This window comes from Siniperca chuatsi, linkage group LG18, assembly GCF_020085105.1.
Source record: "Siniperca chuatsi isolate FFG_IHB_CAS linkage group LG18, ASM2008510v1, whole genome shotgun sequence".
NCBI lineage: Eukaryota > Metazoa > Chordata > Actinopteri > Centrarchiformes > Sinipercidae > Siniperca > Siniperca chuatsi.
Window position 1 is genome coordinate 2,650,566 of NC_058059.1, and position 70,344 is coordinate 2,720,909.

The following is a 70,344-nucleotide window of genomic DNA, read 5'->3' on the forward strand; positions in this document are numbered from 1 at the left end:
AGCCCTTTCACTGCTAGGTTTAAGCTATACAAAAGTTCCAGCCGTTTCATACACAATAATGGTCATACTTCGGTTTTATATTTGTTAACCACCTTATTTTTAAACTTTTTTTTTTAAATTTGCAAAGTGAACTACATCCTTAATTCCTTGTCACAACTATTCCACAAGTTATACATCTATTTTTCTATATTTGTCCTTACCCTTGTTTTTTTTAAACATACCTATTCCCCTAAGTTCACACTGGCTCTCTTCTTCTTACTGCAGTTAGGGAGCTAATTATTTTGTGCTTTGTACATTATCTGTGCAGTTTTAAGATCAACTATCACAAAACTTAAAGCATGTAAGTTAGTTAATAGTGCATTGGTTGGTTCATAATAATCCAGTCGATTTACAATTCCTACAGCTCTCTTCTGTAACATGAAAACTGGATTAGTATTGGTTTTGTATGTGTTTCCCCATACCTGCACACAGTGGGTAATGCATGGAACTATGAGAGAACAATACAGTACATATAACGAGTTCTGGTTCAAGATAGCTTTAGTTTTATATAATATTGCAAAGGTGTTAGACATTTATGTTTTTACATTATTTATGTGTGGTTTCCAACATAATTTATGATCAGTTATCACGCCCAGAAATTTATTCATGCTGGTTTGACGCTCGCTCCTGTCACATGGTCATCAGCCAATCATAACTTGAGATTTTGGGGCGGCACTGAAACAGAGCCTGAGGTGATCGCTCAAATGCGTTAGTGAGTTTGCTGCGCTTTGACCTTTCCACTATATTCATAGTTCAAAATGCTCCAGTCTTGTGGTCCAATTGATTTTACAGTTATTCTGCTGGTAACTCGATATGATATTTCAGCTCAACCACCTCTGTTTCACTGAAAGTGATGCACACTGCTCTCACGCTTCTCTCAGAATAAATGAATATTTATCAGTCTACTCATCTTTAAGTGCAATTTTTCACTGTTCCTTTTCATGGCTTTTTCAAACTGGGCTCCAACCTCCAACCACAAGCTAGCTAAATGTGGCTACTAGCCTGAAAGACGACAGGTGAGGTCAGGTCTCATTTGCAAGCAGTCCAAGTCAGGTTGCACTGAAATTATGTTAAAGGTCCGGATTAAACTGTATTTATGTTCTGTCAGAGAGCAGTTAAAAATCTAAATTTTCCAGAGCCCGAGGTGACGTCTTCTTATTGCTCATTTTGTCCAAAGATATTCTTTTCACAGTGATACAAAACAGCAAATCCTCACATTTTAGGAGCAGTAAATGTTTGGTTGAACTATTATTTATTATCATATCACTTTTGTTCTGTACTTCCCAGCAGTAAATAACTTAATAATTACGTTTATGCGACCTGGACCCAGATAAGAGACAGAACATGGATGGATGAATCAACCAATTAATAACAATAATAATAATAAAACTTTATTTATAGAGCACTTATCAAAACAAAGTACAAAGTGCTTCACAACAAGAGAAATAAAATACCACAGTGAATGACGAAATATAAAGAAATAAAATACATAAAATACACAAAAGCATTAAAATAAACAGTAAAATAAACAGCCAGTTCAGATAAAATCAGGATATGCTTTCAGATAAAAATGTGTTTTGAGACTAATTAAAAATTATTAATTTATTTAAATTCATTTTCAAGTTTTTGCTCAAATCAGCTCTTGCTCATTCTGAGTGGATGAGCGTCCGAGCTGCTGTAGCTGCTGTAGCTGCTGTAGCTGCTGTAGTGACAGTGTTTGCTGCAGGTCTGATGAGTCTGACTGAACTGCAGCACAACAATCACACTTTTAGTTTAGAGGCGTATAACGGCCTGCAACCACACACAGAAACAGTTTAGAACTAACATTACTGCCTATAGCAGGTAAGAGAAAATATTTAAGCCTTCTGCAAATGAAATTTAATGCTTTTTGAGACTTTTCAAGACATTCAGATACCCCACCTGGGTGGGGGCCTTGTATTCTAAAATATTTACCTCATGCACTACTTGAGAAAGCTGCTCAGGTTTACAAATGACATCCTCATCAAACAGATGATGGGTTCTTCTTATACAGAGAGGTGGCCAGCCTGCTGTCTTGGCATGACAACAGCATCCTTCAGCTCAACACATCATGGAGATAAGAGCTGAATTGTACAAGAGCCCGCACATCCATCTCCCCTGGGTAATCAGCAGTGCTACTGTAAACACATCAGGCAGTGAAACCATCTGCAACTGCCTCAAACGGGATAAAAACATCTCCAGTGTAATTGAGAGGCTCCAAATGATGATTTTCAAAGTAGCTCACCATGTCGCACACAATCCTGGTCCTTTTCTGCACATCAGAAATGAAAGCTTTCACACGTCCTGCTTGCTGTGCTTTTGTTTCATCTCCTCTAAGACAAAACTATAGCGACAACATCTGAGAGGGTGTGTTTGTTAGCCAGCTTCCCTCTATCAAAAACCTGCGCAGAGCCAGGGGAAAGAAAGAAACAGGTCTGAAGGAGCTCGCTGCCAGTCCTGAAAGTCCACGCAGCTACCTGTTTGACACTCTGCCCTCTGGAAAATGGCCTGAAAGCATCAGCGAGGCACCATCTGTCTCTGCAAAGGTTCTGTCCCGACGCCACCCTCCCTCCATAACCCTCCACCTGCCCCACATCCCCAGGCACACACACACATAGTCGTGTTTCCATCACTTCAGAGGACATTACATTGACTTACATTAATTTCCTGGAGACTTACCCTAACCACTACTTGGCTAACCCTAACACTGAACCTAACCCCACCCCAATCCCTTGCCTGCCTCCAACCCTTTTTTCCCATCCCATGGGACCAGTAGCTCACAAGCTATTGAACAAAACTTGCATAAAAGCTAAGCAGGGTTAGCTTAGCAGAGGGGACACCACATGATTATACTGAGGCTCTATTCCCCCAAACCTAAGGCCTTACTGGCACCTTTTAAAAATGTAATTTTTTTATTTTCTTTTAACGAAATGTTTTATCATTAGAGTTTTATACTGATCTTTACTTGTGCCCGTGCACCACAGACTTGTTATGTAGTCCATCTCTCTGCTAACCTAACCCTAAACCAAGTCTTCACCCTAAAATGCAATGATTGAAGTTATGAGATCTTGACGTTTTGTCCCCAAAAGGAAGGCGAGTCCCCACAATGTGACTGTGTAAACAGATTTATGTCCCCACAACATGAGTAATACATGTCCACACACACAAACACACCACCGTAAACCCTCATAGCCATCGAACAGACTCTGACAGTGACTTTTTCAGCTAAAAGTTAACCCGATGTTCATTTAACCTTCATTTTATATCCCACTTTCATCAACCTAGAACTTATAGGAATAGTTCAACATTTTAGGAAATATGGTTAGCCTAGCTTAGCATGAAGAAAATGTACACGTTCAATCTGGTTTGTTTAATTCGCATACAAACAGAAATGTAAAAAAAAAAACAACACAGTTTGTGGTTTCAGTAGGAGTCACGCGCAGAAACAGTTTCTTGTTGAACAACAGTCGGTTTTGTGACTGTGTGCAGCTTCCTGAAGTCTTGTCGTCACCGTGAGTTTGTCAGGTTTGGTACCATCATATCTGCACAGAGACCAAACATCACACCTGTGCTCACCGACCACATCTGGTAACCCACGTTACAGCCAGAGATGCTGCACAGATGTGCTGGGTGGGTGGATATGCTATTGTTTGTCAAGAAATAGTTTCAGCATGCAACTCCAGTCATAAAAGTGATTTTGATGTTGTACTTGAGTAGTGAGCACTGGGGTATTGGGAGGATGGTCATCCTGGAAAGCCGAGAAATGTGTTTTCTCATGTGTTCTTCCATGTTGTCAGCCCAGTTGTTCACTGCCAGAATTACTCTCCAAGGCAATAAAAGTTTCAACACAGAAGAGCGAGCCTCGGTTTCATAATACCGGTAGCCATCCACAGCTGGTCTGCTGGGTCATCTGAGACAAGACAGAGCCTGGCAGCCAGAATGTGGATTGATCGGGGGGGCGTGGCGAGAGCCTTTGGGTGTCGGTATGAACCAGAGAACATGATCATTGAGCTGAGAACAGCATGGAGCTACAGAGATGTTTTTAAATTCTCAGTGGGTTAGCACTAGCATCAATAGTATGATATTAATATAAAAGTGCTAGTTAACTTACACATTTTGGGAAATGTGCTTATTCACTTTCTGGCCAAGAGTTAGATGAAAAGATCTCATATCTATCTGAAGCTGGAGCCAGCAGGTGGTTAGCTTAGCTTTGCATAAAGACTGGAAGCAGGGGGAAACGGCTAGCCAGGCTGCCCCTCCTAGCCGGCCAAAAAATACTTTAGCACATAACCTCTGGGTAAAACCACAACAAGAGATTTGTCTTGTCGTTTTTACACAAGAAACAAGATATAATGTATGAACTTTAGAGGTGCTGGTAGGTGGATTTTGTTACCTTTGGACAGAGCCAGGCAAGCTGTTGCCCCCTGTTTCCAGTCTTTATGCTAAGCTAAGCTAACTAGATGCTGGCTGTAGCTTATAATTTACCATGAGAGTTTCTAACTCTCAGCAAGAAAGCAAATAAGCTATTTCCCAAAATGTAATTTATTCCTTTACAGCAAGCTAATATGAGTCCAGTGGATCAGTGGATTAATGCCTGATACTTGACCCAAAGGGAGCTCCAGCTCCAGCGTTTGTGTTTATCTCCGCACCTCCACAGGCTGACAGTGTGTTAGTTTCTGCTCTGTGACATTCTGTTTCAACAAAATAAGAAAACAACGGATCCACAGGCAAAAAGCCGCCAGGCAGCGTAAAAACCAGAGTAAATTCTGCATTAATGCCTATTTATTAGTTGGTTTTGAAGTATTTACAGTGAAGAAATATGCTATGTCATTTTCTACACCTTTAATTTGCTATGGACAGTTATGTTCAGCAGCTCCTCTAAACACTTTGCTGAGGTGAAAGCACACACGCTAAGGTAGAAAACCAGATATATTTTTATCCTTCAAACTCACCATATTTTTCATACTTTAACCACAACAGAATATTGCATCCATTTTAATGAAAACTGAAGTTATTTCTATCAGAGAATATTTAATGCAGATACAGTGGGTAGAGCGAAGACACTCATGCCAACAACATTGTCTGGCTACAAATATTTCTGCCAACAAACTCCACCAATCAGATAGTTCTGTTTAGGCTTAGGTTAAAGATGGGTCAATCAGCTCGGCCAGCCCCAGCAGGAATTGTGTGCCGGAGGGTTTGGACACACCAAATGTGGCAAAGCTGCCAGGCAACACTGACACCTCCCAGATCATTTAGTCTGTCAGTCCAAATGCGTTTTAGTGCTTCCTTCCAGAGTTTTCGCTGTTTAGGTTCACAAACGACAGTCAGCACAGGAGTCAGATCAAGTCTGTTTGTATAGCCCGATATCAAAGTCTCAATTTGATCTTTTTTTTTTTACCTTATATATCTTATTATGCACTTTGTGCTCCTTGATTGAACAGTTCAATAAAAATAAAACTATGAGGGGCGTTTTGCTGTGGCAATAGGGGATGTGCAGCAGTAGGAGGCGGCTGTGTGCATTGAGTCGTCCTTTGTGGTGGTAATTCTTCAGTGTAATAGTTTTTAATTCAGGTTGGATGCTGTGTAGTGATGGTTATTCTCTGGCCTTGAGTGAAGCTCATCTGTTTATCTGCACTTTTACTGTGTAGCGAATTATTTCCTGTAGTGGATTATTAACCCGCTCAGAGACAAATTTAAGCCCACAATATTTCATTATTTGTTTGGTTTATTCCCTTTGGCCTCTACTCTAGCATTGCTGTTGGGCCTTTCTTGTCATTAATAGTCGGGAGGACAACGTCTTTCCTATTCAACTCACTGTAAATGTAGCTGCTTAGGGCTGCAAGACTAAAATGTACAAGACATGTTGAAGACTCGTGTCCGAATAAATGTCTGTTAAAAATCAAGAACGACCTGAGCCTTTGCTTCAACTCGAGGGGAGTAATAGTAAATATAATTTCTTGATTGCAATTGTGGCAGCATCGTAGCCAGAACTGGTGTTCAGAGTTCTGCATCGGAGCAAAAATGGCCTGCGATCACACCAAACCCAGCTGGTTTCTCCTCATGTCATGTACACGGATGCTACAGAGGTCTCTAAAGTTTGAGTAGATGTTCCACCATATTTTACATTGATAGCATGCTGAGAAAGGAGGCTGAGGGAAAACTAAGATGAGATAATCTGTAGTCAGCATGTTGTGATAATAAGTAGCGGCACCATGGGATTTCTAAATGAATTCATTTTAACAGCATTTTGAGTGGAAGCTTTACAGTAGGGGGCAGTGGTGGAAGGGAACAGAATGGCCACATGTGTCCATACGCATACAACACAGCAGCAGTGTAACAAGAGACATATTACAAAATGGGTACAGGACGTTCTGATCAGTACACCCTATGAATCAATGCAGTCTTATTAGTCTAATATAACTAATTACAGTCCATTTCGTGGCACTTGCATAATCGAAATTCATAAAAAGTGTGATTTCCACTCTGAAAGCTTTGACACTGTATCTACTGAGTCAGATCAGTCTCAGTATTAATGAATGCAAACAGAAGGATTCACAAATGTATTTCGGGATTTATATATAAATGACCCTCCACAAAAATATTTTTCAATGCACACAAAAGTAGTTATCATTGTATATAAATGTAAAACAAATCCACAAATAAAATAAGGTTCACAAATGTATTTCTGATGCTCACACAAACATTTCTTGTTTTAAATAAATGTACTAGAAATCCACTAATATATACTCTCCTGTTATGCATGATTAAATATGTTAGAGTTATGAACGCTTGCTAAGTTAGTTAGCTAGCTAATGGATGATCCTAGGTTGTCTATCAGCATAATATAGCTAGCTTGTTAGATAATGCTAGTGATAAATGCCGCATCATTAACTTAGCCAAGTATTTATAACTCAAACATATTAAATTATGCACTACAGGACAGCTTATCACTCACTTGTGGAGAGCAGCTACCAGACTCCATGTTGATGTTGACCTGTGGGTGGATGCAACGCCACCTGATCACATTAAATGATACCCTTGAATCTAGCTTACATGATTGACTGAAACGGAAGGAGCCAATCTGATTGGCTACAGATAATTCCCTGTTGAAAAAAAATTGTGAATGTAGACTGACTCCATATGTATCAGGCGTGGACAGTTAAATCAGTTTTATCTTCCTCCCAATTGATTTTAATCTTTGCTTTGAAGCTGTAAATTACAGAAACTTTGCCCAGGAGCAGTGGATCAAGTCAAGTCTAATCAATTATATTTATATAGCCCAATATCGCAAATCACAAATTTGACATCAGAGAAACTGCACGTCAACATTGTTCAATCCAAATCAGGTAACATGTTGTCCAGTTACTTTACATTATATTACGTTATACTGTGTCATATTATGTTGTGTTATGTATTAGGTTATGTTGCGTTATGTTATGTTGCATTACGACAAATGGTGACAGATGAGTGCCCCTCTTGCGGCCATTGGATTTGCTGTCCATCGGATCACAGATATGTAGGATGCAGTAGGAGTAGGAAGTGGCCGACAGGAGCCGTGTCATAAATCAAATACTTTGGCGTCATTTAGACAAAAGAAAACATAAGGTAACGTAAAGATTTATGTGGCAAATTGTTAAGTTGTGTTGTGTGAAATAGCTACGTCAAACACACTAACTAATTTGTGATGGCATAATCGAAGACAATTAGCAGAGTAGTAGCAGGCTACATGGGAGCAACACTTTTTATTTATTTTAATTTTTTTTTACAGTTGGCCAAAGGCAAATGTTTGAGTGCCAAGAGGTACTCTACCTTTACAGTTGACATATTTCAAAATAAATGGAATGAAATTTTATATTTTGTTTTCTGCGCTGTAAAACAGCTGTGACCCCCAAACTGTGGTGCGTTCAGAACCGTGGATTTTTCATGCCTTTCCACCTCTAGTCAGTAGTATGTCATACTCACTTAACTTACTCTTATTAAATGACACACCATTTTAAACAGTCCCTATGGGCTCAGTGCGTGGCAGATATACCACCACTTAAAATGAGCGACATCTACATTAAAGCCATTTATCTTGACAACAACGTATTACAGAAATCCTAAAAAAAAGTGTTGCCCTTTCAGATTAGGGTTTTGAGTGACACTGCCACAAATGAATGTCTGTAATGGCTCACTCTGCGTTGAGGGACCTTAAGTCCGTGCCAGAGGGAAGCAGCTCTTCCTATTCCAGGTGGAGAGGGGGATTATTTTTTGAACCAATGTGCAAACTGACTGTTTAAAGATGGCCTGAAGGGATGGATGCTCTTTAACTCCCATGATCTTAAATGCTGTTTCCGCAAGGCAACTATGTTTGTACGAAAATTGTCAGATCAGCAAACCAAGCGGTTATACCATGTTTTATAATGCTCTCTAAAATCATAATAAGAAGCAAGAGGCAGTGTTTCGACGTTTTGTGTAAATCTGAAACTTGTAAAGTCAGAGGTACACGTGAAACGTTTTCAAGCAGTATGAATGCATGTAAAGAGGCCAGCCGGTGTTGTGGCAAAAAACAAACAAACAGAACAAATTAGTGCACTTATGCTCTTGAACTCACAATATGTGCACATGTGTTCTCTCAAATGAATTATTTCTGTGCACAAAGTACCAATTCATGCTACCGAATTAATAATTAGTGCACACAAAGTACTAATTTGTGGACTCAAATTATAATTTGAATTAATAATCAGTGCACACTTATTGCTGTCAAATTACTCTCAAATGACAGCAAGAACTGAAGTTTCAGTTTACCGCTGTTGCTCGTAGACGGCTTGTGGAATTCCAGCCACAGGTTGGTGATACAGAAAAACCCGCAAGGAGGTCAGGGATTATCAACACATAACTGGTATGTTGTGAAGAATCAGAGCCAAATGATTCTGTTATATGTGGCAAAAACTCTTTCTTTGAATTTAAATCAATATGTTTATTGTTAAGCTGTCATTGACCTTGGCTTTAAAATCATTATCCTTGAATGAAAGCTCTCAGAAATGACTTTTTTTAAGATTAATATCCTTTAATAAATTTCCTCCACTGCCCCTGTGTGACCCCGAGGACTGAGAGATGAGTAATCACTTGTACTATGTTCTCTTGAGAACATCACTGTAGCAACAAAGGTTAATTGCATCTTGTATTTTCTTTACAGATTGCCGTGGTGTTATCATTAAATGTCAGCTGGTTATAAATTAAAGTATCCAGATATTTGCAGCACTGAGCCTGTTCAATGACCTGTCCTTTAACAGTCCGAATGTGAGTGTAAATCAACACACACATCTTTAGTTTTGGTTACATTCAGTTTTAAAATGCAATTGTGACACCACTGAACAAAATCATCAACCGCTGGACCGTGAGCAGAATCACCCTCCTGTGACAGTAAGTGGACCTTGACTTTAAAGGATGTTGTCACACATTAGAAGTCATCTTTTAGAAACCATAAATACACACAATAAATGTAATGGAATTCATTTTGAGATACCTAATTGTGTGGCTTGATTAAGGGGCTAGATGTAAGATCAGCAGGTCAGCAGAAACGTTAGAATTCATCCTCCATGATTATCCACTTAGCTTATCTGTAGCTGTTGAGTTTATTTTCTCTGGATCAAAGTGTTGGACTGATGGACAGATGGGTGGACAGACATCTCCATTTGACTCTCGTGGTCCATTTTACAGCAAACTTGCTACAGATGGCACAAATATTACATGAGGCAAAAGCTACAGTGTGTTTTACAACTTTGAAGCCAAATTATTATTGCTCTCCAATGCACCATCAGTGGAAGGATACGGTTAATATCAGAGAGTGGCGACATGGTAGTGACTTCCTGCTGGTCTCATCATTACATGCTACGTGCACACAATTTCCGTGTGGGTCTTCATTAAAAATGGCAGCTGTTTGGCAGCGCAGGCTTGGTGCTAAAATACTCCAACTGACAAAATTTGCATGACATCCTACTCCAACTGGTGCCAATTATCCTGCAACAAAACCTGCTGTGGAGATTCAGTTCCATCTGTTCACTAGTTGGTGTTTTCATTTATGTTTTCAAGGTCCTCAGAAGCTTTTCTCTGTTTTAACTCTGAGTTTAGTCACGTTTCGCTTTCTTTGTTTGAATTAATCCTGATGTTTTCACACTGAATGAAACGCAAACTAGATGCATGTGGAGTTTGTTACAAAGAAATCTTGTAGACTTTGAGCTGTTACTTTTCAGATTAAGATTTTACATTAAAAAAACAGTTCCATCTCTTCACTAGTTCGTAGTTCGAACCGGCCGACTGGGGCCTTTCTGTGTGGGTTTTCCCCAGGTGTGCCGTCTTCCTCCCGCAGTCCAAAGATATATTTAGTTTAGGTTAATTGGCAACTCTAAAATTGCCCGTAGGTGTGACTGGTTGTCTGTCTCTCTATGTCAGCCCTGTGATTGACAGGTGATCTGTCCAGGGTGTACCCCGCCTCTCGCCCAATGTCACCTGGGATTGTCTGCAGTGACCTCCCTGCGACCCTCCAAAAGGATAAACAGGTGTAGCTAATGGATGGATGGATTAAAAAACACAAATTGATAAAGATTGTAAAAGATTAACAGACAAGACTTTTTGGCTTGTGACTCCTTAGAATAAAGTTGTGTGTAGTTTGGGCCCTTTGTCGTGTTTCAGCAGGCGCGTAATCTCTGTGAGGGATGGAGGATCTCCTCTCCTCCAATATATGAAATATGGAAATTTGTCACCCCCAATATTTGTAAGCTGTTAACAGTCAAGGTGCACAAAAACCCACAAGGAGGTAGGGGATTATGGGATTAACACACAGCTGGTGTGTTTTGAAGAATCACAGCTAAATGTCATGATTCTGTTATATGTGGCAAAACCTCTTCCTTTACATTCAAGTTAATATGTTTCAATAATTTACTCCAAGCTGTCATTGACCTTGTGCTTTAAAATCATTATCTTTTTATAAACGCTCACAAAAATTACTATTTTTTATGTGGTTTTAGAGATTAGTGCACAAATTTCCTCCACCGCCCCTGTGTGACCCTGAGGACTGAGAGATGAGTTATTCTCAAGATATTATAATGCATCACAATGGCACCAAAGGTTAATAACATCTGTAGATAAACATAAGCCTCCTCAGAGCATTCATCAAGGGTACTCTGCTGTTTCTCATTCAGTGGACAGACCTGTAATTTCGTCAAAAAGTTGTTGTTGTTCCAGATGATATTCATATACATAATACATGCCTTCATTTAATAAACATATCTTTATTTATTTAACAGTTCTTTACCAAAACCAACAATGTGTTAGTCTGTCTGTAAATACTTTCTGACTTCCCTCTCAGCTCCAAGCACATCATGCAGAAGCACAGAGGTGGGAAAAGTTATTGTTTACTGCAAGTCAAAAATAAGTTTAAAGTCTTGGCTATGAAGTCCCGAGTCAAGTCGCAAGACAAAACCAACAAGTCCAAAGTCAAGTCCCAAGTCTAGATGAACAAGTCCCAAATCAAGACAAACAAGTACCAAGTTAAGTTCCAAAACAAGACAATCAAGTCCCAACATAAGTCTTAAGTCAAGTCCCAAATCAAGACAGACAACTCCCAAGTCAAGACCAACAAGTCTCAACTGAAGATTAACAAGTCCCAAATCTCAGGCTTTGGACACACAGATTATACATGTTAGTAGGATCAATTCATTGATGGTTTGGCTCTGCACAAGGGATTTGTAGACAATAAGAAAAGAATAGAATATCACCAGACATACTCTTAAAATACAATACTGTGCTCATATTTTCTCCAAAATGTGCTCCTATAATAACAGGTCAGCCTGCACTTCCACCTTGGTGAACAGATCCTGCTGCTGTCTCTTCCCTGTCTCCTTGGTTACCATGACAGCAGCATATCAATAGATACAGAGGGTGCTAAAAGAAGAGACCAATTACCCAGACAGATGCTGATACAGTAGATGTTTGTCATCCACTTCCTGAAGAGCTTATCGTTCTGATGCTGTGTCCTGATAACTAATGTGACGCTTCACCGAGTGTGACCCCAGACAGCCGGGCACAGTAAACCTGCCCCCGAGGCAGCACCGAGCCTTTTTGCCTCAACAACCAGGTTGTTAAGAGAGTCACCCGTAACTTAGCAATACACATCTACACGGTGTAAAAAAAAAACTTCTTTTCATTCATTATTCATCACACTGACCTTATGACTTTGCTTTCCATTCAGATAATTCTGCTTCCTCTCGTCCTCCAGCCTGTGGCCCCAAAATCAATTCAATCCATTAAATGTCAAGTCCCAAGTCAGGACCAACAAGTACCCTAGTTAGGAAAATTATGAGAATAAGACTCAGGTTAAAAAATACCAGAATTTCCCTGATATGGTGAACTTGTTAGAAAACAGTTGCTTATTTACACATCCAGCCGTTACGGAGCAACATTATCATTCATTTGGAGTCGTGTTTGTGTCGCCTGATGAATGTAAGTCCAATATTCTCTCTCTGTTAGCTCTGTTTTTGGTCTCCACCAGCTGTTCTGTAAACTAAGGAGAGCCATTGAACTCAGTCTCCCACAATCCTCCAGGACTTCACACTTAGGCGCTAGGTCACCCAGGCTCCAGCTACCATTGGTCAGTCTGACGTGTGACCCATGATGTCACCAGGTCAACAAAACCCCAGCTCAGCCATTGTTCTCTCTCTTTTCCTCCTGGCTTCATCTACAGCAGCTGCCCTCTCAGTGTGGCTTGCTTGGAGCAGACACACAGCAGAACTGAACTCTCTCTCTTACAGCAGCAACGCAAGGGCCTGCGTAAGATTTCTGCAACAAGGTTAGTGCCAACAGCTACTACACAACTTTGAGGAGAACAACAGATGGAGCGACCGGTTCCTCCATTTGCACAAACGGACTGCACAGGAAGGACTTTCCTCCAATCAGAACCAAAATTCCTCCCCGCCTGGCTCATGTACATGGCCAGCTAACAAGGAGGACTGCAAAGCAATTTCTTCCTTTACAGACTGGTAACGTAACCACTGGACATATAAATGGGCATAACATAGCATAGCAGAGTACACGGCTGATGTTAGTGATGTTCACATAGACACAGGGTCATGCATGCAACTAACTATCCTCTTTTCTAACCTTGCACTGTTTATCCTACACAGTACACATGTTCACTCTTTAACATACATGGTCTTGCCGCCATTTTGAATTTCTCTTCTTTGTCTAACCATGCTGCCACTGCTCAGCCACCATTTAAAATTAGATTTCTTTTGTTTAACGCCATTTTGGACCCAAGCAGCCATTTTGGATCACCCCCACACACATATACACACACCCTTTGTTCTGTAGTTTAGTGCATTTAGAGTTAGACTAACTCCAAATCCTTCAACCTACTAACTATTAATGGTAATTGTGGTTATAGTTATTGATATAATTATTAATCAGAGTTCCAAATTTATAGTTAAGTGTATTTTATGAGACTGAATCAATTAATTTCAACATTAACATTAACATCAACATTAATGAATAATTTCCCCCTGATTAAGGGTGGTGCCCCCGAGGACTTTGTTAATTTAAGTTATTATTTATGATTATCTTTGATCATTTTGATAGCCAAATTTAATTGATTGATCGATTGGCACAATTTGGTGCCCCTTTAACTATTGTAAATCCCAACAGAGTGAACCAAAACAGTAAAGTTTGGGCCGGACAGATAAACAATGGGCTGAAATTCACTGTAAAGCTCCGTAAAGCTGAGGGGAGCTGCAGATTCATCTGATAATTCTCTGTAGGTTCATCACTACAAGCGACCCCTTTCATATTGTCACATCGTTTTCACATTGTCATTTGACACATTGTTATAATAAAAATATACATTATAGCTGCTTTTAGTGACTGGAACATCTTCTGCGATGGCGGACCTCGATCGATTTCCGGGTCTCAGGCTGGAGGACGGAAGAGCGACAAGCTTAGCTGAATGGAAAGCATCCTATGAGTGTTGTGTACCTTTAATTATCAGGTATGACCAAGATGATGTGGTGAAATGCATTTTGTTTTTTACAATCTTGACTTTACTCTCAGACACCTTCACACTGTCTCACAGCCACCTGCAGCTACAAGCACACTGAGACAAACAGAATGTCATCACCATTAAAGAAAATGTCATGGCCAATCAATGGCAGCCTTTGGTGTCCCAGTGAAGAGCCCTCAGTCTTTTACACTGTCACACAGATCAGCGTTCTGTACTTCCACACTGATGAATGACTCACAGTCGTAATGACAAAGATTTGCTCTTTCCCAAAGCCCGACACGGGTTTCCACTGAGCCCCACAGACTGATGGCAAATTGAAATTCTGAGATCAAAAAGACAAAAATGGTCCAGGAAGGGCCATTTTTGATAATGTCAAAGACAATTTGAAAAGGTCCATCTCTGATAATGTCAGAGCTGTTGAAGGTAAAAGCATCTTGAGAGAGAGAGAGATAATAATGAGGCTGAGAATGGAGGATGATGGGAGTCTTTGAGAAACCGTTGCAGGGGTTTTATGGTCTGTGGCCAGATACTGTTGACCCAGACATACAGCTCTCCGGGTTCGTGAAGCTTATTCGGTAGAGGGAAAAAAAGATAAAATTATCACTCAAACTGTCTGTTTTAAACATCCATCACAGTTAAGAGGCTGCATCCCTGCTTCAACTTTGACCTCAGTTACTTGTTTGAAAGTGGTTTGGATCAGTGGTTCCCAACCCCCGGGCAGTGGAACAGTACCAGACCAAGGAACTTTGCAACTGGGCTGAGAGGAAACACTAGTCAAGTTTCCATCCAAATGTAGCACAAATATACACAGTATGTACGTTTCCATCCTCTACTGTTGTGTGAATATTAGTTCATTGGTTGATGGAGATAAACAGCTGGTGGAGGTAAATCTCCAGTTGGTGCCATTAAACCATTGCAGAAGAAGAGGACACAACGAGATGACGTCATTAGAAGAGCTCCAGTCAAAGCTCAAATGATGGAAAACACGATGGAAATACGACATTTCTGTCAGTTTCATGTGTTAATGTGAGGAAGGTTACAGCCTCCTCATCGCTCCACACAGATCTGATGTTTTCAGCTCTTCACATAAAGTCATATGCTTCATGTATGTTATCATTTATTCTCTAAGTTTCCATTGCACCTTCCATTTAGCTTTTATCGATAAACCAACTTTTTCACCTGAGCCAAGAGGAAAAACTTTTGTAATATTACGTCTTTTTTCTGTTTGCACTCGGGTTTTTTTATGCATAAATTGAAAATACGCATAAAAACAGGTGGATGGAAACGCACTTTATGATACTGCAAAAAAAGTTAAACTTTGCAAGCTGTAATACCCTTGAACTTGACGCAGTCTTTCGTTTCATTTCAGCCATTGCCAGAATATGAAGTCTGTGTGAGGCTGCAACCTGAGTGGTCTATCTGTACTTCTTTTAACTCATTGACCATAATGAAATATAGAATTAACTTGTCAATATAAAAATGTTGCAGGGGTGGGTCAAAAAACGTTGGACTTTAACACGTGAGACTGCTATTCGTTTCCTGTTTCTAACCAACAGTCAACGTTGTTTTTAAAGCAATGACCACCATCGTTCGTGAACCTTAACCATGTGGTTATTATTGTCACCATGACAACGAAGGTCCCCTAACATCAATGAAGTTAACCCAAACCATTATCTTTCTCTAAATCTAAACAAGTAGTTTTTGTGCTTAAACCTAACCAAACCTTAAGCATAGCGTTCTCACATTATAAAACAGATTTATTTTCCAGCAGTAGTTTGTACCAGTTTTGAAGACAAATGATTTCGTCCTGCTGATAGAGGCATCAGATCAGAAAACGATCATGTGTTTACGACAAATGACGTATTTTGTCGGTTGATTTAGAGGACGTGTAGACATCTTCTCATTGTAGAAGCTAGAATCAGAGAACGTTTGACATTTTTGTTCGTAAAACTACTTAAAATGATTCATCAGTTATCAAAATAGTTGCTGATCAATTTGCTGAATAATCAATTAATCGACTAATCATTTCAGAGCAAGTCTGAAGGTAACAAAATCCGCCTACCAGCACCTCAGACTCACAGGATAATTTGCTGTTTGTCAATTCTTTATTGATATTTTGTGGTTTTACAGGGGGTTATGTGCGGGACTTATTTGCAGTCACATCTTGGAGAATCCGCTGGTTGCCTGGCAACCACACGGTGACGACAAAGCTCCAGGAAGTCACTGCTTCCTTTAACAGGAGGCTGATGGCTCCGTCAGTAATTGAATGAATCAAGCCTAAAGTCTGTCAGAAATCCCCATGTGCTTATTGTGCATGAGAGAGGGGCTCTCAAGTGGCGTCTTGGTGTTCACAGTCTGATCAATATTGCACAGCTGTTGCAGCATGCTATTAGAACGCCGCCACTTTAACGACAGTCTCATCTTCTCCTGCGTCTTCGGCTGTGGAAATGACATGCTCCTGACTTTTTAAGATGCAGTGTAATATGAGCCGCTTTTCTCTCTAAAAGCAATAATTTGGTCATTGACTGGTCTGTCACTGAACACACACACACACACACACACACACACACACACACACACACACACACACACACACAGAAAACAACACGAGTCTTAGAAAGCCAATTTCAGCCGGAGCTGCAGACTGTAATGATGGGCAATAATGGGAGGCAGCTCCCATGAGGCTGAGTGCTGGTGGAATTTCTCATTGAATTACAGGGCCTGTCATGCATTCAGCCCACTAGAGAGTATCCAGAAATACCTTTCTGGGATGGACATCGAGTTGATGCTGTGAAGTGTTAAATTGAAAAGGGACTTGTGAACTATTACTCATCATACAAACATTTAATTCATGATTAATTTACTGTAAAACAAAAATAATAAGAAGCAAAGAAACATGACAATATGAAGCAGATAACACAAAGTTAATCTGTGATAAGCTGATTTGTAACTTTCAGGCAGTTGAGAATATGGTTTCTTGTTTTGACACAGTAGAAAGTAGACGTGGAACAGAAGAAATGTCTCTGCCTAACGGAAAGTACAGGTTCAATTGACCTCCTCTTGTGATTTGTCATTATCTCTATCAGCAGAATCATGTCAATGTATTCAGTTAGCTTCCTGCAGCTAAATGTAATTGTTTTTGATTTCATCTTCACAAAGTTTTACCTCAGCAATCTTGTTTAGTTTGCACTATTTAACATTTTGTTATGTAAGCTACCATGCTGCGACTCTCTCACTGGCCACAGCATATTTTATGGTAATGTGAGAAAACTGAAAAACTGAGGGGGAAAAAAAAAAACCCACACCTATTCTAGTGAGGTGCTGTCTCGCAGGCAGACAGCAAAACAAGAATGGGAAAGCGGCACACTCATAACCCCCGATGCATTTCTTTTAACTAAAGGTCAATGTTCCAGCAAACTGCCTTCTTCGGGATGAAATACAGCCGTCACCTGACTGGCATTTATACCAACTGGGACAGGTGCTACAAATGAGGGCAATCAACTGAAGCCAGTCTAAAGCTGGGCAGACACTGTGTGCTTTTATTAATCTGGTCATATTAATATTAATATTCACTCTGTTAGCTCTGTTTCTGGTCTCCAGCAGCTCCTGAGGGAAATATCTGGCTCCTTAGCTGCTAAACGCTCCACTGTGTTCACCAGCTGCTCTCTGACTGAGTCTGTCTGCTGCACAGATACAGATTTGTATTGTGGATTCTTTTTCTTTGAATGTGTTTTCGATTTTGCCTTTTGTCCTGTATTTTTCTGGTTTGGATCTATTTCTTGATTATGTGAACTTGTGGACCTTAGATTTTTAAGTTGATTGGCCTGATTTGTTGCACCTGTCCCAGTTGGTATAAATGTCCAGTGGTGGAGGAAGTACTCCTTTACTTAAGTAAAAGTACTAATACCACACTGTAAAAATACTCTGTTACAAGTAAATTTTGAACATGTTACTTCAGTAAAAGTATAATCAGGAAAAAGTACTTAAAGTATTCAAAGTAAAAGTACTCGGTGCAGTGCAGCGTCCCTGTGGCTGCTGTGCTGTTATATATTCTATCATCAGGTTATTATTCCTCGTGCATTAATGTAAAGCAGGATGTTGCTGCTGCAGCTGGTGGAGCTGGAGCTCATGTTGAACCGGTTTGTATCGGACTGCAGCTGATGATGCTTTTCATTCTGGATCCATCTGCTGATTCTTTTCTCCATACATTGATCGATTGATCGGTTTGGAAAACTCGTGAAAACAGTGAGAAACGCCGTCACGACGACCCAGAGCCCAAAGTGACGCCTTCACCGTGTCGTTGTGTCCGACCGACAGTCCAAAGCTCGACGTTATTAACAAACATTACAGTTATTACAGTCGTTCAGAGGAAAAGCAGCAGATCTGCACATCCGAGAAGCTGCAGCCAGGAAGTGATTTTACAGGAAAAATGACTTGAACGATTATCAAAATAGTTGCCAATTAATTTTCTGTTTATCGACTAATTGATCAATCAACTAATCGTTTCAGCTGTTGGGGAGTAAAATTTATAACAAAACATCATATTTTATAAACTTTTCATATGTTTTGTGTGCAAGTAACTAAAGCTGTCAGATAAATGTAGTGAAGTAAAGAAATACAACATTTCCCTCTGAGATGTGGTGGAGTGGAAGTAGAAAGTGGTGTGAAAATTAAATACTCAAGTAAAGTACAAGTTCCTCTCTGTACCCGAACAAGGCAGTTTGCTGAAACTTTGGTCTTTACTACTTTAACAAGTGTATCAGGGTTTCTATGTTCGTCACATGCAGCTTTAGTCTCATTTTTCTCCTTTCACCTTATTGTGAGGTTCCTTAATCGCACTGAGCTCACTTTTAATTACTTTCAGTATCACCAACCAAACCTAACAGAGAAATGTGTCTTTTGTGGTGGTAAATTTGTAGATGTAGCTTTTCAACCGTGTAATAAATTCTTTCCTGGATAAAATGAGATAATCACAGAGCTTTTATTCTCATATCATCAGTTATCATGGGCTAGAAATCCAACACCGCAGCCTGCAGCTACTGACATTTCGATGTAACCAATCTTAGCAAGAATGTACTATCAATTACTATAGCTCTTGTTCCGAATTTACAATCAATTATTCATGTTCACTCAGCCAAACAAACTTGTCTGTTGTTCACATTATCTCTTGTTAGCTCTGTGTGAGCTCGCCGCTCTTTCAGAGTCAGAAAGAGAGAGTTAGAAGAACAGAAGAGAGAGAGAGAGAGATAACGAGACCAGCAAGTTGTTGCTGCCAGTGAACACACACTTTTCTACTTTATCTCACCTTACAATCCCCCACTGTGCACGCACACACACACACACACACACACACACAGAAACTTCAACCGCAGCCTTGTTAGCTGGTGGCAGCCCCGATGATCGCAGCATCAAAGTTGGGACCTGTCAGGAAAAAGCTGTTGTCATGGAGACCATTTGCAGTAATTGCAAACCGACCTGCTTATCATCAAGAGCTCATTTGGGGTGTCGTGTATCTATGATGTGAAAATATGTACGTGCGTTTGTGTGTGTGTGTGTGTGTGTGTGTGTGTGTGTGTGTGTGTGTGAACATTTGTACAGCAGGTAAAATAAGTATTGAACACGTCACTATTTTTCTCAGTAAATATATTTCTAAAGATGCTATTGAAATGAAAGTTTCACCAGATGTTGGTAACAACTCATGATATCCACACATGCAAAGAAATCAAACCATAGATGTCCATAAATTAAGTTATGCATAACAACGTTAAATGACACAGGGAGAAAGTATTGAACACATGAAGAAAGAGAGGTGCAAAAAGACATGGAAAGCCAAGACAATCAGTAATTAGAAAGCAATCCTGCCCCTTGTCAGTGCAAATTAATATCGGCTGGTTCAGTTCCAACTGATGGCCTATAAAAAGGTGTCTCATTACCAAGGTGTCACAGAAGAAACATCTCGTGATGGGTAAAAGCAAAGAGCTCTCTCAAGACCTTCGCTACCTTATTGTTGCAAAAGATACTGATGGCATTGGTTACAGAAGGATTTCAAAACTTCTGAATGTCCCAGTGAGCACTGTTGGGGCCATAATCCAGAAGTGGAAAGAACATCATTTCACCATAAACCGGCCACGACCAGGTGCTCCTCGCAAGATTTCTGACAGAGGAGTGAAAAGAATCATCAGAAGAGTTTATCAAGAGCCAAGGACCACTTGTGGACAGCTGCAGAAGGACCTGGGATTAGCAGGTACAATTGTTTCAAAGAAAACGATAAGTAATGCACTCAACCGCCGTGGCCTTAATGCACGCTCACCACGCAAGACTCCATTACTGAAGAAAAAGCATGTTGAAGCTCGTTTAAAGCTTGCTGCAGGGTAACATTGAGTTTGGACCACCGCGAGGAGGAGGTTTTCAGGCCCGGGCTCCGAGCTCCCAGTCTGGGCAGAGCTAATGGGATCGCTAGCTGCACGGCTAACTGAGCTAACGGTAACTACGGTTAGTAGTTTCGTAGTCTACGAAAGTAGAAAAAACTGTTGGAAACCTAGTATTCAGAGCAGTGTGAAGCTGATTTACCTGTTGGACCTGTTACCATTAATAACGTAACGTTCTGTCTCTGTCAGTAACGTTCTCTGATGTTCTTGGAAGAAACAGATTTATGGACTAAGTTGATCTACAATCCACTGAGAATTCAACAAAAAGAGCAACAAAACAGCTGAGACAAACTACAAAAACGTGCAGGCAGCATATTTCCATGATTTCGTGTTGAGTTGTTTGGAAATGAATGAAAATGAACATTATCGGAGGAGCTGAACGAGCGCTCAAAGCTTGATTTATTACTGCAGAAACAGATGGTTGTGACAGAATCGTCATTGTTGTTGTCAAGTTACATTTGGAGATTTTGAGGACCTCGGTTATTGTGGAGAGAGCATGTGTACTCCTCCTATGCTGCACAAGCTCGGTCACAATCATTATTAGATTTTTGTCAAAATAGTATCTTTTAATAGCCTCATTGTCATCAGTGAATAATATCTGTCCTCCCACAGAATGCGCAGTTATATCTCTGTGTGACACTTCTGGAGCCCTTCTAAATATCAGCACAGATAGGAGTCATTTCATTGGTTAATAAAATTGATAAATAATTAAAAAAATGTACCCATCGTTCTAAAAGTTGTCATAGTTTAGCCACATCTCTCCTCCTATCCTTGTGGACTCTATTGTAGCTCTCCCCTCCCTGTGTTCCTTGTCAGTGTGTGTGTGTGTGTGTGCTGGCCTGGGCGGGGCGCTCTGGTCTTCCCTCCTGCTGCTGATCACCGGCACACCTGATGTTCATCACCCAAACAACCTCACACCTCACCTCTATATCTACCCGGCTCTACTATACAACCAGCGCTAGATCGTCTCAGTCATCCCGACTCACTTAAAGCCTTCTTGTTGTTCTTTTTTTTTTTGGTTCTTTGTCTGTCTCTGCTGCAGATCTACTTCCTGCCGGTGATCCCAGCCATCCTGGTTTACTCTGATCTCCTGTCCAGCTGCCTTTCCTGCTCTGCCTATCACGCTACCCGAGCCATCTCCAGAACATTATCTCACTGTCCTCTGAGCCTTGTCGGACAGTTTCCCCACTGGCTCCAAAAGAATTCACCTGCCTCGCCCGCTCTGGAGGAGCATTCCTCTACCAGTGATCTATTGTCGTATCGATAATAAAGACTGTTTGAACTAACGATCCAGTTCTCCCCCTTGCTGTGTCCTGCCTTTGGGTCTTTTAGATTGTGAAACACAACAAAAGTAGGACCAAAAATAAGAATTTTTGGCCAGTTAAAAGATTTCCTTCTCTGAGGTGGTTGATAAACACATGCTCTGTTTTTGACACTCTGCCCTTTTGCTTTTCACTGTTTGTAATTATCGAATAGAACAAAAAAAGACAGTGTTCCTGCTGTTGGCTGACGACTGTGTCCTTTCTCCGCACTGAGACCTTCAGTGTGTACTGGAGAGGTTTGCAGTTGAGTGTGACGCAGACGAGATGAGGATCAGCAAGTCTGAGTCAGAGACCAAGGTAAAAAAAAAGATGGATTGCTTTATCCATCTGCTCTGAGTGGACGAGGTCAGTGTTTCTGTGTCTTATTCTCGAGTCAGCTGACGTTGGGCCTGACAGCTGGTTAGAGCGCGTAACTGCCACAGTGGACCGGGGGACACGTTATTAATGTTTCCTATCCAGGTAGCCAGCAAGCTGCCATCTTTGTTTTAAATCAGAAACAAGAGGCGCAACTTGGGGAAACAGTTTAAGAATCATTCAGCAAACGTAATATTTTTTCATCCAGATGGTTAGAACATCAGTAAGTGGTTTTAAACAACTTCCTGGGTTTTTCAAACATCACCGGTTAATTGTCTTTAGAGAAACTGATGGTTACCTCTGTGACCCGAAAGTATGCTAATACCCCCCTCCCACTAATAACCTGTGAGGAAAGGCTCGAGCTGAGGGTGTACTTACTGACAGAGCTGAGTTCTACAGCAAAGCTTAAATGCAGATCAGCCCTAATTTTTGTAGCAGATTCTTTGCTTATTAGCCCTGTGGCCATTTACTCAGGAAGATGTAATATTAATTTAGTGCTGACATGTTCCACTAAAACCAATTAAAACTGTAAAGTGGACTCAGTGAATTTCTGGAGGAGCTGCTGGAGTTCTGAGAATAACTTTATAATGCAACAGCCATCCGTGTGGATCTGCAGCAGAGCCTCACTGTTGGGAGGAACTTTCTGAAGGCCCGGGTCCAGGCGGGGTTGAAAACTTTCAGAAAATCCTTGAAGCAAGACGTGGGGAGTAGGGAAAGAAGAGGGAGAGAAAAAAGAGGAAAAAAAACCTCCTTCAGTATTTGCTGCAATGCCTTCATAGCCAGGGGCACTTCTCCCAACTCAAACTGAATGAAAGATTAAGGCTCACCATGGTGCTTTCCAGCTCTCCGAGCACTGTATGAACGTGCACACATTTCTCTCTGTGTGTGTATCTGGAAATGTCTTAGGTGCATCTACTGTATGAATACTGCCAGAGGTTATTGTACAGCGAGCCTGTAAATCTAAAATGTAGCGCTTCAGTCATGTGTCTTACTCGCTCCAGCAGGTCCATTACATAAGCGCGCTTTAAGGCTTCCAGACTTCCAGCTGTATAGTGGCACCTCTTCAGAGCCATGAGGTAAAGTGCAAATAATGAGCTCTCAAAGAAGTGACATAAAATATGCTTCCTCAGCTCCACCTCGGTCCCCGGAGGTTTACGGTAAGTGGTGGTAATGACTGCGAATCAATTCTCCAAACGTTCATCCTGTTGTACAATGATTTACCTCTGAGGGCTTTATAAAAAAATATATAAAATACAGGTTTTGCTTAGTTGAATATATTTAAAGCTGAATTGGTTTTCTTACAATAAATAAGGACACAAAAAGAAAAACAAAGAAAAAGAAAAACTAAGAATTCAATTAAAAGATCATTAATTCATGAAATTCTCATTTTAAAAAATAAATAAATAAATAAAATAAACATATATAGTTCATCGTACACACCAAAGCTGCATTTTCTTATCATACCCATTACGTCTGTCGGTGCCCTTTAGTAGCTAGCTAACTGATTAAAAGTTGGTGCTTTGGTATAATACGATATTTTACCTGTAGGATACAAAGGTTGACTAATTTTACCTTTGATTTTGATGCAAAACATCAGGAAAGATGCAGAAGATGCAGACAGAAAGACAGAGCTAAAGAAACAATATCAGAGAAGATCTGTATCATATTTACCCAGAAGTTTCTCCCAGCACTTCTACATACATACTTCCACCTGTTCCCTCCTGTGAGCCACATTTTACACAAGTGTCTGGATTATTATCATTCAATCAATGTAAGAGAGTGATGTATATACGCTCGATTCTGATTGGCTGGTAGGTGTGGATTAACTTTTATTAACTGGACGGCTACTGTTTGACGCAGGTGTTTGATTGCAGTTCTACATGAATCCACCAGTATTAAACTCTAGGTAAGGACAGCAACAGTGAGGCTGAGCTAAAGAGCGTGGTAGTGAGGGTTATTTGTGTAACCAATAAAACATAAATGAGTACTGAAGTTGCTGATTCAAGACCGTCCTCCCAAGAAGATCGACAGCATCAGTCGTTTCAGCAAAAGCCCCAAAACAACATCTGTTTACGTTCGAGTGAAAAAAACCTCCAGTCACTGCAGGAATCATGGGGGCAAAGAGCGTCAAACTCCACACAGGGAGGAGGCCGATGGAAGAGTCAACACACTTTAACACCAGAGACAGCTGTTTCTTTCCCGTCTGACCACGTTTATTATTGTAACCATGACGACAGTAGTCATTTTAACCCAAAACATGATCTTTCCCTGGTAGCCCCCTTTAGGTTCTGACCACTCTGGTGTTTCTTACAGTGCAGTGATATAAAACACCTTATTTTGCATCGCCTTATTGATGTCATCGCTGTCATCTGATCGAATTGCCTCTTAAGATAATCCACAGAGCTTGTTGTGAGCAGTTTCATGTAGGAACTAGCGGTAGAAAGAAAACAGTTCTTCTTTCAATAATAGGGGAAACTGCTCACAACTGGATTGTCTTGAGTAACCGGGTCGTGATTTCTGGAAAGAGACGTTACTGTTGAGTTTTTCAAATGTATTTTTTGCCGCTTTGAGCGCCACAAGCCGAGCGCCATACAGTCCTGTTATATTCAGACACCTCTACGGCCGATATCTGCAAAACTCTGCAACTCGCACCAAAACAATCTAGATGGACAAACAGCGCTACAGGTAAGGAAAATAAAAAAAATAGATTTTGGGATGAACTGTTGCTTTAATCTTGTACCAGACTCTTACTGTTTTTTTAACAAACTATTTTAGGGCGTCTTTCAGTAGGATGTTCAATGTATCAGACTATGAGGAGAGATATAAAGCGAGCTGAGAGGTGCTGTAGTTTTCCATTTTAACCCAGTGAATAGAAGGATCATCTGAAAACCAGAACATCACCTTGTGCGGCCTAATGGTGTAAAAAGTGAAGTTAGGAACTTTCAGTCCACCTTAAGAAGGAGACATAATAAATTCATGTTAAGCCTTTCACTATTCCAAATGAAAGACTGAATGGTAAGCATCCAGATTCACGTTTTTATTCTCGTCAGGGAGCTGTGAACCAGGAGGAACCATACACAGTCCTCTGAATCATTCTGAGGCCCAGCTAAAGCCCAGGACTCGAAGACTCATCTTGTATTTTCTGTTTGCGCTCATCTCATCTCTCTCTCTGAAGATCCTTTGACACAAATGTTTTCCACAGAGCTCGGAGATTTGATTTGCCCCAGGCTCATATAACAGTAATAGCTTGCAATAATACCCAATATATGGAGTTATTAAACATAGACAGACACTTATCTTATCTTAAATCTCCAATATTACAGGCAATACATTTTGCAATAAACTTTATGTCTGGCTGATGTGAGCACCTAGTGCAAGCACTTGGAGCTTGCAGCTTAGTTACTGAGCTGTGTGAGTGAAACCCGGGAAGACGTCTGAATGGTGGCCAAGTGCAGGTTATGCTTGAAACTAGTTCGTACATAAAAGTGTTGCGGTTGTTACCAATGGCCGCCCTCGAAGGCAGGGTGAAAGCCTGCCGTCGTAAGTCAAGTTTCCATCCATAAGTAGTGACTTTTCATCCAGGCCACCATGAGGTCAAAGTCTTATTATTACTAGATGAAATGATTTTGTGGTTCCCAGATGATGAATCCTAATGACTTTGGTAATTCACTGTTCCTCTAGCACCACCATGAGGTGGACATTTTGTTTTGAGTGAAACATCTTGACAACTGTTGGATGGATCGCCATGAAATCTGGTACAGATATTTAAGGTTCTCAGAGTTCCTACTTCCTAGCTCCACATTGCAACTACAGTATGGTCAAGGTTAGGGAAAGACTGCGCTTATGGCAAATAAACAATGGTCAAGGTATGGTTAGGCTTAAGCAACTAAAACACTTAAAGTTAGAGAAGAATTGTGGTTACAGTTGATTAAAAAAGATGAACATTAATTGCAGGTCTGTGATACGACATGAACTCTGGTCATAAAGTCAGAACCGCTCCACACCTTTACTTTCCACCTCTCTACATATAAAGCAATACTTTCACTGACACTGAAGGTTGGCACTGGACATAAATTGTGACAATATGGTCATAATTCCCAGAGACACTGTGCTGGGATAACGCTGCGTGAAAAGTGACAGAAGTAGTTGCAGAAGTTCAAACCCACCTACTTCCACTCTCCTGCTCCCCTAATTCCGATGTGGGAAAGGTGCATATTTAGACCTTAATCCTGCAAAGTGCATGAGATTGTACTAAACGCAATAGTGGTTGAACAGCATCTCAGTACATCTCATTTTATACCACTCACACGCAGAGACATAAACCATACGCATACACACAGGCGTCATTCATCTCGATGCAGTACTTAGCCCCATCGTATTTATCTTATTAGAGCAGAATGGCCTGCTACAGGTGCTGTCAATACACTGCATACACTCCCTTCAGCAAAGACATCCATCTTCATCTGTCCTGGTCTACAGGGGCAGATGAAGGCAGAAGGAAGGAAGCAATAAAAAAAAGAGGTTGACTGAGAAAGCAAGATAAAGAGTTCTCCAAGAATAACGGCAGATTGATAAAAGCATGATGGTTTGGGCTTCCTCTCCAGTGACGATTAAGACACTGATATTACATCTTTAAGCCACTTGGGGGCAGAAGAAGAACTACATTAAGCTGACACACAGCCCTGACATATTATCACCTTAAAAAGTTGTTTTGGCGAACGTGTTAGCAAACAGTTGCCTGTTTGAAACATCCAGCAGATACGGAGCAACATTAGCATTAATTTAGAGTCGTGTTTGTGTCGCCTGATGAACGTCAGTCCGGTCTTCTCTCGGTCAGCTCTGTGTTTGGTCTCCTGAGGGAAACATCTGGCTCTTTAGCTGCTAGATGCTCCGCTATGTTCACCAGCTGCTCTCCGACTGTGTCTGTCTGCTGTTTGCTGCTGAGCAGCTCGTGCACAGCGAGTTTATCAACCCTAATGCCTGCTGCTGCTGGAAATGAGGTTATAGAGAGCAGGGAGACTGAAAGTAAATGTGTTGTAAAATCAAAGCTAAGCATCCACATTAAGCTGAAAATCTGGTAAAGAGACTGACACAGCTGATTATCTGCTCAGCTAGTTAAACCTCTGTTCACCTATACTGTGTTTTAATGCAACCAAATTCACATTTACATATTTTTTAGTTTCTGTTGTCAGACAACTGGACGAGTATAAAATAGTGATTTAATTGCGCCTCATTATTTTATGATTGTAGTGTCGTCTGAAAAAATCTACATAAATGCAGGTTAATGACAACAGCTGTGTTGTAAGATCGCCTTTATTGACATTTAGAGACATTTAAAGTAAAGTAGAAATAAATTAGAGGGAACAGAGGTTATACTCTTAACTTGCAGTTTTCCCCCCAAACACAGGAAAAGCTCTATTAAATTTTTGGGAGAGAAAAACTCCCACTTAGTGTAGACAAGAAGCCGAAACAGAGACAAAAAGAGGCTAAAAAGCTGCAGGTGGATAATTCTCTGTGGGTTTGTTGCTGCGAGTGACCTATTTCACATTACAAAGTCCATTTTATTTAGTGTTCATTTAAAAAATCTACATTTTTCTGCTAAATGGACCGAGGCTACAAGTTCTGTATTTGGAGATGTCCCAGGTTGCTAGGCGAATCTAATGCTGGTGATGATTTTTGTCCGGCAGGTCAGTGCTGTTACCTGCTGGGGACTGAATGAGAAGTGGCCTCTCAGGCAGAATGAGCAGCACCTTGTTAGCTTGTTTTCGAGAGCTAATTGTTTCTGATCGCTCAGCCGCGTTCACTGATGTTGACAATGATTACATTGTTAGCCTGGCCATCCACCGGCACTGTCGCTACTGGTTGATTAAACATTCCTGCTGAAACTAGATTTGAAATATAGACACACATAGCTCTGCTGATTTATTTTAAAATTTTTACAACCAGAACCACCCAAGGTAGGTAAACCCAGCTCAGTAGGTTAAGTTTGCTGAACAGCAATCTGAACCAAGGGCGCCAGATTCATTTCAGGATTGTGTGTGTGTGTGTGTGTGTCTGTGTGTCTGTGTGTGTGTGTGTGTGTGTGTAGCAGTAAATAGGCCGGAGACTTCACATGAACAATTAACCAACCAAGTCATGTAACAACAAAGCCAGCTGAGCTTTCGTTGCAGTATGAAGTTCCACAAAAAGCAACAGTATCACCGAGATGTAAAAGTGGCTGATGGTATGCCACTCGTGTTCATGGAAAGTGGTAGGCCACTGTCAGACTGTCACATCAAATCAAATCAAAACAGGTTCTGCTGTAAATGTATATTTTTTCTGTCTTTGTTGACAGTGTTTATATGTATATATACATGTCGCTGGATCAGGAGTGGTATGCTGGTAGAAAACAGCTTAAATAATATGCCATACCGATGCCTGCGACGTGGTGTTTTATATGATGCAATGTGTGATTGCGTTCTACTAAGATAATACAAGTATTATTTGGTTAGTTGGCTCTAAATTCCTAACAATAGCTATGTTAGCTAAGGCTAACATTAGCTTTGGGTATACATCAGCAAGGATATGAAATTACTTTAAAGTAATTTAGATTACTAATGCTGATGGAATTGTGGCATATTAATTATTAATCACCATAAATACTTTAAATGAGTAACCTGTTGCTATTAGCCTGGCATTAGCCGTTTTCTACAGTGATTCGCCAATTTAAAAAAATCGGACAGGGGCTTAAAGTAGGGGGGCCAATGGCCCCTTGGACCCCCTACTTCAGGCACCCATGATGTGAACTTAGTTACCTGGGTTAAGTTGATCTATTTTAGTTTTGAGCTATCCAAGCAGAGGGAGGTGATCATGAAGAGACCTGGATTTTAAAAAGTACAAACACATGTGATTGCTAAATAGCGAGGGGAGGAACAACACTGATCAGGTGGTACAGGAACTGCACATTAAACAAAACACTAAAACTGAAAGTGTTCAGTCAGAGTTCAGACTACATTTTGAGTCGACAGAGCAGATGAAGGAAAAGCAAATCTGAGGCAGGGTGAGTGTTATTAATGTTTTAGTCTCTGGCGGGATAATACACATTAAACCTAACCAAGAAAACAAGCGCAGATTTAAAGAAAACTGACCAAGTGCTGGATGGGTTCATTATACTGTATACTGTGTGTGTGTATGCGTGTTACTTCCTCTTTTCTCAGACTTGAGTGAGGCGCTTGGACAGACTTGTTTGTCTTGATTCTTGTGTTCTGAGCTCAGTCAGCGTTACTGGTTATCATCTGGTGACAGTGCTTTTGTTTTACGAGATTGAATTATATATCGTAGAAAAGGTTTCAGTCGTAGTCATCTGGACACTGTTTTCAGAATCAAGACGTTTCGGCTCCCGTCCGGAAGTCATTCTCAATTGTGAAAAATGGTCTGAGAACTCAGAAATTTAAGCTACTCTGTGTTGCTTAAGCCCCGCCCTCAGGAAGGAGTCTACCTGAGTTTCTTGAAAGGTGGTAGTAGGATTAATAAGGGCAGCGATTTGAATTCCGTAAGAAAACCCTCAGAGGAACTGGGATTTAGTGGAATAACGGTAGGGCCCTCTGTATGCTGGCTACCTGTCCCTCGGTGGCTGTGGACAGAGGAGATGTGGACTTGTCAATAAAAGAATTAATACAGAAAGGTGAAATAGGTAATCTTTAGGAATAGGTGGGGTAACTACATAAGCATTTACGCTGATGGCTCAAGAGAAAAAAACTTAAAGGATGAAGGCTAACTGGTTGATTTGGCGAATGTACGTCTGGTTAACTGTCCCACCTCCGTTAAACCACAGAAAACAGCTTAACTTCCCTTAGCTTTCCCGTAGAACCAGACCTGTGTCCCAAGCAGTGATGAGACAGTCCCAAACGGGGCTGGGTATTGTTTTTGACACCAATGACAATACGACACCTGAGTTGAGATACAGCTACCAAGATGATACTTTTTTTTTTTGATACCTTGCATTACAAAAACCCTTCTTGAAAATAAACAAAATTCCTGTTTTAAATCAGGACTCTGATTAAAGAAAAAGTAAACAAGACCACAAATTTCACCAGACATTTGATGTCAACTTGTTGATACTCAGCCCTGTGTATAAAAAGTTGCTGCTGCTGTTGCTCCACCTGCTTTGCTACGTTCCTTTAAAGTGCTTTATGCATTTCTGTGCGTTCCCTCCACCTCATTAGCAGCATCCTGCAGCCTCTACTCTTTTACCGTCCTGAGGGGGGTTGGCAGTCATTGTTTCCTGTGCTCTCATCTGCTGCTCAATTTTCTTCACAGGGAGTGAAAGAGACACAAAGCTTAAACACCTAAACTAATTACATTTTACCTTTTCTCATCAAACTTTATGAGGTGTCTGAAATAAAACTATAGTACTTGACATGAAGCCTGTAGCTCCGTGGCAACATGGGTGCAATAATTACATCCCTTAATGAGCAGGATATTGAGAGCAAGTAGTTCCAGGTCAGCTACATTAGTGGACGTGCACCTTTTATATCAATATGTTAGATTTGAAATTTCTCTGGCAGCTCACAAAGGTGCAGAGAGCATTTTGATTGGTTTGAGCAAAACACGAGGCCCTCAAAGTAAGGTGCATGTGAAGAAATGAAATGAAATGTGGTTTTTGATTTCTCTTTTAGAATCTCAGGGGTAAAGTCTGCCAAGGCCTCCCTAAATCCATTTCTCTGTGATGAATGTTCGTACCTTGGTCTGACAGGAGCTTAAATTGGGTGTAACATCATGTTGTGAACCTCCTCGGGGACATTAGGAAGGAGTCTGCCTTGATTGAAAGGTTTTTCACAGTACTGACCAACATGGACTTGAAATAACTCAAGCCAGCATTGAAGTTTGGGGGTCCGTGAGCCTTACGTGAAATGTTGGTAGGTGTCTTATCTTTAGAGTACCATATTTCCTTTTGCTTATGATACTGATGCTTGCAGATTAATTGCCTCCCAGTACCAGACGTTTCTCTTCATCTCCCCAAACACCCACCAAAGACATGAACTGCAAAGTCTGCTGCAATCCAGGATCAACAGTTTGGCTGTCTAAAACTACAAGCTCTAACTAAACTGGATGGAAACAGACTGGTTTTTCATACTGGGAGGCAAACATGTGAAGCTCAGGCAATCACAGGGCTTCAAACACACATATTGTCAACAACATGAAGCTGATGATACGTGTGTACTTTTACTACTGATACTTTAACTACACGAAGCTAAGAATACTTGTGTACTTTTACTACTGATACTTTAACTACACGAAGCTAAGAATACTTGTGTACTTTTACTACTGATACTTTAACTACACGAAGCTAAGAATACTTGTGTACTTTTACTACTGATACTTTAACTACACGAAGCTAAGAATACTTGTGTACTTTTACTACTGATACTACTACTGGATGTAAATTCAAGCAGAGGCTTTTAGCCAAGATGCTACCAAATTGACAAATATGCTCTCTTTCTGGCCGGTGCTGACATCCAATTCTTCACTGTAGCATCTCTAATGACTTTCTGTGACCATGCAATGAGCTGCAGGAACTTAAGAGGCCTCTGAAACACCATAATGCCTCATGAGATAGGGTTTCTATGACGACCAAAAGCACAGTGATGCTCAATTACCCGTGTCGCCCACACTTCCTTTCTAATCCCTGCTCCCTGCATGCATGAGTGTATGTATTTATGTGTCCGTCTTAGTGTTCTGATTGTTTCTTTGTGAAAGCACAAGTTATGCTTAATTACCCAGAATATCTTTTCTGGTTCACAATGTTATAGCTCTTCCTCTACTCATTAACATCCGTTTTCCATTCACTTATAGAAGGGGGAGGCGGGGGCGAGAGAAGACAGGAAAGCAAAAATACTGTTTTCCTTCAGAAAAAATGGGCAGAAATTGACACATCAAAATGAGAAAGAGGTTAAAAGAGTGCTGATTTTTTTTGGGGGGATATATAGAGAAAGCGCACAAAACTACACAGTAGGCAGCACATATCTTCACTCACAAAATGTATTCTGGCAAAACAGCAACAACAACATCCTTAACCCTTTAATGGTCTTGTAAACCGGATCATAGATTCATTTTTAACTGTGATATCGTGTTGAACAATTAGTTGTACTTAACTCAAATTGATTGAGCCATCTCTAACACTCAAATCAAGTCCCTAGATGGTTGATAAAGGTGTCCCACAAGGAACATTATTAGACCCCCTGATATTTACTCCATATAAAAACATATTTATTTTCCAACATAGCATTGCAATGTCCATTTTTATGCTGACGATACCATCATAGATGTCATCTGCCTTCTCCAGACTACAGTGTGTTTTTGACGACTTCCATATCTCTTTTTTTTATTTAAAGCTTGTTTTAAACAAAACAAAGGACAAAATATTTGCATTGATGTTCCATCTCCAATACAGTACTGCATTATAAGTACTTAAGAATTTGGTTAGATAGCAGATTGTCCTACAGAACTCACACTGAAGGCTCACAATGACTATGCTAACATGCTGATGTTAGATGACATCATTATACCTGCTATACCAGCATGTTAGCATTGTCATTGTGAGCATGTTAGCATGCTGAAGTTAGCATGTAGTTCAAAGCATCCCTGTACAACCTGCCGCTAGCATGACTGTAGACTCTTGGTCTGGTTTACTTATGTTTTTGTGGCCCAGAGTGCAGAATTGCTTGATTTCCTCAACACTATAGACTGGGACCAGAATCAATTTACTGTATAATAAAGTGACTGCATGTACACATAATTTACTGACTTACACCAGACATGTTTTAGTTGATTAGACAACTGCCAGCTAATCTTAAATGAGTATTTTAAGCGGCCATAGTATACGAGGAAGTCCACAGAAAGGGGTGAGAAATCGTCAAGAACTCTTTCCACTTGGAAGTATCAAAGCTGGTGACAGAAATGTTGTTAAAGAGAAGAAAGAAATTTGCTTCAGGAACATGGGAAAGGTCAAACATCCGTTGTAGCCAACCGGGTGAAAGAGCAAAAGCTGGTCTTAAAGCTCACCGTGCACACCCACACTCCAGCTGTTTCCATGCGGTACACTTAGCTGTCACAGATGTACCACAGTGAGCGACGGTAACGGCTTCTGTCTGACAGCCGAGATGAGAGTGCTGCTACGGAAGAAGAAGAAGAAGAAGAAGATGGAGACACGCCGCATGAGGTGGGAGGAGAGCTGCACAGCCCATTAGTGCTGTATGTGAATTTTATAAGTGTCACTAATGAGAAGCTGCAGAGATGAGTGACAGAAGGGAAACAATGGATTGCCACTGGAGAAGCTGCAGGTGCTGCTGAGATGGGCATTTGAATATTGTCAATTAAATAATAATTAATTAATTAATAAGTAATTAAATAATTAATTAATTAATTTAAATGTCACTAAAGTTCTAATCTTTGTGCTGTTTACATGTCCTGTATTCTTGAGCATTTTAAGTTTCTACACACCTGTTTTTATTTGCACATTAAAAACTGACAGTAAATTAAAAAAGCAAAAAATATAAAAACAGAAGTGATGAGTCGTCTGTTCGACCGTGACAATGGGGTACCTGCTAACCCACATTTAGCTTCTTCTACTGTAGACAAATCATTTTCGTCCTCACTGTTACAGAGCTCCGCTCCACCAGAAAGAAGTACAGAATAAAAGAGCAGGGTGTTGAGGGTGTATGTAATTACAAGGTCCCGTAGTCAGTGTTAAGATACTTCGAGGTACATGTGGCTCAGAAAAGACAAATTTATTCATTAAAAAATTAGAGGTGTGGCGCCTCGGGGGTCTAGGGGTTTAAAGGCGCCAGTATGCTCTGTCACCTTTAGTCCTGCACCAGGACTCAGGAAGAGCCAGCAGAGCCCTGCCTGAGGATCTGACTCACAGGAGAGCAGAAAATTAGCAATATAACTGGGAGCTTAACCATGAAGTGCTTTAAAGGTAACCAGTAAAATTTAAACTCAATTCTAAAACTTACTGGTTACCAGTGAAGAGGCTGAAACGGGAGTGATATCAGCCCTGTTTCAGCCTCAGACACACAACATTCCCGGTTTGAGTCCAACTTCTGCCTCTCTCTTCATTTCCTGTCATCTCTTCACTGTCAACTCTCTAACACAGCATTCAGACCAACACAGGGACGCGGGGCAATCCTGCGGGGGTCTATCTGTTTGGGCCAACGCTCGTCAGGAACGGAAATAAATTCAATGATACCGTCGATTGACCGACTCACTGCAAAAAAACGTAACACTTACGGACGATCATAAGAGAGAGAGGGCGGATAGAGGGGTGAAACTGAAGCTTAACTTTTATCTGGTAATTACTGGATGTAATTCTGTGGTTTATCAGTGACGTGTATGGAACTACACTGCAGACTGGAGTTTGTACTAACAGCAGAAGCAGGCGGACAGCTGTCTCATATGAACACAGGTGAAACAGTAGACAGTGTTCAGTACACCGCCGTCAGACACTCGTCTCTTGTCTAAAAGGGGTTTAATAAAAACATAAAATGCCCAAAAAAGGTAGGAAGCAGTAATGAAATGCCAAGATGTGTCAGTTAGAGTGGTGCTCAGGTAATTCAGTTAACTCAATAATTGTGTGTGCATGTTTTCTGTGCGTACACATCCTTTACACATCTGGCCCCAGATGAGGATGGACATGCGTGAGCTGGACTGCACCTGTGGTCCTTTCAGCAGATTAATTCAAGAAATTCGAGTCCCCACTAAGCCAGGAAGTTATATGGCCCAAAAGGCAACAAAAATCCTTGTTTTAATTACATTTTCTGCACCTGGAGGCACTGGGCTATCTTCCCACCATGTTTTGTTCTGAATGCCAGCTCGAGTCACGCTGCCGAGAAAAGCAAAAGACCGAGCCAAATGGCTCCTCTAGAGGAAGAGGAGCAAAAGAAGTCCGGCCACAGCTGCATAAATAACACCAACCCCTGCTCGACACTGTCTTGGGCCCAGTTCCAAAGCCCGAACCAGACTCCCTCACCTGTGACATCAGCATAAGTGTGTGAGTGCAGGAGGGTTTCAGGGCTCCAAACTCTGCACGAGGAGTGGGACGGCACTTTGCCTGGACAGTAAGTGAGGCTGATATTTCACACTGTATGTAGTTTGTTGTTTGCTCCCTAGTTCTGTAGGACTTAATCAACATATTTGGAAGTCCCCATCACAAGACAAATAACTACACATACAAAGTGCTGGTTAGCGACAGGTGGTTATAATTCAAAGGACAGTTTCTTTTTGCTGCCTTCTTTCATGTTTAATGTTTTTTGTTCTTTTTACAATGCGCAGTTCCCCTGCCAAAGGATAGGTTCACAGTTTTTCAAGTCTATCTTATGCGCCTATATGAACACTGAAACCGTTTTTTTCTTGCTGTAATCATCATTCCTGTTCATCCTGGACATTAAGAGACCCCTTCCTAACATGCCGTCAATGTAAGTGATGGGGAACAAATTCCACAGTTCTGTGCAAAATGTACAAGTTTACCTGAAGTTAATATCAGGCTCCGGCAGTCGGAGTTACACAAATCAAGTGTTAAGTTAATTTCTTTTAAGTACAAAATTCCCTCTTTGTGTTTCCGTCCATCCACTGCAGCTCAGCACGAAAACACTGTCGGGGAAAACATCATCAGTAGTGGAAGAAGTTCCGACGCGGGCAGACAACATGTACAACAACCTGGTCCTTTTCCGTCTGAACCCAGCCCTTAGTCTGCAGTACTTTGGGGGAGTTTTAGTGGTGTTGTCCAGTTCCCTGTACCTGTTTGAGCTGCTCACGACTAGTGAAGCCAAGAGGGAAGAGTCAGGTTCTCGCTGAAAGCTGAGAGAAGTTAAGCACTTTGCATTTTGTAAAGTTATTTTAACGTCTGAAAATCCAGACAATACAAAACTTAAACAAGATCTTCAGTGATGATCATTACTTTTAATGCTTTATGAAGAGTGGCCATTTAAACTGAACAAATATAACAGAATTACGGTGAGAAGATCCTTGGGTGTGTTTAGGTGACATCTGAAGCTAAGTGGGTTATCTGTCCATTGTGCATAAAAGGCGTTGACACAGAACAATGTCCCGTCCCTGCAGTCTGTGTGTAAAGGTCACAGGGATCAGTGGTGTGTCGGTATTTGAGAAAAGTCCTTGTTGTTGCCTCCTGACACCATCTCGCTGCTCTGCAGTCTGTCTATGACTAATCTCTCCCAAGGCAGTCACTATTTCTACACGCCAAAACTCCTTTTTATTACAACTTTATCTTCTTTTCCTTTCGGCTGTTCCCTTTCAGGGGTCGCCACAGCGAATCATGTGCCTCCATCTAACCCTGTCCTCTGCGTCCTCTTCACTCACACCCATTAACTTCATGTCCTCTCTCACTACATCCATAAATCTCCTCTTTGGTCTTCCTCTAGACCTCCTGCCTGGCAGCTCCAGCCTCAGCATCCTTCTACCAATATATTCACAGTCTCTCCTCTGAACACGTCCAAACCACCTCGATCTGGCCTCTCTGACTTTATCTCCGAAACGTCTAACATGAGCTGTCCCTCCGATGTCCTCGTTCCTGATCCTGTCCGTCCTCGTCCCTCCCAAAGAGAACCTCAACATCTTAAGCTCTGCTGCCTCCAGCTCTGCCTCTTGTCTTTCCTTCAGTGCCGCTGTCTCTAAGCTGTACAACATCGCTGGTCTCACCACCGTCTCCAACACCTTTCCTTTCATTCTTGCTGAGACTCTTTTATCACACAACACACCTGACGCTTTTCTCCACCCGCTCCAACCTGCTTGCACTATACTCCACTACATTTCAGAGGGAAATATTGTACTTTTCACTCCACTACATCTATTTTGACAGCTTTAGTTACTAGTTACTTACTAGTCAGATTATTAATACAAAATATAATCAACTAATAAATTATGATGTGTTTTTATGGGTTAAGATACCCGGCAGTATATAAAGTAGTTGTCCTTCACTGTGTTTTCGCCTGAAAAAAACTTTTATTTCATGATATAATGAGGATACTTGTGTCGCCAATACAGAGATGTGACATAGGAAATTAACTATCAAACCAGCCAGTTAAAAGAGAACAGCTGTGTAGTCAATAAAACATATTGAGCAGCTTCAGGAGCAGAAGTTGAATATATTTGTAACTGGCGCCCTCTGGTGGCAGAGATGTTTTTAAATAAAGACCACATACATCTTCCTCCTCACACTCAGTCAGGTCTGTCCATTTACTGTTCCTCCTTTACTCAACGGATCAAACACTTATCTCACATACAAATCTGCTCATGTGTACTGACTACAGAGCTGAACCCATATTTATAAAACTACTCAAGTAAAATGTAAGTAAAAATCCTTCACTGTTACTCACAAACTTCTTATTTCTGAAATTTATGAGCTACAAAGGTCTCTGACATTTACTAAAACAGATCCCAGACGAATGCAGTACACAAACAGCGGTGATATGTAGCACAAAATAGATCACGAATACGAATACTTAAGAACAGTTTTAGCCCAGTTTACATTTGGTTTACAACAGGATGTTACATGTTGCATTTATCAGGGCTGCAAACAAGAATAAAGCAAATATTTTATTTACGATCGCATTTTCATGAATCTTCATTGTCTGAACTTGTTAATGTGGTCATAAATTCTCCTTCTATGATGTGTCTCAGGTGCGTCGTCTACTAGCAGCTGAATTTCTTGCTTTCTTTATGTTTCCATCTCAGCCAACGTTCTATTATTGAATCCCTTTTTATACATTTAAATATACGTATTAGATGGTTGTTAACTACACAAATGAACTGCTGGTGGCGTAAAGATTTCACACAAATAAAATGAATGAATAAATGAAAAACATAACCCTATTTTTACAGAACATATCGCTGAGCAAAATATGTTTTAAAGGGACAGTTCACCCCAAAATTAAACTTTTTTTTCCCCATCTAGATTGTTTTGATGCGAGTAGCAGAGTTTTGGAGATGTCTGCATTTTTTTAATATAATGGGACTATACGGCTTGTGGTGCTCAAAGCGCCAAAAAAATACTTAACAGCAACGTCTCTTTCCAGAAATCACGACCTGGTTTCTCAAGATAAATAATCCACAGGTTTGTTGTGAGAGGAAAAATATGTATTTTTCATTTGAATTTAACGGTCCCTTGAAGAATGAACAATGGGGCAGGTATAGGTTAAATCCTTGTCTCTGATAGGCTGTTCCTACTCAGAGCATACACCCGATTAATCATGTCATTTGACAGTTGACCTTAAAACTCTTACTCCACTGTCAGTTGGAGTCTGTTCATGAATGAGTCTTTGTCTTCACTCAGTTTCTTTACTCCTCAGTTGAGTCGTTTTTGAAGTGTAGCTCTTAGAAGTTTGATCAATACAGGTCATTTCGCAGGTACTGGCTGAATTCAACCTTCTTGACAACTGAAGAAAAGAGCGTGCGACAAGTAAAGCACATCCACAGCAGAGGAATATGAGTTCAGAAACTTTATTGGTTCAATAAAAGGAGTAAGTGGACCAAGTGTAATGTTGTACAGTACATGTGTCAATGTAAACTGCAGCTTCATGGAAATGTTTAAAACAGTTGTGTCCCAAACCACATCTGATCCCTCTGTAAATGGTAACATGTAAAGCAAAGACTGATGAGGTTAGCAGGTAGATCAAGTACTGTGACAGAACAAGTGAAAGACCAATCAGACAAGGACTCACAACTTAAGACCAGGAAGTAGACAGAACCAAAAAGTTCCAAGATAAATACACTTCCTGGAGACTGAAGATTGAAAACGTCGCCGTCTGATCGTTCTTCGCCTCGTTCTGAAGGTGAGAGGAATATTTCAGAGAGAAGCTAACACTGTGCAGACACACAGCTGCGTAATAGATGTCTATAATAACAGAGGTATGTTTAAGTTAGTGGGGGAGCTCATGGGCCACCAGCTTGTAGTGGGAACCACAGGACGGGCAGCGCTGGGCCTCGCCATCATGAAGCCAGAACCAAACCACGGCGGTGTTGTCTTCTTCACCTGCAGAGAGGAAATGAGACCAGGTGAGAGACGCAAACACAAAGAAGCTCTGACATAACTGGACAAAAACTGAATAAACACATCTGGATACATATTTTAGAATAATGTAAAAGTGACAACGTGGGCGTGAAATGTGGGGCTGGATGTAAATGTGAATGCTTAAAAAAATAAAAAATAAAATAAAAAAATTGCAGAACACGTGGCTTCAGCTACAAAGACTTTCTGTGATACTTTCATGGTGTTTGTTGGTAATCTAAAAGAACTAAGCCTCATTCAGATGGTCTCATCCGCTGCGTGAGAGACAGTCCGGGATGCTTCCCATGGAAACGTTTCGGGAAGCAGCTGTGTGCTGCTCTTTATCAGAGGTGGGGAAGTTAACCAGACGCGCATTTGCCAAACCAACCGGTTAGTCTTCATCACTCAAGTCTTCTCTCTTGTAAAACTGAAAAATACAGTTTGAAAACAGTTCTGATAAAGCACAAATCTCACCTTTGTGTCGCTTGTCCAAGTAAGTTTGAGTGTGAAATGGGCTCATTGTTGTCCCTTGTGGCTGTTGGGGGATAGATGACAAAATGTACGCCACGTACGGAAACCATGAATTGGCCTTTACTTGGACAAGCCGCACAACAAGGGGAGATTTATGTGTTAGCAGAAGTGTTTTCTTACAGCATGTTTGGGTTTTTACAACAGAAAAGACTTCAGTGATGAAGAGGAACTGGTTGGTTTGGAAAATGTACATCTGGTTAACTTTCCCACCTCACCATCAAAAACAAGGCTAAGGCTGATATAAAGTTACTCTGGATAACTCTGTGCTGTTATTTGGACATAAAAACCTCACTGTTTTTGGCTGATTTTAGAGCAAGATCGTAACATTTTCCATTACGGTCAGTTTTACCCCTTTAAGCTTCATGTTCTCACCATTACAAAGTTTCAGACTTCACGTGTTTTAGGTAACCCAGTTACGTTGCATTCTATACCTGTGTGAACAACTTCTACTGATTGCTTTCCAAAAAAAAAAAAAACTTGGATAAAATAAATGTCTGCCAAAATCCGGGTAAGAAGCGTATCATATAATGTCTTGAGTCATTTAAATTCTCTCTTTTTCACTCAAACATCTGGTCAAGTCTTCCACCAAGAAAAGTTCACTGTCAACACATGCCAAATCTCAGTTTAACTGCTTTGATGGATTTAATTCAGCTAAGTTAACCTCTCCAGTAAAGTCTCTCATGCAAGCCAGCCAGATAATGTCTAGGACTTTAACAGACAACTTACAGACACATCCCACAATCCTCTTGTTTGTGATGGAGGGAACAAGGTGGGGATCGGCCTTGGAGCCAGCGTACTCTTTTGGCTTCATCATGCTGTAGGGATCCTGAAGGAGACGGAAGGATTACGTCAGGTTAGTGATCTTCTCTGTCTGCGATATGAGGATGAGGTATCCTCTAAATGTGAAGAGCCCTGCGTGTAACACTCCCAGTATTATATTTCATTTCATTTTATTTAGGCCCGTCAATGTGACATGCAAATCAGATGTGACATCAAGGCGTGCTTTCTTGTATCTGGTCCAGTTTGGTCCCATTCTCTCACCAGGATGAATTATTCTAATTAATACAACCTTGCATTTAAACAGTGAGCCAGACACCAAGATTGACACTGGTGCAACTATGACAGTCAGAGTTTATTACTCTGTGTGCTTAGGGACTTCCCAGTGAAAAACATCCTGGCAAGAAGTAATATACCTAATGTCTGAGATAAGTGAAGTTCATTTCCCAGTTTGTCCCACAACACGCCTGCTGGGCAGATAAAAGCCTCCAGAGTAATGACTAACTGGCTCTGAATATGTCTGATCTCCTAAAAGACTAATTACTTAAAAGTGGAGCAGCTTCTGGAAAGTCTCTTAGCTGGAGGATAGGGGTGCAAGAGATTCTGATACGCTACAGGCGACAATGCGGATATCCATACGTCGATTTTCTGCAGCTTATCCGAACAAAAGGCACCACTCCAAGTCAGACCACAGATAAATGCTTATTTAGATAAATGATGTTACCGCTCCGTCCTTCATGGCCTTCATGATGATCTTCTCCAGACCTGTGGCTTGCTCCTCATCAGTGGGAATCCCTGCCATAACATAACAAGTTAAACACATGTCTGGTGAAGGGCCAAAGGCAACAAGTGAGGGGTCATTTTGAAGTCACCTTCCTTTGACATTAACTAGGACTGCAAATGACAGTTACTTTGATTTTGATTAATCTATTATTCATTTTTTGTTTTTTTAGATTAATCGCTTAGTCTACAAAACAGAGTCCAAGGTGTCGTCTTCAAATGTCTCGTTTTGTCTGACCAACAGATCAAACTCAAAGATGTTCAGTTTACTGTGATGTCAAACTGAGAAAAGCAGCAAATCCTCACATTGGAGAAGCTGCAACCGGATAATATCTGCCATTATTGCTTGATAATTTACCTAAACAATTGTCACAATTGCTAAAGATTAATTTGTCGATCAACTGTTTCATCTCTAATATTAACGATATGACCAAAGACAATAGAGTACTTTATTAATCCTAATGGGAAACTGTACCTGCCATCTATGCAGCTGATATATCACCTGTAAAAACATTGTTTTCGCAGAGTGGACAAACAGCTAGCTGATAATAACTAGTTATACTATTTAATTACTATCAATTAACATGTTAATTTTAGTACTGCGGTGGCCTATGAGTCTAACTACACGAAACTTCACAACTGTACTGGTTATTCGTGTGGCTGCTTAATCAATTTTGAGTCACTTGTGTTAGCTAACTGGCTAACCTTCTGTGTTTTGGTCAATATAAGTTAGCAACACTAATGTTTGGAAGAATCGTACAAGTTCCTGCACTGTACACTATTCAACAGAAACACACTTGGATAAAGTTTATTTATAGCTACCCCTGAGTTTGTAATTAAATGACTGAAAATCACGTTTGACCTCTCGCAGCTAGCGGTGCATCACTGCTAACGTTGCTAATGCTAACCAGCTAGAGTGCGGAGGATTTCAGCCTGAGCTCGCCGCGGACAAATTGCCTTTTCAAAATCATATTTCACCGGTCTTTCAGATTTTATGAGTCGGTGTTGGTTTCGTCCTCACCTCCAGCCGCCATGCCGCGGGTCAGAGCCGGGACCGGGGCAGCCCGGCAGGTTTTCGCGGCTCTGAAAGCTGAGCGGAGCAGTAACCTTGCAGCCATTTCTCCTTCTTTCCTGTCACCACAATCTGGTCGCACGCTGATGACGTCCGGAATATATTGACGTGTCGCTGGGTTTGAACGTCGTTCAGCTTTAGAAAAAACTATTTAGGTTGATATTTAACATGTTTTGTAATATTTTGCCGACTCCATTTAGATCGGCGACAGTCGACAAAGCATTAAAGAACCCTCTCAGTATAATCAGACCCAGAATCAGCGTTATTGGGCAAGTTTGTTTAAAAATACACGGAATTTGACTCCTGTTTCCAGTGGCTCTCAGTGTGTTTACACACAGTGGCAAAAACAAACGTACAGGAAGATATACATACAGCCAAAACAATGATAACAAAGCTAAGCAAACATGTAGATATTATGTACACGCAAAGGTTATGTACAGTATATGCATTTTGCTTAGATTTACATTTCACAGTAACATGTACATGTTATTGCACAATTTGTACGAAGGAATAAATGAATGGTTATATTTTCTTATTTGGCCATTTACATGACCCTCGAAGGACAAATCCAATAATGGAAATTAAATAAGTATATACACACACAGCGTCACATATGTACATGTAAACAAACATAACCCAAACAAAACAAAATCATGAGTTAACACGTCGTATGTCTGATTCAGTTCATGAATAAATAGCCTGTAATCCATATAAAGCATGAGGATTTTATAGCACAAGTTATTTCTCTCATCTTGTCCCGTGCTTTAGAAATATATTCAGAAAACGCAAAGACATTGTTAAAAAATGTATTTAATTAAAGCACCATACTCACATCTGGAACTTTTTAAAATATTGTCGCGAATCATGATATAAAGGACAGTAGAGAATAAAATGAATTTCCTTTTCCACCTCATTCAGCTCACAGTATTCACAGATCCTCTCATCTTCATCCACCCTTCAGTTTTAATACGTTGTGTCAGCATGCCACATCTTACCTGTGCACTGAGTGATCTCTTACTTTTAGACAAAATATACTTCAAATATCGTTCACATTTATAATCTTAACTAATTTCGTCTGCCCATTTATTGACGCATTTACTCCTGAGATGGTATTTGAACTCCTCCACTTCCACGTGTTTGTTTGGTTTTAGATCATTTCCCTCAAACCCACATTGCTGTATGTATATTGAACTGTTGTAAGTACAGTAGATGTTTTGGTGTTACAGCGTAATTCTTCCCAGTTCAGTATCATCAACAGTGTACCAGTACAGTATGTACCAATACATACATGCAGGTACGAGGGAACAAGATGTGAGAAAATAAGGAGGGAACTTAAAAAGGATTTATACTGTACTTTGTTACTGAGCAGCAAAGCTAGAAGTTTGGGGGAAGATGGAGTAATGAGTTCTGTGGCATTTTATAAATGTGCTGTGATTTATTTCAAAATTATCATTTACCTAAATAACTACGAGGTACATTTGTGTTTTACTTTGAACAAACAGGAGTCCAGGGAAAAGATTATTGTCAGGAACACGTAGGCCGATATGTTAGTGTTTGCTGATGTAAAGTAGGCCTACTTATGGGGAACACCACTGTACTTACAGGGGACTTCAGAAGTCTGAGGTGGTTCAGGTTTATGAGGATTGACACTGTTGTTACACAGAGTAATGTTTGCTGTTGTTATTGAGAACAGGAAGTAGAAATTATTTTTTATGATTAGGTTTCTCAGAAAATACAGCTGATCTCTATAACCTGACACCAAGTGTCCATCTAACAGCCAACGCAGTTGCAGAAGATCGATTTTATGTCCTGCCACAGTGTAACTGTCATGAGGACATGATTAATAGTCATTGAAAAACTTTAAACTCTGAATGAATCCCTAAAAACAGGCAAATTTAAAAGAATAGCGCTCCTAAAATGTTAGCACTTATGCCCTTTTACCAACCAACAATGTCAAGCAGAGAGGAAAATGTCCAAAGAGTGAAAGATATCCATAAATATGAGTTCAGAAACTTTATTGGTTCAATAAAAGGAGTAAGTGGACCAAGTGTAATGTTGTACAGTACATGTGTCAATGTAAACTGCAGCTTCATGGAAATGTTTAAAACAGTTGTGTCCCAAACCACATCTGATCCCTCTGTAAATGGTAACATGTAAAGCAAAGACTGATGAGGTTAGCAGGTAGATCAAGTACTGTGACAGAACAAGTGAAAGACCAATCAGACAAGGACTCACAACTTAAGACCAGGAAGTAGACAGAACCAAAAAGGTCCAAGATAAATAAACTTCCTGGAGACTGAAGATTGAAAACGTCGCCGTCTGATCGTTCTTCGCCTCGTTCTGAAGGTGAGAGGAATATTTCAGAGAGAAGCTAACACTGTGCAGACACACAGCTGCGTAATAGATGTCTATAATAACAGAGGTATGTTTAAGTTAGTGGGGGAGCTCATGGGCCACCAGCTTGTAGTGGGAACCACAGGACGGGCAGCGCTGGGCCTCGCCATCATGAAGCCAGAACCAAACCACGGCGGTGTTGTCTTCTTCACCTGCAGAGAAGAAAGGAGCAGTTAAGAACTAGTTGTCGGCAGAGTAAAGTGACAAAAATAAAGGCGATTTACACCTCACAGCCATGCTAGCAGCTCTGTGAGGCTGTACTTACACACAGCTGATGTTTAGCAGGTGTAATTGTTCATTATGTCATTATGATTCATCCTCTGGGGACCATGAATGTCTGTACATTTCATTGCAGCCATCCAGTAGTTGTTGAGATATTTCAGTCTGGACCAAAGTGGCGGACCGACATTTCGCAGCTAGCGTGGCTAAAATAATTTGATATCTGAAGCCCAGTCCGAGATAATAACCTTGGTGACATCATCAGGGTTATTATATCATCATTAAATAACTGTACAGTGAAACTGCAGTAACTGATTTTTTTTGGTCAACGGCTGTGAACACAACATTGACATGTCATCACCATTTGAGTTGATATCATGAACTTGTTAGCAAACAGCTGCCGATTTACACGTCCAGCAGTTACGGAGCAACGTGATCATTGATTTGGAGTCGTGTTTGTGTCACCTGATGAATGCAGGTCCGATATTCTCTCTCTCTTAGCTCTGTTTTTGGTCTCCACTAGGGATGCACCAATATATCGGAGGAACATCGGTATCGGCTGATATTCGCCAATAAATCTTCGCTTAAGTCTCGTCTCAAAACACATTTTTATCTGAAAGCATATCCTGATTTTACCTGAACTGGCTGTTTAATTAATTGTTTATTTTATTTCTCTTGTTGTGAAGCACTTTGTACTTTGTTTTGATAAGTGCTCTATAAATAAAGTTTTATTTTATTATTTATTATATAGGCAAATAGGATGACATTCAAAGATTCAAAGATGAAGGGCTGAATGACTTTAAAACAGTTATTTTTTATAATGAAGATTTAATTGCTTCCCTGGCACACAACAGAAAAACATCTGCATCGGCCAAATTGTTATTTTAAACATCAGTATCGGTCCAGAATTTCACCATCGGTGCATCCCTGGTCTCCAGCAGCTCCTGAGGGAAACATCTGGCTCTTTAGCTGCTAGATGCTCCACTATGTTCACCAGCTGCTCTCTGACTGCGTCTGACTGCTGTCTGCTGCTGAGCAGCTCGTGTTCAGCGGCTTTTTACAGCTTTTTCTCTGAAAAACAGCCGCCTGCTGCGGCTGAAGACAACACAAGCAACCCCCTTTCACATGGTCACATTGTTTTCACATTGTCATTATTATAAAAATATCAATTATAGCCGCTTTAATAACTCTACAGCAGGATTACTTCATCTGTGGCTCACAGTTATTGTAGCTTTTTGAATAAACAGCTCTTATCGTAAAGTTTTAATACAGAAACTGTAATCAAAGAATTCGAGGCCGAGCATACTTTCCTCTGCTGCTCTCAACCACTGTTTGTACACTAACAGACCAAAGTTACTATTAAGCAGTCTGCATTACGCCAACTGCGATGCTAAATGGATTATTGATCTAACCAGGTGTAAAAAAACAACAACAAAAAAACAAGAGGTGTTTGATGCCATTTAACATAACTTACAGACACATCCCACAATCCTCTTGTTTGTGATGGAGGGAACAAGGTGGGGATCGGCCTTGGAGCCAGCGTACTCTTTTGGCTTCATCATGCTGTAGGGATCCTGAAGGAGACGGAAGGATTACGTCAGGTTAGTGATCTTCTGTGTAAGATCATCACTGAAGAATCAGTAAAACTCATTAAATGTGTTATCCATTCATAAATCATTTTCATGCATCATTTGTACACTCATGCCTGTCTTAGATTTAATATGCTACTAGCTACAAAACAAGCAAAGATCATTTATCCAGCACATTTATCATCCAAACAAAATCAATTTTCAAGCTGCTGACAGGTCGGAAGTCAATATCCAATTAACTGGGGGAAAAAATCTGATATTCTTCATTCTTATCATTTATTCATCATTGAAAAAGATCTGATTATCATTATGAGGGGTATTTACTTAGCTTGAAGCAAATTACTGCAAAATTTTGCATCACTGCAAATTTTCAATTTAGTGGGGTGTTTACGAGTTTAAGAGTGCAAATGCATCTTTTCCTCTCGGTTTCTGCCCTCCGTCCAGACTAAAACAGCATTTTTCTCCAGAGGGGATGAATCTTGGGAGTTTTGGTATGTACGGAGAAAACCAGACGCAGTGATGTAGTCTCGCGCCCACTCGTGGTCGGGGACTCCTAAATCAGAGCTGATGTCAGGCTGTTTTGACACATGGCGTCTGGAAATCAACGGCGCGCAAAAGAAAGTGTTTAACGCTGGTGAACTTGAACTGTGACCCGACTGAGTCCGTTTCAAAAGACTCTCACTCTCCAGACATATATTAAGACATATAAAAATAATGAATAACATCTTCTGTCTGATATGAATTTTCCACATTGTTCGCCTTCATTCAAATTTCCAGACTCTCTATGAATATGCAAATGTGCTGGACACAAGATGTCTCCTTCTTCACCGAAACGTCCGTTCTCACCAGTTTCCACATCCCACACACGTAAGTTTCATACTGGACCCTGAAACTTTCCTCCTTCAGCAGATGAACGTGAAAACAAACTCTGTGCAAACGTATTTCTGCACAGCAAAGTGACGATAAGAAAAAAAACACTAATTTCTGAGCGGAGAGGGACTTCAAGAAATGCAAAAAGAAAAAAACAAATCTATAAAATAAGTTAAAGTAGCTCGTTCATTTAATTCTACTTAAAGAGTGAGCTGATTCCTTCGTTGGCTTGGTTCTTGTCAGAGAGCGTCTTTGCGGGCCGGTACCGGTCGCTGAGAATCTGTGGTCAATAAGGGCAAACACAATTTGACTGTTTAGAGCCTAAAAAAGGGCTAAAATCCTTTACGTCACGCACTGGATTGATAATCGGTGATTGCTATGTAGTGACATTTACTCGTTAAAGTACAGTGTGATTGGAATGAGCTTTCCCTCGCTGTGCCAACACTGTTTTAACTTGTATATACGGGATTTTATGTTTCCAAAAGCCTTTTGTTTTTCCTTTGATTTGTAAGTTGTAAATTCCTTTCCTGATTTTAGCGGATCAATTCAATCCTAACTGATCTCACTGATTACAAGACAGACATCATTCACTGTGATTATGTTATAAATTAAAATGTAATCTTTGATAGTAACAGAGTTGTCATGCTGAATCAGTGACATCTTTTAAATCACTTCTCAAAACGTACCTTTTCAAAAAAGCCTCTTATTAAATTCTAGCACTCCGTTTTATTGCCAACATATCGGTTTTATTATTTGTAATTATCTTTATTGTTGGGGGTTTTATTTTGTTTTATTTCATTGTGTTGCTGTATTATTTTACTTGACTGACTGATTTTATTTGCCTCAGTCCTGAAATGTTTTAATGCTGGTTCAACCATGTAAAAGCACTTTGTAACTTTAAAACAAAAAAGAAAAAGTGCTGTAAAATAAAGTTTATTATTATTATAATAATAATACCGCTCCGTCCTTCATGGCCTTCATAATGATCTTCTCCAGTCCCGTGGCTTGCTCCTCATCAGTGGGAATCCCTGAAGAGGGACCAAATAAATCCAACATATCACCACAAAGCAAATACAGAACTTGCAAACTTGTTAAAGGGGGTATGGCAGTTTTATTTTACTGGCCAATACTTATAATAATAATAATAATAATAATATTATTATTATTATCATCTACCGACTTTCAGTGGAATCGTCACGATAAGTTCATGTCATCTGTTGTTTTACACATGAGAAGAATTTTTGTATGTAATGCAAACAGTGGAATACAATGCAGTGAACTTGATTACATAATTTTGTTGTAACTTGTGCCATTTCATGGTATATACTGATGTAAAAAAAAAAAACAAACATTCAGTTACGCTTTATTTTACGGGTCCATAATTTCAGAATAATTTCCAAATAATTTCCTAGGAACATTTCCAGGAAAGAACCTGAAAAACCTGAATTTCTTTAAAAAGAAACGCCATTTAAACCCAAGTAAATATTCATTCATTAGTCACTGATTATTGGAAACTTTATTTTTCACATTGGTTGGATTGAATGCTTGCCTGTAGACAAATTTCACATTTTCAGCTGACCTGCTGTGCACCTCTTTTGCTTTCAGTTAAATAAGTGGAAGTGTACCAATTGAACATTGTCTTCATTTTACTTATAACTAGTACCAAATTACACCGTCTTTCTGGGAAACTGGGGAATTACTAGGAAGTTAGGAATAAAGCATTATTAAATATTTGTATGAATACCACTTCAGCCATATCGCCCAGCACTGCTTCAGAGTTGGGAGTTTCAACACACCTGGAAGATGAGTAAACCTAATCTTAAGGGAAACTTCCGCTATTACTAGTTTAGCTGTCTGTCATAATTGAGCAACTGAAATAATTATATACACAGACAAATGAACACATAGAGCTTAGCCGAGAACTGTTTTGACAACAGAAAGAGAGATGAAAGATTTTAAATATGAAATATTGTATTTTTAATGTGTGCCGAATGGAAGAACGTTGTAGCTTAATTCTATTGCATAAAATGTGTTGATGTTTTACGAGCTAAACAGTTTAGACGACACACGATTTCTAATTAAATTGCCAGATTTTTAAACTAAGTTCTGCCTGATTTTCTGTCTTGAGAAGAACGTTCTCACAGTGGTTCCAGGGCTTCCGCCGCCAGTAACGTTACCTGTCCTTGCCTTGGATAAACCCTGTTTAAATCATATTTAATCGGTCTTTCAGAGTTTATGAGTCGGTGCTGGTTTCGTCCTCACCTCCAGCCGCCATGCCGCGGGTCAGAGCCGGGACCGGGGCAGCCCGGCAGGTTGTTGCGGCTCGGGAAGCTGTGCGGAGAAGTAACCTTGCAGCCATTTCTCCTTCTTTGCTGGTTCAATCGCTAGTCGCAGGGCTATGACGTCGTAGGTGGCCCAATTCGTCACACGGTTTTGACGTAAACGCCTCTTCCAGTTTGTTTTAGTTTTTCCACCGATAATTTGATGAAAAACTGTTCATTAAATCCCCATGTTTGTTTTTTTTATAATCGATACAATTTTTTAACGAATTCAGTTTTCTATTATCTTGTGGCTTTTCCAGTGGTGGAGCAAGTATTCAGACCCTTTAGCATACTTAAGTAGAAGTAGTACTAATACCACACTAAAAATACTCCGGTACAAGTATCATGTCATGCATTCAAAACCTTATTTAAGTAAAAGTATGTAAGTATAATCAGGAAATTGTACTTAAAGTATTAAAAGTAAAAGTACTCAATGCAATTGTAGATTAATAAGTCTTTTATTTTTTTAATTGTATTAATTAGTCTACAACTGCATTGAGATTACTCAAGTAAAAATCTATTGCTGATTAGTTTCTGCAGAAATGACTCTCTTCTTGATCCCAAGAAAAGATAAATAACACACTCTGTGTATTTTATTACTGCTAATAAAATAGATACTGTAATTACTAATTATTTGACATTTTTATCAAGCAGTAATGGATTTAACAATGTGTGGTATTGACACAAGGATTTAATTTCCACCACTAGACTTGAATGACTGAGAAGAACTACTGAGTATTTATTGTGATTTTTACAACAGTCTAATCATCCAGTGATATTCAACAGTGAGATATTTTGACAAACCTTTAACATGACAAAGACGTGACAAACGAGCTGATTTAAGAGACATATTTCATCCATTTCCTGTCTGTCATCTCAGGGCTTTTTCGGTTTTATAAAAGGAGCACAAAGAGAGAGATGAAAGCTAGAGAAGCTCGACGTAATTGGCGGGGAACATGCCGTAGCGTCCGTCAGGTCCGTAACCTCTCCACCAACCCTCATCCACCATCTCGATCCCGGTTATAATGTCGTCAGGGTCAAAGGTGATCTCAGTGTCGTCCACTGTGGAGGACAGGTGATGGTGAGAAGAGCAACATTAACATACAGTAACATTGTGTGTGTGTGTGTGTGTGTGTGTGTGTGTGTGTGTGTGTGTGTGTACATACCAGCCTGGTAGTCATACAGAGCTCTGGCACAGATGTCCTGTCCACTGGCCTTCACATCTTCAGCCTTAATATTTAAAACACATTTAAAAAGCAGTTAATTTTGTCCTCACGAGCTCCTGTAGACTCCATCCTGCTTTCTGTCTATGTTTAAAGGAGTAGTTCAGCATTTTGAAAAATGTGCTTGTTCTCTTTCTTTCTGAGAGTGAGATGTTCAGATGGATATCAATCTCGTGTCTGTGTGTTAAGTACAGAGCTGAAGACAGGATGTGGTTAGCCTAGCTTAGCATAATGACTGGAAGCAGAGGGAAACAGCTAGCCTGTACACAAAAGTACACCTTCCAACACCTCTAAAGCTCAATGAACTAATTAAGATTTAATATCTTGTTATGTACATAGATAGATAGATAGATAGATAGATAGATAGATAGATAGATAGATAGATAGATAGATAGATAGATAGATAGATAGATAGATATTCAGTTTTGGCTTATAAATTGACTAATAAAATTGACTGATAAATTGTATTTTGTTACATCACTTGTAACACTTGTAACAGATGTAGTGCGTGTGGTTCGGGATGTTGGGAGAGCCCTTATGTGTGTGTCTTTGTTGATGTCACTATGTTGATTGTTTTATGGTTTTATCCTCTGATTCAATTTTGAAATAAATAAAAAAAAAAAACAACAGCTTGTGGTTTTTACAGGAAGTTATGTGCTGGAGTGAATTCTTGGTCGAAGGTTTTAAACCTGCGATAATTGATTTATTTTTGTTTTTGGCCACTTGGGGGCAGCAGAAACAAGTTGTGAACACGACATTAACCTTTTATCAACCTTTTAAGTTGATGTGATGAAGTTGTTAGCAAACAGTTGCTTATTTATACATCCAGCAGTTGTTATGATCATTGATTAGGAGGCGTGTTTGTGTCACCTGATGAATGTCAGTCCAATATTGTCTCTTTTAGCTCTGTGTTTGGCCTCCAGCAGCTCCTGAGGGAAATATCTGGCTCTTTAGCTGCTAGATGCTCCACTATGTTCACCAGTGTACTGTGGGCTTTTACAGCTTTTTCTCTGAAGACGACGCTACGAGAGCGCTGAGAGGGAACCAGAACAGTAAAGTTGCAGCCGGGCAGATAAACAACGAGCTGAAAGTCACTATAAAGCTCCGTAAAGCCGAGCGGAGCTGCAGATTCAGCTGATAATCCTCTGCAGCTTCATCACTGCCAGCGACTCCTTTCACATTGTTTCACACTGTCGTTTCATACATTGTTATAAAAATATACATTGTAGCTGCTTTAACTTTGGACAGAGCCAGGCTAGCAGTTTCTCCCTGTTTACAGTCTTTATGCTAAGCTAAGCTAACAGGCTTCATATTTACCGTACAGACATGAGAGTGGTATCAATCTGAACATCTAACTCTCAGCAAGAAGAGCAAATTAGCGTAATGGCTGCTGGATAAGCGGAGGGTGGACTCACTGTGGGGCTCTCCTGGGAAACGACCTCATACAGGTCCTCCTCTGTCCCAACCGGGTGTGGTGTCTCATACAGATCATCTTCAGCTGGAGTTTCATTGACATTAACAGATCAATGCATGACAAGGCGTTTACTATAGTGATTAAAGGTAAAATAATTCTATTTTACCACTGTCCATCCAGGACAGTGGTGGAGGAAGTATTCAGATCCTTTACTTTAGTTAAAGTATCAATAGCATACCTCCACTACAAGTAAAAAATAAATGTCACATAAGTAAATATTATCAGGAAAATGTGCAATACAAAGCAATACTTTGTTTAGTAAGATAAAAACAGATAGATTTTGTAAATATGGATGATGCACAAAGACTGAGTTTGCTGTTCATGTATGAAACATTTAGATTAGTTAGTTACTTGGAGAAAGCTGGGAGGGTTCGGGTATCTTTATCAGAATAAACTGTAGGTATGTAGCAGTTCATCTGAAATCTGTTATTTTAACTTAATGTGGTAATCTTTTTCCTTCGGCTCCTTTTGGTTTTTTTGTGTGTATGTATTACTGGAATATGTATATATTTTGTAAAACAGCAGCGTCTTGAAATCCCATGTGGGATGGGCCCGATGTCTGGCATGACACAGAAATAAAACTAAACTAAACTAACCTATAAGGCTGCAACTAATGATTATTCTCATTAAGCATTAATCTGCTGATCATTTTCTCGATCAGTCCATTTACTGTTTGGTTTGCAATGCCGCCACAATCACCCAGAGCTCAAAGTGACATCTTGAAATGTTTTGTTTTGTCCGGCCAGCAATACAAACCTCAACATTATTCAGTTTACTGTAATTTAAGACGAGGAAACGCTGCAAATCACATTTTGAGAAGCTGAAATAATGAAATGTTTCAGGAAGTTTGGCATGAAAAATGACTAATGACTAATCAACTAATCGACTAATTGTTTAATCTCAAATTTGACATGCTGTTGGGTAGTTACTTATTTTTTTACAATGCATCATATTCAGAAGTTCTTCATATGTTTTGTATGTAAAATAATTAATTTGTAAAGTAACTAGTAACTGCAGCTGTCAGATAACTAGTGGAGTAAAGTGTCATGAAAGTACTTAAGTAAAGCACAGATACCTGAAATTTGTACTTAAATGCAGCACTGAAGTAAATGTACACTGGTCCTGGAGTTCTTTGGCATTGTAAGAACTTGTTTTGATCATGTGACTGAGTTTATTGATACTATAGGCGAACAGAGGTCGTCATACCTGGGGGGGTTTCATCTGCATCGTCATCAAACTCATCTGACCACTCGTCCTCTTCTGTGTAGGCAGCGTCTGTGTGGATCAATGACAGAACGAGACACGCGTCTGGCTACTCAGTCACCATTTTGATCTACCTGGCGTATATAAACTAGTGTGGTGAGAATCGTTGGGATTCTCGATTCAGTAAGTGGCAAAGGGAGCCAGTAGTTTCAGGCGCTTACTCCAGTTCACTTTGTGTGCTTGGTTCACTGACATGCAGTAAGAAACATGACAAAGCAGAGAAAATCCTGTGAAAGCACGCAGCTTTAAATAGTTTGGAAGCATGTTCAGCGGTGTATTCAGATTCTTTAGTAAAAGTACTAATACCACACTGTAAAAGACTCCATTACAAGTAAAAGTCCTGCATTGAAAATGTTACTTAAGTAAAAGTACTCAATGCAGAGTAATGGCCATTTCATTTTGGATTAAACTGCTGGTTATTTTCTTGATCAATCCATTTATTCTAAATTATAGTCACAATTGAACACAGTGACACCTTCAAATGTCTTGTTTTGTAGCAGCAAAGTGTCACATTTGAGAATCTGAAACCATGAAACGTTTGCATGAGAAATTACGATTAATCCATTATCTAAACAGTTGAAATAAGTGATTGGAGTAAAACGTACTGACATGTAGTGGAGCAGAGGTAGAAGTGTGGTGAAATGGAAATACTCAAGTAAAGTACAGACAGATGTAGCGTACAGTTAGGCCTGCATTCCTCCACTGAGCATGTCACAGGCTTCTGCTGTAGTCTTTGTTCATGTATTACGCAACAGTTTCTGTCGCTTTTCATGTGAACAACTGAGGTCAACACTATGAACGTCTTCCAGGAGAGGAACTGTGCTCTTTTATCCCCGTATTCCCCCTCTATCTCCCCCCTCTCTTAGTCTCTGCGTGATGGTGTTTAAACCTTTAACACAATATTCCACTTTTATCTTGCAGAGCGAATTATTAAATTATTAAATCCCCAATGTGCCCAACTCTTGCCTTCTGTGTACTTGGATGTCAGTGATACACGAGGAACTAACTGACATCACTAAATCACCCGACCACCCAAAAGGATTGATTATATCGTCTATTCGGCGGGAGAAACTGAGAATTTGTTGTGTGTCTGACCTGCAGCTTGAACGGGTGAGCCTGTTGTCTCTGGTGGTGTAGGAGAGACAGCTGCAGCAGGTGAGTAAGACAGTACAGGTGAGACATGTGTGACAGGAGACAGGGGGGTCTTGGAAAAGGCCGGGACCACAGCTGGAGCAGGCGGAGGTGAGGCTGCCTGGCGAGGCTGCACCGGGACTTCTGTCTCAAAGGATTTCTGAGATAGAAACCGACTCTGCAGCTTCCCTGAAAGACAGAAAACACGAATATAATAAATCCCTTCACGTTTCATCGAGTGTTATTTACGCTGGATTTGTGTCGTTTACCGGGTCTGGCTGCAGCAGGAGACGGTCTGTCGTCGGCCTCAAAGCTCTGCTCCCTCTGCTTGAATACATCTCTGGGATTAAATGATCTCTGAGAAATCAGTGATTTGGCCTCCTGTGAATGACAGCGAGAGAGATTAAAGGGGTATTAATCAATCAATCATCGATTTAGTATTGCACTTCCATAAAGAAGGGGGACATACAAGAGACAGATTTAAAATTGAAGCAGAATGAGGCATGTCTGCCTACTTTATGGACATTTAGACCCTGGTATGGGTCAAGCTCAAAAAATGCAGGATCCTACATTTCCCACAATGCAACTCAAATGCTTCTTTCATCAGACCCTTCTGAAGAAAAACACTTCTGAAACCAGCAGCTCCTCACACTTTGTAACTCTATATGTTAATATAATGATATTATTATTAATGATATAATTTATTATGATAATACATTAGATCATTCACATGTACATCATGTCATACTCACATTAGCTTTCTGCACTGACGCAGCAGAGTTGATGCCTGTCTTCTTGCTTTGGTTTTCCTGCTGGTTCTAAAACAGACACATGAAATTTTATGGTAAACGATCTAAAACAGGATCATTCTGATTTATTACAACTTGGGTGTTATTTTTTTGCAGATTTGGCCGTCATCTCTGCACATGATATTCAGTTATGCGTCTCTTTTAATCCTCAGAACAACTACTTGGTTCGAACTTGATCCTAACGAGCAGAACCCGAGCCTAAGGGCTGGTTGTGTCTCACGCTGAGATGGAGATGAATATTCATGCTTTGATTTCATCCCGTCTAGGCGACTGCAACTCCCTGTTCACCTGTCTTAGCAAAACATCCCCGGGCCCGTTTCCCAACAACGACAGATTCATCATTCATGTTCCCGGGTGCAAGTCAGTGTAAGAAAGTAAACTCTGATTTAGCTGCTGCTCGAGGCAGACGTTACTCTGAGACATATTAAACCTAAAACGAAGCAGTGATGGTTCCTATAAGTTTCGTGAATATGCATCTCGTCTGTTCATCATCTCTGTATTAACGACAACATACACACCATAAATAAAAAGAAAAGAGATGATACAGAACCTGTCCCTCGTTAATCTAAGAGCTTCTTTAGTTAGGATGCTTTTGGGAAACACCTCTTGAGCTTAACGAGGTTCGTAAAATGGATTTTACGATCATCTTAGCCTTAACATGCTTTGGGGAAATGAGGCCCAGGTCCAAAGTGGTCCCGTGTAACTCTTTACACTGGCTTCCATCAAATTCAGGGTCCAGTTCAAGTTTCTTGTGGTCCCTGTTAGAGCTCTGCAGGGTCAGACGCCTGCCTACATTAGAGATCTACAGCAGCCTTTTATTACCAGCAGGTCCTCTGATCAGCAACCTGCCTGATCGTCTGACGGCTCCTGTTTCTCGACCCGTCAGATTTCTTTTTGCTGATGTTCCCAGATCTCAGATATTAACTTGTTAAGTACAATATTAGAATTACTGATTATTATTTTCTGTTGAATCAGCTCACCTGTCGCTGCTGCTCCCTCTCTCTTTCCTCTTCTTCTCTCTGCCTCTGATGAATCCTGCCATATACACAAACACAAACAGCACAATAATCAATAGCTTTGATTCTTTGGTTATGTGTGTGTGTGTGTGTGTTGTTGTTGTTGTGTGTTTCACTTGCTTGTCCTGTTCAATCTGCTGAGCTTTCTCCTTTGCTTTCCTCTCCCTCTCCTTCGCCTGCTTCTCGTCCACCTCCCTCCTCTCCCTCTCCAACATTTGTCTCTCCAGCTCCGCTCGTTTGTTCTCCTCCTGTCGACGGACTTCTTCATCCCTCTGAAGAACAGAGTTGTGTTATTCTTAAATTGAATAAAACTACAGATACTCTGGTCACATGTGTGGCAAACACGAAGAGAAACCTGAGCTTGGACCCAGAAGTCGTCCTTTTTGGTTTGTTGAATTTCCTCCCCAGCATTGATCTTCTGATACACAGAACCCTGTTATGTCAGAGAATAAATTGAGAAATAGTGAATTAAGCTCAAACAAACCCATATTTTAGTGTCTGGTCTATAGGTCTTCTGCTACATGTGACATTCGGCAACCCTGTCTTCTCTGTATTACGTTTATGGACTAATTATTGGTGCTAAATAAGTTTTGAAGGAAAAGTAGCTGGCAGCGAACTCATACGTACAAAAGCTCAACTTTGACACCAGAGTCTTGTGTGTGGTTAGGTTCAGACAACAAAATCACTTTAGTTAAAGTTACTAAAAGATGGTTTCAGTTATATGCTAATAAAGTAAACACGTCCTGTCTCGTGCTTCGAGTTACTGTTGACTTTTTAAATGTTTAACCATCTTTCCTGAATGAGTGCTTCGAGTGGGTAAAGGAGTACTTCCACAGCGGAGTGTGTCCTCTCACCACAGGTCCTCTGGGTGCTTCTCTGTATTCTTGTGTTTGTTTGTGGAAATTAAAGTTGCCTCCAGACGCTTTGGCCACTTTCTCCAAGATGGTCTCCGGTTCCACGTCTTCCTCTCCCCGGGCGTTTACGGTCACATGGGCTCCCTGTGGTCACACACACACACATGTCGGTGCTGCTCAGATTTACATACAAAGTCCCACACAGAGCTATAGTGACATAAGAGGATAAAGCTACAAACGGGCATTTTGGGGGAATGTTATTTAAATTGTTAACAGGAAACAAAGACAAGATTTTAAAAAAACACCATGCAATGTGGAGAAGAGATTTGAAATTTAGGGCTTTTGTGGTCAACTGAAGGTTTTTAGCCATGCTAGCTGCACGGCTCCGTGGAGGGACCACTTTGGTCCGGACTGAAATATCTCAACAACTATTTGATGGATTGTCATGAAATGTGGTTCAGACTTTCATGTCCCCCTCAGGATGAACTGTAACAACTTTGGTGATCCTCTGACTTTTCATCCAGCGCCATCATCAGGTCAAAGTTTTAATGTGTCCAACACTTTGGTTTATGACCGATTACCTGCAGAACTGATGACGCTCCCATCGGCCTCAGCTGCACTTTGCGTTTACTGCTAATTAGCCAATGTTAGCATGCTTATACACTAAACTAAGATGGTGAACACGGTGAACATTATACCTGCTAAACATCAGCATGTTAGCATTGTTATTGTGAGCATGTTAGCATGCTGATGTTAGCATTTAGCTAAAAGCACTGTTGCGTCTAAGTACAGCGGCACAGAGCTGCTAGCACGGTCCACTCTTAGTTTCTACATCTTATACCTTTTACAGAAAGGTAACATTTTAAAACATGGTTTTCCACCTCAGTATAAGGACACCGAAGATTTAAATCAAACAGGGATTTGTGAAACTTAAGTTACATATTTACATTTAAGCTGCTTAACATTATTTCTAAACAATATGAGAATTCAGAGGCAATTGCATGGTACTTCTGGAGGTAAAACCCCTAAATGTTGATGTTATCATTGATATAATTCTGAGTTATCTTTAAACATGTAATGTCCGATCACAGAGTCTCATTCACAGGTCAATTTCAGAACTGCAGCCACTAATATTTGTTATGCTTATAATATATTCACTCTTAGTGTCTAATAAATGAACTCTCTGACAACATTGTACAGGAAACCACACTTTATTTTAGTCTTACAAGCCATAACCAGCAGACAACCAGTGATTCATGCTTATAATTAATTCCTCTGTCAGAAACTGTAACATGTGGTTAACTTTCACCCACAGTAGCAGAAAGTCACAGAGTCACACTCACCTTTAGGAAGTTGGCCATTGAGCTCACATGGTTGGCACACATTCCTTTTCGAGAGTCCTTCACACCTTCACCTGTCTGTTATGCGTGTACGTGTATAAAAACAAACATCATGCACACACACACACACATAGAAACACATAAACCTCCGAAGCTGATCCAAGGACATCTGTATTTGTGTGTTTGTTTTGCCTGTATGAGTGTGCATTTGTTGTGCGTCTCACCCAGTTTATGAGGACATATTTGGGCAGACCAGAGTTGGGGTCCTGGACACGACAGAAAGCGTACATCACCTTCCCACTGTTCAGCTCCTCCACCATCTCCTGCAATCCCCCATCTACACACACAGACAGAGAATCTAATTATCTTACACAAATATTTCTCACAACCACATCGATTCTACATTACCAGCAGGTCTCTAAAGTCCTCTGATCAGGGTCTGCTGGTTGTTCCTCAATCTAGGCTTAAAACTAAAGGGGGACTGAGCTTTTGAGGTTGAGACTCCCAAACGTTGGGACTCTCTCCCCTTTGGACTTTAAGCAACTACAACGAGTTTTTAACTGGTTATGAAACAGTCTCAATTTAATACTGATGCCTCTATATGACCGACATAAGCAACCGAGACCATCAGCGAGAAGATTGGCTCTTTCTGTGTAAGTATTCTTAACGCCTGTCATCGGGTTCGATTCCCCCGTGAAATCAGACAAAACGATTTACCGCACGCAGACCAGAAGAGCCCATGTTTACATTTTTCCAGGCAGAGTTTCGCAGTGAGTAGTGCGTTAGCCAGTTAAAAGGAAGCAGGAGGAGATTTTTCTTTAGAGAATTTTATTTTTGACATTATAATTTGAGGCCATGGCTGGTACTGCAGCAGGATCAGCAAAGAGAAAAAGAAAAGAAACAGTGACAATAAGGTGCTGTAGTTCATAAAGGATCAGACTTTACACTGTTACACTAGTGACAAAATCAGTATGATAGTAATTAGTACATAGTGGTTCCAATGTACAGATTTAAGTTACTTTAAAATTCTGTGAGTGAAAGAGAAACTTATTTAAAATTAGTTAAACAGTTTTTTTCTTACCTCCTTTTTCTGCTAGACGAATATCATTACTGTTCCCTTCATAAGTAAACAGCGCCCTGAAAACACACAAAGGTGTATCAGAACCAGAATATCAGAGTACCATGATGTAGGGCTGTTATGATTACAGATTTCAGTCAAGTTTAAAACTAAATCACAGACGATTATTTTCTCTAAGTAAGAGACGGCTCACCAGTTTGTGTCCACGTTGCCATCCACCACTTCTTTATAAGCAGCCATGAGAGCGGGGCCATTCTTACTCAGATTCACTGCCATGTTTTTCCAGGTTTCTTCATTCACAGTTCAAACAGGCTGCCAGTAATCAAACGCATGAGAGAGATCCAACAGCCTCGGGAGATGTGGCAAAGTGCTTTCCAGAAAATCCAGAACACAGACGGATAAAAAGGTGATCTTGTAATTCCCTTCTTTGTAGGAAAACCTGAACGGTGTCACAGCAGAATTACTGCGACTCTGATTTATTGTTATTTCCAGAGCAGATTTTCCTCCACGCCTGATGTGCCAAACCAGTCGGGGGAGAAGATCAAAACCTGATCAACCACATTCTTACAGAAGTTACTCACCTCTGACTTACCTTTATTCATTAACCAGACAATATTGTATCTGAATGAGAAAATATGCATTTATTCATATTATTCCTGGGTGTTCTCTTCTATACGGCTCTCGCTGAGAGTCAATGAGAGCATTGAGACAATAACATGTTAAATGTGGCTTGAAAGCAGTGTGTGTGTGTGTGTGTGTGTGTGTGTGTGTGTGTGTGTGTGTGTGTGTGTGTGTGTGTGTGTGTGTCTGATTGCTTGGCGCAGAGACGGAAGAGAAGCAAATGGAGCATCTACCACAGTGCAAAAAGTGAACTGCACGGAAGTCTTCAAACATAATTTATGTATTTCTAATTATGATATGACGCTTCTAGTCTTTATGCTAAGCTAGGCTAATCAACGCCTGGCTCTAGCTTCCTTTAACGCACTACCACAGACAACTTTGGACAGAGCCAGGCTAGCAGTTTCCCCGTTTCCAGCCTTTATGCTAAGCTAAGCTAACTCCCAGCTGTAGCTTTATATTTACCTTACAAACATCAGAGTGGTATCAGTCTTCTCATCTAACCCTCAGCAACAAAGTAAATAAGCGTATTTCATGTCGAACCATTCCTTTAAACCTGAGTCTGCTGTCTGTGTTTAAAGGAATTGCTCAACATTTGGGGAAATACGCTTGTTCTGTTTATTGTGTTTTAAATCTCATCTCTTAAGACCTATTTAGGCCTCTTCTCTTATTTAATCTCTTTGGTTGCCCTCCAGCAAGTGACAAGACTAAAAGACTAAAGACTAAAAACAGCACTGCACCACATCGTCACATCTCTGATGACACTGCTCTGGTCTCGCTGATGAAGGAGGAAGCGGAGCCAGTCAGACAGTTAAAAGAGTACTCCACTGATTTATCATTGCACTGTCAGACAACAGTTGTTAAAAAAAGGCTTAAAATCGATGCAGCAGAACCAGAGATGTCATCTTTTTTTATTCCACATTCTTCTTCCTTGTCAAAACCTGGCACCTACATTACCCACAATGCAACTCAACCGCCGACAGTTGGGTGGGAGATTGGGGTTTGTTATGCTAGTAGCAGCTAATGTAGCCTGTAGCCTGCAGCAGAGACGAGCAGTGGGCTGCAGAGCTCACTGCTCTCTAACTCCACACCAACAGATTTGTTTCATCTTCAAACTTGTAGTCTTCAGCCCCGACCAACGCTGACTCAAGTGACATCACTTGAGGACATTTATCAGACTTCACACGGCTCCCTCTGGAGACACTAAAGGCTTTATACCACTTATTTCACATGTGTCGTGGTACTCCTAAAAACCTATTAACTGACCTCGGTGTGTATTTGATGAATTGGTACAGTTGATAACATCTTCATCCGTAACACCACCTGCAGCTGCTCTTGGAGGAAATTTCAAAGAGGGAAAAATATTAACTAATCCATGGGTGGAGTATAATAAGTAGTCTGTTTCCACACACCTGTGGTGCAGTGAACCCAGTACATGCAAGTACATATTTTACCACTAGGTGGGGGTTTAACATAGGAAATCATAAATGCTTTAACCACCAGGGACAAAAACCTAGAGGAAGAGACTTACTTTAGTGTGTCTCAACATTAAGCTATAGGGCTGGTGATAGTGTATATTTTTCTAATTGAAAAGACCCAAACAACAACATGTTAGTCCGTCTCTCAATACTGTCTGACTTCCTGTCTGTGGCTCTCAGCTCCAAGCCCATTGGTTCCTACTGAAGACGTAAATCTTTAAAAACACCCTGCAAATATATAGTTTTATTTTTTTTAAAAAGGCTGAGTAATTTCCTAAAACAGCTGCTCGCTGTAGTTTTTATCAAACCTTACTCAAGCAGGAGGAAATAGTGGGCGGCTGTGGCTCAGGAGGCAGCGCAGGTCATCCACTTGGCGGTTCGATCCCAAGCTCCTCCTGTATATTTTAGGACTTATCTCTTGTCTTTGCTTTTTTGTGAAACAATGGATCAGTTTTCCTCTTTGAACCTCAAACTGTTATTTCAGTGAAACCGTGTGAGAAGTTTAGAGGGGAAATGTTTCTTTGGTGGAACTGCTGACAACTCAGAGACGTCTGAAACGTGACAAGAGGCCCAAACTAGACTAGTTTGGGAACCCCTGGTTCAATCTTTAACAATGTGTTGCATTTTATAAGCTTATAATGTGTTATTTAACGTAAAATCTTAACTCCATCTGTCAGAAAAAATGTAGTGGAATTAAAAGTACAACATTTGCCTCTGAGATGTAGCGGAGTAGAAGCATAAAGTGGCATAAAATGGAAATAGTCAAGTATAGTACAAGTACTTGAGTAAATAATTACATTCCACCACTGCCTGCATCATTCAGAGTCAGAGGTTGCTTGATGGATTTATTTACTCATCAGCCGGACTGAGTGCTCCCTCAGGCCGCCTGGCAAACTCTTGGAGGAGCTACGAGGCACTCAGCTGAAACAATGGCAAGTATACATTTCCCTTTGCGCCCCACACATCACATGTCCTCTTTAACACAACATTACACACCCAAAGTTTAGACTCTAAGTAATGCACTGTTAGGGTTACACTTTCACAGTGGGGCAATATGATCCTCATGGTAGCACAATAGTACAAAAAGTACATTTACTCAAGTACAGTTCTGAAGTACTTTTACTATACTTGAGTATTTTCATTGTATGCTACTTTATACTTCTATTCCACTGCATTTCAGAGGGAAATATCGTACTTTTTACTCCACTACCCGGTAGCTCACCTGGTAGAGCTGCTTAGTTGTGTCTCCTGTCACGTTACAGATTTCTCTGAGTTGTTAGCTGTTTCACCGAAAAGACATTTCCCCTCTAAACTGCTCACATGGTTTCATTTAAATAACTGTTCGAGGCACAAAGAAGCCCCAGAAAAGCTAAAATTAGAGAAAAATCCAAAGATTGAATCCAAATTTGTGTATCAGAACTTTCCTGTTTCCTCTCCCATTAATCCTCTTTATGTTGCTAACATTAGTGTAACATTACTAACGTTATCTACCGTCGACTCTTACCCACAGAGGAGGAAAAGCAGGTACACGAGAGCAGAAACACAGTAGCCCCATGGGTATTGTAGTTTAGTTAAGGCGCCAGTGTACTTCATCAGAACTGCTTGTCGGATTGCTAAATAGCGTGTGAAACTGTTTCCGACCATCTTTGTAACTTTCTGAAACAGACACGTCATTTGCGCAGTGATTGGCCAGCTGTGTGGAGGTGAGCAGGGTTTCAACTTCTCCCTAGCTCTCTTTTTTTTATTCCTCAAGTATTTTTGTCACTTTTATTGAGAACAGCCGAGTGCAACTCTACGAATGCCTTCCGGGAGCGAAAATGTGCACCCATATTTAAACAATATTGCAGTCCTCTCTTTATGACGATCAGCTTTTCAGAGTGTGGCCGTTCAGAACAGCTATAAACAGTTGTGATTTCAGACGTGGTCGTGATAACACGTCATGCTAACTAGTTCTTTTCTAGCATAACTCGGCCTTTAGGGCTGCCATGAGTCGCCCAGAGAGCCTGACTGGGAGAGCACGCCACGCACAAGAGTAAATTTGCACACACTTTATATTCTGCACTTGCTTATTGCACTTCTGGTTCGACCTAAACTGCATTTCGTTGCCTTGTACTCGTACATGTGTAATGACAATAAAGTTTAATCTAATCATCTAATCTAATCTAAAATGTAGAAGTTCTGACACTGGTGAGTACCGGCTCACGTTGAGCACTGGTATGATGGAGACAAATGAAGAATGCGTTGTCAATTTGAAAACCAAAATTGTCAATAAAAAGCTCAAATGTGAAACTGATAGTTGAAATAATGAACTTGAAACCTGAAATGTCACCGTCTCTCTCTGCCTGTGGTCTGTCTGTTTGACAGATGTGACTTTAGAGAGAAACAGGAGCAGCGTAGACTCATACAATAGCTGGAACAGGGATCACTCCCTTTCTTAAGGGTCAGTGAAATAGCGCCTGGAGCACTTAAAGTGATAGCGCCGCGTGTCTGGGTGTGATTGTGTTCTCTGATACCTCTTTCTCCCAAGCCTGGCGCCACCGCCGCTTAGATTTTTTACCGATTTAAATAGAAAGGAATAAATAAAGAAGTGAAATCAGTCTGATTATCAGTGCAGGTCCCACCCTGCCACTGAGCTGCATTGTGCTGTGACGGTGTGTGTGTATAATTATATTTTTGCTTATCATAGGCATATATTAGCCTTTTTTAGCGATATGAAACAAGTTATTCTCTTCTTACTTTAATTTACCTGAAGTATGAAAGTAAAAGTCGTCCCTGTGCAGTAAAACGCTTCCTGTCAGTGTTTTATTATATCTGATGTTTCTGGATTCATATTCCTGCTGCATTCATGTGTGTGTTGCATTTTACTGCTGCAGATGTTTAAGGTTGAGCTCATTTTAACTGCTTTATATACTGTTGCGTAGTTTCATCTGCAGCAATGCATCATGGTCTATAAGATCATCACGTGTTTGTAGCGTCGCTGTCCTGCGAGAACCACGTATCTCTAAAAAGTCGACTTTTCATGAGAAAAGCTTTGTGACGATGCGTTTTCCAGCTGATCCGAGGGGGGGGGTTGAAGAGTTTATTCAGCTTCAGGAGGAGGAGAGTTTTCTCAGCGCGTAAAGGAAACTCTTCATCCTTCAGCTCATCACAAACACCTGGAGATACGAGGTTTTCACTGGACAGGAAGGGGATCTGAACTGTAACTAAAGCTGTCAGATAAATGTGGTGGAGTAAAAAGTCCAATATTTGCCACCACTGACATAAATGAACCATTTTGGGAGATGTGTCAATAAGTCTGCTGTTTTTACATGTTTCCCAGAAGAAACAATAAACGTTATCCAACACAAATTACAGGCAAATCTGTTTGAATGGGCCACCCAAATAAAATCTGTTTGTGAAGTGTTAATCCAATTCTCCAGCGTTAAACTACTTTGTTGACGTAAATTTAATTACACAGTGTTTTCCCCATAACACACACACACACACACACACACACACACACACACACACACCTCGGTGTGTGAGGGGCTGGCAGACGATCCTGTTAGTAAATGAATGGGTGATTGATGGACTGAAGCTCATGAGCAAATTGCCCCCTGAGGCTAAGCTCCCTCCCCCGTCCATCCTCCCTGCTTTCCTCTTGTCCCCTTTTTAGCAACCCCAACCTCACCCTCACCCTCACCCTCACCCTCACCCTCCACCCTCCACCCTCACCCTCCACCCCCACCAGAGTTTACCCCCCATACTCTCCCTCTGGCTGCTTCTCCTTTCTTATCTGCTCTGGCTGTCACAGGTACCATTAACATTCCCCATCACACCTCTCCGGCTCTTCAGCTGCAGGAGGTTTTTAGACTTGATAGTGAAGTGTCCGTACAAACCTCGACACCCGCACACACTTACACCACCCCTCACGATTTCTGTCCAGCGTTCAGCACCAGTGCAGGAAGTAGTGTGTGGAAAGTAAAGGCGTCAGTATGTTTTAAACAATGTGCTTGTCGGATCATTGAACTGAAACCCCCTCCCCACCCCCGGCATCTTTTCAAATTTCTGTAACTTTCCGAAACCAACAATCTGACATTCACGCCCACCTCGTGCAGTGACTGGTCAGGTGTGAGGGGTGAGAAAGTAAGCAGGGTTTGAACTTCTCTCTCAGCTCTCTACTTTTTTCATGAACACTATGAACGTCTAAACAATCACGCCTCCCCTCTCTCTATAGCCCCTTTTATACAGCCTGTTCAAGGCGGGAACGTTGCACCGTTATTCCGCCTCGCCGTTCTGTATAAAACGTACGAACACGGAATGGGGGGGCATTGTTGTTCTGCCATTAAGCCGGCAGCAGAGGTAGAAACAGAGCTGAATCGACGTCTGTGGAAAATGGGGGAGCCAGCAGGACGGGACAGGGGTGTGTCGTTTTGATGACGTGCCATGTGTGTGACCCACCACCAGGGGATGTAAAAAGCAGCTAGCAGCAGTTAGCGGCTAACCTACAGCATGTCCTCGAATTGGGGAGGCAACGACGTCCGGGAACACCCAGTTCACCCGCCATTATTATTGTTTAGAAAGCAATGTCGCTGCCCGACGTGTATGTCACATGTCAGGGGTTTTCATTGAATTATAATTATTGAAGCATTAATGTGTTCATCACTTTAATGTCGCAGCTGGTAAAGGTGGAGCTAATTAATTGCTTTATATACTGCTGGGTAGCTTGATCTATAACAATACATCAACATTTATTAGTTGATTATATTTTGTATTATTAATCTGAATCTGAAAAAAACTAGTAACTAAAGTTATCAAATAAATGTAGTGAAGGGAAAAGTACAATATTTGCCTCCAAAAATTTAGCGAAGTAGAAGTATAAAGTCGCAGAAAATGGAAATGCTTGAGTACAAGTACCTCAAAAGTGTACTTAAGTACAGAACTTGAGTAAATGTACTTAGTCGCTTTCCACCACTGGTATACGCAGACATCTGATTGTAGTATATACAGAAGATTAGGCACAGGAAGTCCATTGCTGCCTCCCGGCGGTTAAAAACAACAACGCATTTGGTCTTTGCAAATGGAAATGATGTACGTGTTTATTTGCATATAGAGCGGGAAACGAGATCCGATCACAAGTGGTCACTGGAGACGCGTACTAATGCCAGGTGTAAACAGGGCCGTACTGACACTGTAACCATACCCTAACCATAACCAAGTGTTTTTGTTGCCTAACCTTAACCATTGTTTATTTACCATAACCACAATCTTTCCTTATCTTTAATCATACCATGGTTGCGATGTGCACATATTGTAGAAAGCAAGAATTTTAAAAACATCATTGAACACAAACCAGGGTTTTTTGTAGAATCGTCCAATATCATCATTCTTCTCTGCTGATAGAGTTGGAGAATTTATGATCCCATAAATCCACAGAGCTAGAAAAGCAAAACAAATGTTCTATTATATATGATAAGCTGACATTTTGGAAGATGTTAATGCAGAGCTCCAGGTGCAGACGGAGCCCCTTTAAGCAGCTGTCTCCCTCCAGCAATAACCTTACACTGCAGCTGCCGATGACCTCACTGCTGAACCATTTCATTTAACTTACATACATGTTTTCCTCCATTAAACCCCAGTGAAGTAACAGAAAGTCAGAACCTCCCATATCACATGACAGAAAGCGAACTGCAGAAACATGAAAACCCCAAAAGAAGATGTCAGTGGTGGAAGAAGTCCTCAGATCCTTTACTTAAGTTAAAGTCGAAATACCACAGTCTAAAAAAAGTCCTGATTCAAAATGTTACTTAAGTAAAAGTACAGAAGTATTATCGGCAAAATGTACTTTAAGTATCAAAAGTAAACCTACTCATTATGCAGAAGGACTCCTTTTATAGTGCTGTATTATTATAGAATATTATATTATTCTGTTTGTATCACTAACTAATACATGTAAGAGCACTTTAATGTTGTAGTTCATCAATGTGGAGCCAATTTTAGTCTGTGTACTACTGGGTAGATTATAGTACTGCATCATTTCATATAAGCATGTCATGTTTGTTAATGTAAAAAGTAACTATAAGTGTGAAATAAAGTATAACAGCTTAAAATGGAAACACTCAAGTAAAATACAAGTATGTCAAAATTTTTACAGTACTTGGGTAAATGTACTTAGTTACTTTCAAACGCTGGATGATGTTTTCTAATTTTGGCGAGGGTGTGTAAACGAACTGCAGCTCTCACCCGGGGGAGTGTGTGTTTTAACAGTGAGAGTTTGTCTTCAACGGTGTCTCACTTCCTCTGTTTCTGTGCTGTAATGAGCTTTGAGCTGTGTAAACATGCACTCACACATTCATCCTCACACACACTCGTGCACACACATACACGAGCCACTAAATTGCTCTCTTGACACAGCCGGAAGCTCAGTTTCATCATTCCTTCTGTGTCCCTGCAGAAATTTCTACCCTGACTTGTTTCTGACACAGAGGTGGCATTTAGGCTCCGCAAGGACAGAACTTTTAGCTTCGTCTGCTGAGCAAAAGTAATGTAACGTGTGTGTAGCTTGGAGCTGGCTTCACCCTTCAGAAGTAATGTGATAGCATGACCAGTACCGGTTGGACTGGCTTGGTTTGATACAAAATCAGATCTGGAAAGACGTTTGAATGGAACATTTGATTTTTTGGATCAAGAACTCAAAGTAGAATTGAGTTTACTAGATTTCAAAAAGACAGAGGAAGCAATTCATTCATTATTTGGTTTCATTACCATAAGACCACGTTCAGACGTGAAAAAACGCAGCACCCTCATTCATTCGAATGAACCACTCCGTTCACACAGTGGGGGTCCTGACGCAAGGTCGTCCAGCAAAAAAAGTTAAACTGTGTTGGCCACTCAAATACGTGAACGTGCACATTCCTGGTAGATTACTTTGCAAAGTGAACACCGCATTTCTACTGTTATACTTGCGGTCGACACAACAAAAGATAAAATGAGAATTTCCATCTAAATTTAGTGCAAATTTTATCTGAATTTCCAGAAAAACCTGCAAAAGAAAAGTTGGCTCATGGAGGTAAACAGCTGGTGGAGCTAATTCTCCACTCGCTGCCGTTAAACCATCGCAGAAGAAGAGGACACAGCGAGATGACGCCATTAAAACAGCTCCAAAGCTCAGACGATGGAAACATGATGTTTCTGTTGTTTTCATGTGTTAATGTGAGGAAGGTTACAGCCTCCTCATCGCTCCACACAGATCTGATGTTTTCAGCTCTTCATGCTTCGTGCACGTCATCATTTATTCACTGAGTCTGTTTCCACTGCACTTTGTCACGTTTTGCGTTTTATTGATACACCAACTTTTCCACCTCAGCCAAGCATTGGCTTTTTGACTTTTTTCCTGCATTTACGGCGTTTCCACTCAAGTTTTTTTTTTTATGCCCAAATTGAAAATGCACACAACTGGCACTTTCTGTGATAAGGGTTGTTAAATCCATCTCAAAGCATCGTAAAGTGTTTTGATGTCTCATAAATCAACCATCAAACTCATGGATCTGTTACAGAAACTGGACTTCCTGGACTTTTTGTGCATTTTGACATTTATATTCGACGTAGCTGTTTTTGTAATGCAGTGTTGTATGTGGAAATGTCTTCATAGGGATTTGTTCATTTTTTAAATCTAAGTTTTACAGCCAGTGATAAAGTGTAGTGAAATGCTTGATATCAGTGTTTCCTAATTTCAAATGTCAAATGACCTTTTTCAAAGCCTTTTCACTTCTGTTTTTCTTTTTTTACCACTCGTGCCCTTTAACGGCAAACTTCCCAAATCAAACACAATCTGAATCTGAACCATGACCTCTCTGATTTCCCACTGAATTCAGACATTGAGGAAAGTTAAAAACTGGGTCAGAAGCTCAAACAGTACGAGGGTGTATTTAATTTGAACACATTTAATTTACTTTGTCAGCATTTGCTCATCGCTGCCTTAAAGACATAAGCTGAAAATACAAATGTGATCATTGCTCTGCCAACATTTGATACATGCTATGTTAAAGGAGTGTCTTCACACTCACACTCACACACATAAATATACATATTACTGCTCCCACTCGCAACTCAATTGTGGGTCCCCTGTGGAGAGCAACCTGGTGGCAATTAGGATCCGTTGCCTCGTAACCCTCCTGTGTCTTTTTGTTTCTTTTCTCCAGGATTTTCTGCATTACATTCAACCCTGTCTCCCAGAACTTGTGCTCATAGTCTCCTAATTTACAAATTAGTACAAATACTTTTTGGGAGAA

At 40.5% G+C, this 70,344-nt stretch overlaps 3 protein-coding genes across 3 annotated transcripts; all 3 read right to left on the minus strand.

Moving 5' to 3' along the window:
* Positions 1 to 38,674: 38,674 nt before the first annotated feature.
* Positions 38,675 to 42,502, minus strand: LOC122865436 (cytochrome c oxidase subunit 5B, mitochondrial-like). Its single transcript, XM_044173849.1, has 4 exons — positions 42,347 to 42,502; positions 41,270 to 41,340; positions 40,495 to 40,594; positions 38,675 to 39,222 (listed from the first exon to the last, which is right to left on the minus strand). Exons 1-4 carry the CDS (start codon positions 42,441 to 42,443, stop codon positions 39,110 to 39,112), a joined length of 381 nt encoding a protein of 126 aa, XP_044029784.1. The 5' UTR covers positions 42,444 to 42,502; the 3' UTR covers positions 38,675 to 39,109.
* Positions 42,503 to 44,395: 1,893 nt separating this feature from the next.
* Positions 44,396 to 49,887, minus strand: LOC122865437 (cytochrome c oxidase subunit 5B, mitochondrial-like). The gene is made up of 4 exons (XM_044173850.1): positions 49,732 to 49,887; positions 48,427 to 48,497; positions 46,485 to 46,584; positions 44,396 to 44,943 (listed from the first exon to the last, which is right to left on the minus strand). The coding sequence occupies exons 1-4, from the start codon at positions 49,826 to 49,828 to the stop codon at positions 44,831 to 44,833; spliced, it is 381 nt and encodes a 126-aa protein (XP_044029785.1). The 5' UTR covers positions 49,829 to 49,887; the 3' UTR covers positions 44,396 to 44,830.
* A 618-nt stretch (positions 49,888 to 50,505) lies between these two features.
* LOC122865434 (drebrin-like protein A) lies at positions 50,506 to 60,590 on the minus strand. The gene is made up of 15 exons (XM_044173848.1): positions 60,172 to 60,590; positions 59,982 to 60,037; positions 59,125 to 59,237; positions 58,904 to 58,978; positions 57,561 to 57,704; positions 57,062 to 57,139; positions 56,827 to 56,978; positions 56,671 to 56,725; positions 55,634 to 55,699; positions 55,151 to 55,262; positions 54,846 to 55,070; positions 53,694 to 53,762; positions 52,429 to 52,511; positions 50,957 to 51,020; positions 50,506 to 50,852 (listed from the first exon to the last, which is right to left on the minus strand). Exons 1-15 carry the CDS (start codon positions 60,252 to 60,254, stop codon positions 50,716 to 50,718), a joined length of 1,512 nt encoding a protein of 503 aa, XP_044029783.1. The 5' UTR covers positions 60,255 to 60,590; the 3' UTR covers positions 50,506 to 50,715.
* Positions 60,591 to 70,344: the final 9,754 nt, after the last annotated feature.

Coding starts and splice junctions, on each gene's coding strand:
- LOC122865436 (XM_044173849.1), bottom strand. CDS start 42,443: ATGGCTGCAAGGTTACTGCTCCGCTCAGCTTTCAGAGCCGCGAAAACC. Junction 41,341..42,346: donor CCGCGGCATGGCGGCTGGAG/GTGAGGACGAAA, acceptor ATGTTATGGCAG/GGATTCCCACTGATGAGGAG. Junction 39,223..40,494: donor GAGGATTGTGGGATGTGTCT/GTAAGTTGTCTG, acceptor TCCTCTCTGCAG/GTGAAGAAGACAACACCGCC.
- LOC122865437 (XM_044173850.1), bottom strand. CDS start 49,828: ATGGCTGCAAGGTTACTTCTCCGCACAGCTTCCCGAGCCGCAACAACC. Junction 48,498..49,731: donor CCGCGGCATGGCGGCTGGAG/GTGAGGACGAAA, acceptor GTCCCTCTTCAG/GGATTCCCACTGATGAGGAG. Junction 46,585..48,426: donor AGGCCATGAAGGACGGAGCG/GTATTATTATTA, acceptor CGTCTCCTTCAG/GATCCCTACAGCATGATGAA.
- LOC122865434 (XM_044173848.1), bottom strand. CDS start 60,254: ATGGCAGTGAATCTGAGTAAGAATGGCCCCGCTCTCATGGCTGCTTAT. Junction 57,140..57,560: donor AAGCACCCAGAGGACCTGTG/GTGAGAGGACAC, acceptor CTGACATAACAG/GGTTCTGTGTATCAGAAGAT. Junction 55,071..55,150: donor TCCTGCTGCAGCCAGACCCG/GTAAACGACACA, acceptor TCTGTCTTTCAG/GGAAGCTGCAGAGTCGGTTT.